At 44.7% G+C, this 60,948-nt stretch overlaps 2 protein-coding genes across 8 annotated transcripts in view; one reads left to right on the top strand and one right to left on the bottom strand.

Annotated features, from left to right (window-relative positions):
- The first annotated feature begins 627 nt into the window (after window positions 1-627).
- Window positions 628-43,283, top strand: LOC115456762 (tyrosine-protein kinase STYK1-like). 7 transcript variants are annotated; one of them, XM_030186037.1, is made up of 12 exons: window positions 628-1,127; window positions 6,288-6,647; window positions 13,600-13,708; window positions 15,515-15,698; window positions 22,620-22,760; window positions 24,002-24,238; window positions 28,552-28,733; window positions 30,843-30,926; window positions 32,227-32,444; window positions 33,660-33,700; window positions 36,808-36,904; window positions 42,328-43,283. In XM_030186037.1, exons 4-12 carry the CDS (start codon window positions 15,647-15,649, stop codon window positions 42,500-42,502), a joined length of 1,227 nt encoding a protein of 408 aa, XP_030041897.1. In that variant the 5' UTR covers window positions 628-1,127; window positions 6,288-6,647; window positions 13,600-13,708; window positions 15,515-15,646; the 3' UTR covers window positions 42,503-43,283. The 7 variants fall into 7 exon arrangements, with proteins under 7 accessions (XP_030041897.1, XP_030041900.1, XP_030041895.1 ...); XM_030186040.1 differs by lacking the exon at window positions 6,288-6,647 and having other exon boundaries at window positions 15,586-15,698; XM_030186035.1 differs by lacking the exon at window positions 6,288-6,647.
- Window positions 43,284-51,223: 7,940 nt separating this feature from the next.
- Window positions 51,224-60,948, bottom strand: part of TMEM269 (transmembrane protein 269) — a 23,915-nt gene continuing 14,190 nt past the window's right edge. Inside the window, 2 exon segments of the mRNA XM_030186247.1 lie at window positions 51,224-52,454; window positions 55,820-56,020. Coding sequence (XP_030042107.1) covers window positions 52,336-52,454; window positions 55,820-56,020 — 320 coding nt within the window. The 3' untranslated portion in view covers window positions 51,224-52,335.

Below are 60,948 nucleotides of genomic sequence, written 5' to 3'. Positions count from 1 at the left end.
AACAGAGGGAGAAGCTACCCCGTGTAATAAGGACAGGGATCGAGTTGCCCCTGTACAATCAGACAGGGACTGAGCTGCACCTGTATAATAAGGACAGGGATTGAGTCACTTCTGTATAATAAGGGCAGGTTCCAAGCTGCCCCTGTATAATAAGGACAGGAATTAATTTGCCCCTGTATAATAAGGGCAGGGACTGAGCTGCCCCTGTATAAAAAACTCTCTGCTAATTGTAAAAGATCCACAACACTTAAAAAATACATATAATAAGGGCAGGGACCAAGCCACTCCTCTATAATAAGGACAGGGGCTGAGATGCCTCTGTATTATAAGGACAGGAATTGAGTTGACCCTGTATAATAAGGGCAGGGACAATGAGCTGCCCCTCTATAAAAAGCTCTCTGCTAATTGTAAGAGATCCATAACACTTAAAAAATATGTATAATAAGGGCAGGGACCAAGCCACTCCTCTATAATAAGGACAGGGGCTGAACTGCCTCTGTATTATAAGGGCAGGAATCGAGCTGACCCTGTGTAATAAAGGCAGAGACTGAGCCAACTCTGTATAATAAGGACAAGGACCTAGCTGCCCCAGTATAATAAGGGCATGGAAAAAGGCAGGGACCTAGTCACCCCTGTATAATAAGGGCAGGAACCAAGCTTACCCTTTATAGTAAGGACAGGGTCTGTACTATCCCTGTACAATAAGTGCATTTTCCGTGCTGTTTTCTCCTGTGGAGGCTGGGAAAAAGTGTGAGATAAGGATGTATCAGCTGACCTGGGTTGCAGATGTGAACTCTGCTCATACAGGTGGAGAGAAAGGAGACTGGCAGCTTTCATACAGGGAACACAGGGCTTGGAGATCAGAAGAAAGTGCTGGAAGCGAGAAGGTTCTTCGGTTCCCAAAAGGTGGTTTATTATATATCAGTTGCCGCCTAATTGGAAGGAAATTATTGCCAAGAGTTTCAGACTGACTTGTACCACAGCCGCCACGACTGCATTCACTTGGCCATTAATCCTGGCTAGATTTCCTGCTTGTGCCTTGGACGACAGACATGGTCTCCATTCTTGGATCCAGCCAGTCCTGATTTCGGAGGTATGGTGAGGCCCAACCTGTGGATACTGGGCAGGTGAGTGGTTGATCTCTTTTATCCCATTGAAGGGCTCTACAAGAGCAGGGTGCCTGTATTTATACCCTCCCCCCCCCCCTTGTATGTATAAATGTCTATAGCAGGGGTTCTCAACCCAATCCTCAGGACACCCAGCCAGTCGGGTTTTCAGGATACCGACAATGAATATGCATGAAAGAGATCTGCATAGAAAGCAAAGCAGTGCATGCAAATATATCTCCTGCTTATTCATTGTGGATATTCTGAAAACCTGGCAGGCTAGGTGCGTCCCAAGGACCGGGTCTACAGTACCAGCTGTTACAAAAGTGCCGGCAGGGTGCCTAAGCGTTATTCTGAAACAGCCTAATTTACATAGCGCACAAATGCAAAGGGGTAGAGCATAAGTGGGCAGGGCTCTCCCACCTGTAATTTTCCGAATACTGTACATTATATGTGTCCCTGCCGCAGTCAGGCGCCTGCACTTATGTAACTGTGGATGCGTAAGTGTTAGATGCGCCACTGCTGCGTTCCGCTAACTCTAGAATGGAACCCGCATGTCCAGGAGCCAGTACACAATAAGCTCCTACCAGTGTCCTTGGGGCATCTAAATGGAGCCCCCCCCCCCCCCCCCACCCCAGTAGAATTGTCCCCCACCAAGTGACCACCTTAAAAGCAAAGTTTAGTACAAAGCTTCTCGGTAACATAGTAGCTGACAGCAGATAAAAACCTGTACAGTCCATCCAGTCTGCCCAACAAGATAAACTCATTGTATGTGCTACTTTGTATGTATTCCTGTCCTTGATTTGTCCTTGCCATTTTCCAGGCACAGACCCTAAGAGTCTGCCCAGCACTGGCTTTGCTTCCCAATTACCAGTGTTGCCACCCATTCTCTGCTGAGCTGCTGCTGATCCATTCCTTCTAAACAGGATTCCTTTTTGTTTATCTCATGCATTTTTTAAAATTCTGTCACTGTTTTCATCTCCCCCCCCCCCCCCCACCAAACATCTACCACCCTCTCCCTGCTCTTCCATAAAAGCTCTCTCCTCTCTCTCCTGGGGTCTCTTTGTTCCCCTTTTTAGAGTAAACCAATCCCCAGACACCTTAGACATTCCACTTGCTGGGGACACTCCAGAAGTGGTGTTCACGGCTTTACGCTGCTGTGACACTGTGACATCTCGTGTGCTTGCATGAGCTCTTTGCCCAGGGGGTACATAAGAATATAAGCATTGCCATACTGGGATAGACCAAAGGTCCATCAAGCCCAGCATCCTGTTTCCAGCAGTGGCCAATCCAGGTTACAAGTACCTGGCAAGATCCCAGAACAGTAAAACAGATTTTATGCTGCTTATCCTAGAATATGCAGTGGATTTCCCCCACGTCCATCTTACAACTAGCTTATGGAGTTTTTAGGGAATTATCTAAACCTTTTTTAAACCCTGCTAAGTTAACTGCTTTTACCACATTCTCTGGCAATGGATTCCAGAGTTTATGCATGCATAACAAGTGTGTACACAGAAACATAGCATTCCTGGAGGTGCAGAATAGGTGGAGTGGGGACTGAATTGAGTGGAGGAGTGACCTAGTGGTTAGGGTGGTGGACTTTGGTCCTGGGGAACTGAGGAACTGAGTTGGATTCCCATTTCAGGCACAGGCAGCTCCTTGTGACTCTGGGCAAGTCACTTAACCCTCCATTGCCCCATGTAAGCCGCATTGAGCCTGCCATGAGTGGGAAAGTGCGGGGTACAAATGTAACAAAAAGAAAATTGACACCATTTTATAAAACACGTCTATTCTTTCCGGCACATACATGCACATGATTACATGTTTCTTGGAGCAGGGATACATGTGTTTAAGTACTTGCTGTGTTGAATTGCCTTGTTTGGTCTAGATGCTCTGTCTTGTTATAAAACCATCTTCCACATTGCCAGGTTCAGGCTTCACATCTGAGCTGTATAGCTGTGACGATTGGGCTGGGTGAAGTGAGCAGTGCCTATAATATTGGGGGGGAGGGGGGGTGACCCCTGCATAGTTTCCAATGAAGGCTCATGGTGCTGGATTTCAGCCCTGGTTATGAATAAGCTTCAAGCCCAAAGGAGCAGGGGGGAAAGTGCAAGGTCAAAATAAGTTACAGATAGACAACCATTGCTGGTGTTTAATTTGCTGATTCTATATAAAATATGAAGAAAGGATTGGAAGGTGAGCATATGGCAAACGCTGTGAAAGAGAAGAACTCTGGCAAAGAGCCCCGAAATGGAACAGGCCAACAAAATGTAAACAGAAGTGCGATAAGGAAGGAGCCTATAAAACACTCTGTAAACAGAGTCATAAACCAGTCATTAATAGCTCCATTTGCAAGGGCAGCTGAATTACTCTTAACTTACAGTGGTGGGGGCACCAGGGGGGGTCTCATTGATTATTTGTACTGCTACATCTTTGGACTTAGAGCTCAATCGACTTACCAATGCATCCGAATCAACACGGACTTATCTAAATGTGCAGTACCCAAGCTGCAAAGGACTTAAATACAAACCAACTTATGCATCTAGTTTTTCCTACATAAGCACACAACTGTGGAAGGCGTTACCAAAAGTACGACCACCTAAACTTCCGCAAATCACTAAAAACTAACCTGTTTAAGAAGACATAGCCTAACGACCCAACCTAAATGCCCGATCTCGGCAACACGACCAAACTAAAGCATGCAACGGACATTACACAACTCTTCCGTTCTATGATTCCCTAATGTGGCTGTACCACATGAACTTGATCTTACCACGACAACACCTTGTATTTGTTCACACCGGAACCTGCAAAGGCCTCTCCGGTACTATGTAAGCCACATTGAGCCTACAAATAGGTGGGAAAATGTAGGATACAAATGTAACAAATCAATCAATCAATCAAACCCGACATCCATCAGGTTAGGGTGTCATAAGTCTTCCTCCTGAATTTGCCCACCTATTTTATATCCTCCCCCCCCCCCCCCCCCACCAAACAAATGCCTTTGACCAGCAATTATACAACAGTCCTCAGCCAGGGGTCACTCGATTCCTTCTAGAACCCTCCAATCGTGGATTTTAGGTCCAGCTAGTGAGCAGTGGCTGACACTCCCTTCCCCTAGGGCCTTGATGTTCACTCCCAATCCTTAAGGGTTACCCACATGTCATATTTTTAGGATATCTGTAATGAATATGCATGAGACAGATTTGCCTGCCTATGTAAAGGAGTTCAGACCAGTTTCTAGAGTGGGGCTGTGTCTTCCTGGCTGACAGGGTGGGGGGATATATCTGGGCTGATACAGTGGGGGAAATAAGTATTTGATCCCTTGCTGATTTTGTAAGTTTGCCCACTGACAAAGACATGAGCAGCCCATAATTGAAGGGTAGGTTATTGGTAACAGTGAGAGATAGCACATCACAAATTAAATCCGGAAAATCACATTGTGGAAAGTATATGAATTTATTTGCATTCTGCAGAGGGAAATAAGTATTTGATCCCTCTGGCAAACAAGACCTAATACTTGGTGGCAAAACCCTTGTTGGCAAGCACAGCGGTCAGACGTCTTCTGTAGTTGATGATGAGGTTTGCACACATGTCAGGAGGAATTTTGGTCCACTCCTCTTTGCAGATCATCTCTAAATCATTAAGAGTTCTGGGCTGTCGCTTGGCAACTCGCAGCTTCAGCTCCCTCCATAAGTTTTCAATGGGATTAAGGTCTGGTGACTGGCTAGGCCACTCCATGACCCTAATGTGCTTCTTCCTGAGCCACTCCTTTGTTGCCTTGGCTGTATGTTTTGGGTCATTGTCGTGCTGGAAGACCCAGCCACGACCCATTTTTAAGGCCCTGGCGGAGGGAAGGAGGTTGTCACTCAGAATTGTACGGTACATGGCCCCATCCATTCTCCCATTGATGCGGTGAAGTAGTCCTGTGCCCTTAGCAGAGAAACACCCCCAAAACATAACATTTCCACCTCCATGCTTGACAGTGGGGACGGTGTTCTTTGGGTCATAGGCAGCATTTCTCTTCCTCCAAACACGGCGAGTTGAGTTCATGCCAAAGAGCTCAATTTTTGTCTCATCTGACCACAGCACCTTCTCCCAATCACTCTCGGCATCATCCAGGTGTTCACTGGCAAACTTCAGACGGGCCGTCACATGTGCCTTCCGGAGCAGGGGGACCTTGCGGGCACTGCAGGATTGCAATCCGTTATGTCGTAATGTGTTACCAATGGTTTTCGTGGTGACAGTGGTCCCAGCTGCCTTGAGATCATTGACAAGTTCCCCCCTTGTAGTTGTAGGCTGATTTCTAACCTTCCTCATGATCAAGGATACCCCACGAGGTGAGATTTTGCGTGGAGCCCCAGATCTTTGTCGATTGACAGTCATTTTGTACTTCTTCCATTTTCTTACTATGGCACCAACAGTTGTCTCCTTCTCGCCCAGCGTCTTACTGATGGTTTTGTAGCCCATTCCAGCCTTGTGCAGGTGTATGATCTTGTCCCTGACATCCTTAGACAGCTCCTTGCTCTTGGCCATTTTGTAGAGGTTAGAGTCTGACTGATTCACTGAGTCTGTGGACAGGTGTCTTTCATACAGGTGACCATTGCCGACAGCTGTCTGTCATGCAGGTAACGAGTTGATTTGGAGCATCTACCTGGTCTGTAGGGGCCAGATCTCTTACTGGTTGGTGGGGGATCAAATACTTATTTCCATCTGCAGAATGCAAATAAATTCATATACTTTCCACAATGTGATTTTCCGGATTTAATTTGTGATGTGCTATCTCTCACTGTTACCAATAACCTACCCTTCAATTATGGGCTGCTCATGTCTTTGTAGTGGGCAAACTTACAAAATCAGCAAGGGATCAAATACTTATTTCCCCCACTGTATAAATACCCAGCCCAGGAAACCTGGGAGCCATTTTGGCTACCGTTGCCTCATCAGGCACGCAGCGGACTGTTGAATTGTTAATGACTTACGATAGTATGCACAATACTGTTATGTTATTACTACTGTGGGTAGGGTGGGGAGGGGTAGGGATGGGAAGATGTTTTTGTAAACCTGTTGCAATTTTCAATAAAGGTTATTGTATCTTTCTTCTCTTGACTCAATAAAAAAACATTTAAACATAAATACCCAGCTCAAGGGTGGTGGGGGGATTTCTGTCTTTGGTTCTAGATTTCTGGCCACTGAACTTTAATGCAAGGGCCCAAGTTTTGGCTCTGAGTCCCTGGCCAATTCCTTTCCATCAAAGCAAGGGGCAGAATCTAATGTTTAACCTCCTGGCTGCAACATCTACTTTTCTGCAAAAAGAAAAAGGTCTTTTGCTAGTACAGTCTCTCACCCCAAAGTACAAGGAGTTGGGTACCAGTAGTGCAAGGAAAGCTGTTGGTCTGTTTCAAGGCAGCACAAGAACAGGGAATCTGTCAACCACCACTTCCTGCTCTGGAGCAGAAAGAGAAAAAAGAGAAGTCATACATAACCCAGCCGGAGAAGGAGAAAGCAGAGTCCAGGGAGAGTCTCAGAAGATCAACCAAGGTAAATCTTCCAACACTAGATGTCCCCTCTAGCTTTATCTAAGTTTTGTATCTAAGAATAGAGAATTACATTGTAACTCTGCTTATCCAGCTTGATTATATTTGTTTAAAGGATACCAGTTGTATAAATAGTTGCTTTGAAGCATTGTCCCAGTTAACTGATCTGTTTCAAGTCTTAGTAAACCTTATTAATATAATAAATAATAACAAAACTTTATTTATAACCCGCTATATCTTTAAAAGTCTAAGCGGGGGAACAACTCACATACAAAATATTAAAAAAAAACAAAACAATAAAAATGATTTCTTTACACAACAAACTATACAAAAGCCTCTACAATCGAAACATACAGCAGATTAAAATTTACATGGTATTGAAATAATTTGTGCATCAGAGGACCCAAAAGCCTGAAGAAATAAATGAGTTTTCAATGCATTTTAAAACTGGTCCATATACTACTACTACTACTACTTAACATTTCTAAAGCGCTACTAGGGTTACGCAGCGCTGTACAATTTAACATAGAGGGACGGTCCCTGCTCAAGGAGCTTACAATCTAAGAGACAAGTGAACGGACAGTCCGATAGGGGCAGTCAAATTGGGGCAGTCTGGATTTCCTGAAAGGTAAGAGTTAGGTGCCGAACGCAGCATTGAAGAGGTGGGTTTTAAGCAAAGACTTGAAGATGGGCAGGGAGGGGGCTTGGCGTAAGGGCTCAGGAAGGTTGTTCCAAGCATAGGGTGAGGCGAGGCAGAATGAGCGGAGCCTGGAATTGGCGGTGGCGGAGAAGGGTACTGAGAGGAGGGATTTGTCCTGTGAACGGAGGTTTCGGGCGGGAACGTAAGGGGAAATGAGGGTAGAGAGGTAGTGAGGGGCAGCAGACTGAATGCATTTTGTATTGAATGGAATGCTTTGCCCATTGAACTTTGTTCAATACAAAATATGGACCAGTTTAAAAAAGCATTGAGAATGCTGGCTTTCTCAATGCTGGCTTTTGCAAGTCCTGCCCTGACCTTCAAACACTAGTCCAAAGGTTAGTCTAGTAAACCCTGTTGGATTATTTGTAGTAAATAATTAGCAGATTTTAGTACACACAGCTTCAGCTTTAGAAATGTTAATTTCTTTCTTCATCTCTCTGTCATACACCCCAGAATAATTCACTGCTGAGTCACTTTAAAGTTGAAGTAACAAAACATCTGTTTACTCACAGTTTGCAGTTAGATTATAATCAGACAGGCTTATATATACATATTACTATACATTTGTATTATCAGCTCCTTCCATGTGCTTAGATGGTAATGGATGCTCACACCACCATAGATCCTCTCAGGTTAGGAGAGATCATGAGCTCCATGTGCTCCATGTGCTGCATGTGCTGCATCTGCTGTGTCTGCTGTGTCTAACCCCCACAGGAAGTTGCATAGCTGTGTGACCTCTCTAAGTAATTCACATCAGAGGTCACAGAGTAATCACAGAGAAATAATAGCTGACAGGCAATGCATGTAAAATACAATTACATTCCAACAAACCCCTTCTCATGCATAACTGTCATGCAATTATTTATTCATACAAAGTCCAAGCTTTATACGCAGATTCACAAAATGTTCTCTGGGTAACGGTTTGGTCATGATGTCAGCTGTCATCTCACTGGTGTGACAATATTGTAGACTGATGACCCCTTCTTTCGCCAGCTCTCGCACGTTGTGGTATTTCGTTGCGATGTGCTTGGTGCGTGACTGAACCTTGTCATTCTGTGACAGTCGGATGCAGCTCTGATTATCTTCCATTATCTGGATTGGTCTCTGTTCAGCTATTCCGAAATCCAGCAAAAGTTTTTCAATCCACATCAGTTCTCTGCACGCTTCCGATACTGCCACATATTCAGCTTCTGTAGAAGACAAACTCACAATACTTTGTTTATGACTGGCCCATGAAATTTGTACATTTCCATACATAAACACATATCCACTTGTGGATTTATAATTAGAATGGTCCCCTGCCCAATCTGAATCACAGTAACATATTAGTTTTGGATTACTATTGGCTGAAATCTTTAATTTACAATCAATGGTACCCTTTAAATACCTTACCATCCTTTTAACTGCAGTCCAATCTGATTTGGTAGGTGAGCTGACCCTTCTGCTCAAAATTCCTACTGCATTTGCTATATCAGCCCTGTATGTGGTAGCTAGATATAAAAGCTTACCTATGGCTGATCTATATTGGATGTTATCTGGTAAAGGTTCTCTTACTGTTTCATCCTTCAGAAAATCAGTGATCATGGGAGTGCTTACAACTTGGGCATCTTGCATACCTAAACTTTCAATAAGCTCATTTATTTTCTGCTTCTGGCTTAGAAGATAAGAACCATCATTTTGTTTCTCAATTTCTATACCAAGATAGTATGACACATTACCAAGTTCTTTTATCTCAACATTGTGGTTTAAACACTTTACAATGTCCTTGTACTCTTGCTCACTTTTGCTTGCAATGAGCAGATCATCAACAAAAGCTAAAATGTATGCATATTGTCCATTTGTGCACCTAGTGTACAAACATTTATCTGCTTCACCTTGCTTAAATCCTAAATTTGTCAATATTTCATGCAATTTTTCATTCCAACATTTTGCACTTTGCTTTAATCCATAAAGACCTTTGTTTAATTTACACACTAGCTGTCTTTGTTTTGTATTTATGAAACCTGTTGGTTGTTCCATGTACAAGTCTTCAGTTATTTCTCCATGAAGAAACGCTGTTTTCACATCAATGTGGTTGACTTGCATGCCTTTTGAGACTGCAATGCTCAGAAGTGTTCTAATTGTCGTGTGTTTCACTACAGGTGCAAACACTTCATCAAAATCTTCTCCATATTTTGAAGATATCCCTTTGCCACTAATCTGGCTTTATACCTTTCCACTTTTCCTTGTGCATTCCTTTTTAACTTGAATACCCATTTGCATCCTATAGCTTTCTTGCCAGGAGGTAATTTTGTAAGAATCCAAGTATTATTTTTATCCAATGCATCAATTTCTTCTTGTGCAGCTTTATGCCATTCAGCAGCTTCTTCTGCTGGCATTTTCTCAATCTCATCCCATGTTAAGGGCTCTTGAGCTTCTGCTGACTTTGTTAGGTAAGACAGTCTTAGGGGTGGAACACCTTTGTTTTCCCTGGATGAGCGTCTGACAACAGGTTGGTCTGACCTTTCCGCATCCTCTATATCTGAGAGTCCTTCTCCAATTGATTCCCCTTCTCCAACTGTACTGTCTTCTTCAATGATCCTTTCTGTGTCTGTTTCCTCTACCTGTTCCTCGTTAGATACAGATGAGTTGCTTTCAGACATCTGCCTTGGTATGGCATTTATATACACTGGCATGTCTATTATGGTTCTAGTTTCATATTCTGGATGATAAGGCTCATCTGGGATAATCCAGCCTTTATCAACCCTTTTGTTTTCATCAAAATATGTAACATGTCTTATGCCAACAATGCCAGTTTTCAGATTCAAAATTCTATATCCTTTGTGTCCTGGAGCATAGCCAACTAAAATGCCCCTTTCTGTTGTGGAATCCAGCTTATGCCTTCTTTGCTTTGGTACATGAGCATATGCTGTACTTCCAAATGTTCTTATGTGTGACAGGTTTGGCTTCCTACCATGCCATGTCTCATGTGGTGTGCGCTCAGCGCCTTTAGTTGGCATTCTGTTTTGTAGGTACACTGCTGTGAGAATGGCTTCCCCCCATAGTCTTTTAGGGAGATTGCTATCTGACAGCATACATCTGGTCATTTCCACAATTGACCTAAATTTTCTCTCTGCAACAGAATTTTGCTCTGGTGTATAAGCTACTGTTGTGATATGTTGAATGCCTTCTTGTTCTAGAAATGTGCGCATGCTTTGTGAAGTGAACTCACCACCATTGTCGGTCTGAAGAACCTTTGGTTTTCTTTCAAATTTATTGCTCACCATGGCTACGTATTTCTTCAGCATGTCTGTGACTTGACTTTTTTCTTTCAGCAAATAGGCCACACAATATCTAGAGAAATCATCCAAGAATATTAGCACAAATCTGTTATTTCCCAATGATGGGATATTAAACGGTCCACATAAGTCACTGTGTATTAAGTCCAGCACTTTATTACTCCTATTTCCTGTGTATGCAGGAAATGAGGGTCTCACACCTTTTTGAGTAACACAGTCTATGCATTTCTCCATATTACCAGCATCTGCACTTATCTGAATGCCGGTGGCCAGTTGCTTACTGTAAAGATCCTGGATCACCTTAGAATCACGATGTCCCAGGCGGCGGTGCCAGATTTCCGGACTACATTTACCATCATTCTTCCTTACTTGCGCCATATGTGAGGCTTCACCTGAAATGCTCAGTTTATAAACATCATTATGCATAAAAGCTTCAGCATACACTTCATCATTTTTAGAGATTGTGCACTTACTGTTTTCAAAATGAATCACAAATCCCTTCTTATCTAATGTAGATACACTAAGCATATTGCAAACTGCTTGGGGAATATACAAGACATCACTTACAGGAATTTCTTTAACTTCATTAGACACTTTGCATTTTAAGAATCCAATACCTTTTGCTTGGATCTTAGCAGTCCCTGCGTTTGCAGTTTTAAGAATACCTTCCTCTGGACACATTTCCTGAAAGAAATTCTTACAATTGGTTAAATGGCATGTGCTCCCTGAATCCAAAATCCAAGTACTTTCATTTGAATTATTATTTACCATAGTCAAAGATTTTTCTGCCATTAGAAAGCCCTTGTGTTTATCTTTGTCCTTCATACATTTCCTGGTTTGAAAATTCTTTAGTTCCATTGGCTTAGGTGAGCTAGAGGGAGTGTTTTGTGTTTCCTTACACCATTTAGATACATGTCCCTCCTTTCCACATGAGTAGCAAATCAGCTTGCCCTTGGGTGGAGTTTTCCCATAGCTCCGCCTTCCTCTGTTCTTTGCCAAGAAATTTGTTTCATTTCTCTCTGACTTGCTTTGAGAACACATCTCCTCAGAATCATTTATTATGCATTCCTGCCTTAGTTTTGATGTTGCCTGTTCAAAAGATTGCCCTTCAATGGCCTCATTTACAGACCTAAAAACATCAAACTTCTTTGATAGTGAGGTAAAAAGAAATGCTCTTTTCAATGCATCACACATGGGAATTCCAGAAAGTTCTAGCTTTTGAAATGAAGACATAAGATGCATAATGTGATCATTACATTTACTTTTATCCCTTAATTTGGTTTCATTCAACTCTGCCAGCCAAATTGGTTGCTGCTTTGCATATGTAGTTGCATACATAGTTCTCAGTTTATATAAAATGTCCTTTGGTGTATCTTTTCCCTCCACTAATATGGCTTGTTTCTCTGAGAGAGCTTCCAAAAGCATGCACTTCACATAATAGTTTGCATTGTCCCATTCAGCCATATTTTCAGCTGTTCTGTCTTGGTCTAAGCATATATTTAATCCTTTTGCTCGAAGGAGACATATGAATCTTAGTTCCCACTGCTGATAATTAAACTCAGTTAATTTGGGCACCTTGAGAGAATAGAAAAATGGTGAATTTCTTCCCTCAGCCATTTTCTTAGCCTTCTGTCTGCTGTGTGGGGGGAGAGAGAGACAGACTGAATCTTTCCTTTAAAACTTAAGAGAAAAATGTGGCCTTTTTTTCTGCCTGGTAATATTTCTCTTCTTTTTCAATTCCTGGACCCTGGGCCCATAACCCTTTTGTTGGATTATTTGTAGTAAATAATTAGCAGATTTTAGTACACACAGCTTCAGCTTTAGAAATGTTAATTTCTTTCTTCATCTCTCTGTCATACACCCCAGAATAATTCACTGCTGAGTCACTTTAAAGTTGAAGTAACAAAACATCTGTTTACTCACAGTTTGCAGTTAGATTATAATCAGACAGGCTTATATATACATATTACTATACATTTGTATTATCAGCTCCTTCCATGTGCTTAGATGGTAATGGATGCTCACACCACCATAGATCCTCTCAGGTTAGGAGAGATCATGAGCTCCATGTGCTCCATGTGCTGCATCTGCTGTGTCTGCTGTGTCTAACCCCCACAGGAAGTTGCATAGCTGTGTGACCTCTCTAAGTAATTCACATCAGAGGTCACAGAGTAATCACAGAGAAATAATAGCTGACAGGCAATGCATGTAAAATACAATTACATTCCAACAAACCCACCTTGATGTTCACCAGGCAACCTACTGTAGGGGTTACACACCTATTACCTCCATTGTATGCAAATCTCTCTCATGCATATTCATTAGGAATATCCTGAAAACCTGACCCGTTGGTCACCCTCGAGGACTGGGAGTGAATACTACTGCCCTAGGGACTGAAAATGCTATGTCCACAGCTTCCCTAGTTACTGCTAGCCTGGAATTAAACCTGGCTGCTCTGCATGGCAGCACGAAACTCTGCCGCTGAATGAATGATAAGGCTGGCCTGATACTGCTTTTTTAAGGGAATAAGAAACAAATCCAGGTACTTATTTTGCACCTGACCTCCGGCACTTGTTTGACAGGTCCCAGCTGTCAAAAGCCCAGACCTGTCAAACACAGGGGCTGGAAATCTGTGGGACCACTAGACCCCCTGAAACAGGAAGGCCCTAGTGTGGTAAAACACAATTAGAGGCAAACCATTCAAGGATTAAATGTAAATCATCCTTTTTACATAGTAACGTGATAGTAACATAGTAGATGATGGCAGAGAAAGACCTGCACGGTCCATCCAGTCTGCCCAACAAAATAAACTCATATGTGCTTCTTTATGTGTATACCTGACCTTGATTTGTATCTGCCATTTCAGAAGTCTGCCCAGCACTAGCCCCGCCTCCCCCCACCGGCTCTGCCACCCAATCTCCGCTAAGCTTCTGAGGATCCATTCCTTCTGAACAGGATTCCTTTGTTTATGTCTCCAGTGATCTCAGACCTTCGACCTCCACATGCCTACCAGCTCACCTTGAGAAGGGATTCTTCACCAGATGCTAGAAAGTTCAGGAGAGGCCTCAACAGAGCCTCTTGGTGCAGGTAGTGTGTCCAGTCTGCCCTTCTATTACTCCAAGGTGGGAATACTGCAGACCATAAGGTTTCACTGAGCTGAATATACCTCTGCTTTCATTGGTGGTGGGGGGGGGGGGGTCTTTTATTGTTTTCATTATCACCTTCAGGGAGCTGAAATTACTCACTCTAGGGATTATTTAAGTTGCAGGCTGTGCACTGATGTAACCTGAGCATACTGATAAAAGTAATAAAACTCCAGTGTCATTCTTGAACTTGGTGCTTCCTGGAGACTGCTGTCTCCATTGATCTCAGACCTTTGACCTCCACAAGCCTACCAGCTCACCTTGAGAAGGGATTCTTCACCAGATGCTAGAAAGTTCAAGAGAGGCCTCAACAGAGCCTGAGGAAAAGAGAGGTAATAGGTGAGGGGGTGGGGTTTCCACCTGATCCGGGTCTGGTTTATAGAGCTTCACATCAACGGGATTAGCGGGATCCCCTCCAGGTCCATGGGGATGGATGCATATCCTACTGGGTTCCCACGGAAGTGTTGGGCCAGGCCAGCTTACCTATCCTTTCCTTCTGTTTCAATGCTAGCTCAGCACTTAAAATAGCAGTAAAAAAAACTTAATGCATATGGTTGATTTCTTTGAAATCCCCATAAGTGCTGAGAGGGAAAATTAATTTTGGTTATTTTACCACAAGTCAGGTTATTTTAGTACAGGGGACAGGTAGGGATGAAGGAGATTCCAGTGGGGACAATCAGGGACGGGTGAAATTTGTGTCCCCGTGCAACTCTCTAGTCTGGTTCTGTCCCATTACATCGATGGACTTATGGGTTTAATATCTGTAGGACAAAACCAGAATTGACTACCTGCTCTCTAAACTCCATCTATCATAAAATCTCCTTGAACAGGGTCTCTCGACAACTCTGCAGAAAGGTTCCTTTTCAGTCAAGTTCTATGAACAAAACTGCAAAGAATTCATTTACCAAGGAACTGCAGGAACCTGGGAGACCAAGTAGGATGGAGCTATCAATCGGTGGAAAACCTTTCTGTAATCAGCAATGGTTATCAATAGAAATCAAACAAAATAAAACATGGAAAAGAAAATAAGATGATACCTTTTTTATTGGACATAACGTAATACATTTCTTGATTAGCTTTCGAAGGTTGCCCTTCTTCGTCAGATCGGAAATAAGCAAATGTGGTAGCAGATAGTATATATGAGAGAAACATCAAAGCATTACTTTGACAGTCTGACAGAGTGGGAGGGTGGGGGTATGCATGGGGACATCAAAGCATTTCATTGATATTCTAACGGGATGGGTGTTGGTAGGTGAGAGGAGGGTAATAAACAGAGAAATACAGCTTTATGGTTTATAATGGGTTAGAAAACCCAGATCCTTATTAAGTCCTGTCTGTTGGGTGTTAAAATGAAAGGTTCCGTTTCTAAAAGCAGAGAAAGAGGAGGGGACGTCCTTAGGGAAAATTACTTGAAGGATGAGTTTATTTGTTTTTAATGAATATGCAGAAGATCAGTTTTGCATACATTGGAGATTCAGTTCATGCAGCTTTATCTCATTCAAGGTCATTGTGGATATCTTGAAAGCCCAACTAGCTGGGGATAAGTTTGAGGTCCTAATCTAACTTTACGTAATGCATATCATAATTTTAACTGCTTCCCTTGAGTCTTGCTTCTTTTCCCTCTTTCCAGGTCCTAATTATACATGCCCTGCTGGATCTCACTTCTGGTGTTCTGGCATATTAACCCTGGCATTTGTCTTATCACATACTCAGGCATGAATTGTCACTTATAGACTCTGTTGGTTTCCAGGTTCTTTGATGACTTAGTTCCCACCCAGGGACACAAGGTTGTCGCCCTGCCTGATTTCAGATCTCTTTCAGGCTGAAGCTGGAGATCCTGGCGCTTGAGTGACCCTCTTTGTCAGGCGCTGTCCTGGTCCTGATGGGCAGTGCCCAGCACTCCTGTAACTTCACCACTGAAGACTTTAGATGCAGTAAGTTCACAATCTTCCAGGTCTTCTTTTATTTATTTATTGTGTTATCATTTTGCTGGATTTCTTTACCCCAAGTTTCTTCCTTCCAGACCATATCTCTTCTCGTCTACTGCAGGAATGCATGAAGCTGGTAAACCTCTAGGCCAGTGTTCTGTGGGCACAGACAACCAATCAGGTTTTCAGGATATCTACACTAAATATGCATGAGATAGATTTCCATGCACTGCCTCCTTGGTATAGAAATCTATTTCATGCGTATTCCACTCCTACCCCAGCTGAGATAACATTTAATCATCTCTCTGACCTTATGTGCAACTTTCTTTAGTTTCAACATTTTTATTGATGGCAATGTCAAAGAAACATATTAAACGGTATGAATATCCATAATTCAAATGTAAAAATAATCTCGGTAAAAACTGAATGATACAATTTGTCATCAAACTTTTAACTTTTTAGTCCCCTCCTCACCCCTCTAATTTTATATTTCCAACAATTTTATTTGGTAATGCCATTGTAGCAAGTAACACTTCACTTTTAGTGTGCAAACAAACACAGAATCCCCCGTTCATGTGCAACTTTCTTTAAATGTTCCATCTTTGCTTATATCCTAGGCTGACTATTAAAATGCTCTATTACGTATTGCGTTGCCATTGTAAGTAGTAAACTATGCCTTACTTTGTATTGTTATTTAAATATTTTACTGCTCTAATTGCCTCCTGCTCATGTTTGATCTATTCTTACTGTACACTAGAGAGTTGCACGGGGACAGAAATCCTACCCATCCCCGCCCGTCCCTGCTGGAATCTTACCCGTCCCCACCCATCCCCGCTGGAATCTTACCCGTCCCCACCCATCCCCGCAAAAATTTAAACCATCCCAACCCGTCCCCACCCGTCCCCGCAAGAATTTAACCCATCCCCACCCATCCCCGTAAGAATTTAATAGTACATAAAAGAAAGTTCCAGTCAGCTCCCTCAGTCTCTCTCTGGATTTGAGCCACAGCACTGTAGGCAAGGAAGGAACGGAAGTTGGAACTTGGAACACTCTGGTGCGCACATGTAAGATTTGTCTCTGATTCACTGGCAGTGTGTGCTGAGAGGTCGCCACATGCACGCGCCAGTAGGTCAGGTGACATCTGATTCTCGTGCCTGTGTCAGAGCTGAGGTCTATGCACCAGCCTGGGAGCAAAGAGGATTAATAGTAACATAGTAAGTGACAGCAAATAGACCTGAACGGTCCATCCACTCTGCCCAATAGTCACACTCATGATCAATTCATCATTAAATCAACGAGTGTGATATTATATACTTGATTATGGTTTTTCTTTCGTGTTTCTGGAACAAAGACCACAGAAGTCTATCTGGCCCCATCCTTATGTTCCAACTGCTGGAGTTGCCATCGAAGCCCACTCCAGCCTATTCATGTTCTCATTTGTGGGACACAGACCATAAAAGTCTGTCCAGCACTGTCCTCATGTTCCAGCCACTGAAGTTGCTGTCTAAGCCCTTTTCAGCCCATCCTACACCAGATTGCCATGTATGAGACACAGACCATACAAGTCTGCCAGGTATCAGCTCTAGTTCATCACAGCCAGAGTCGCCATCTAAGCGTCACTTGACACATCCACACACATGCAGCCATTTAAGATTAGCTTTTATATAACTTCCATTTTCTAATTAGAGATCCTCTGTGTTCATCCCACGCCTTTTTGAATTCCGTCATCATTTGTGACTCTACCACCTCCTTAATGGAAGACTTTCCACATTTATGCTGTTAAATCAAGGAAGAAGAGGAGGAGGAGGAGGAGACAGCACTCAAATAAATTGGTATTCGGTAGATGAGAGGCAGGTGCAGCTTACACTTCCACGGGAAGCCCACAGAACTGGTTCCATCCCCGCGGGAACCCCGCAGGAACTGCCTCTGTCCCCGCGGGAACCCCGCAGAACTGGTTCCATCCCCGCGGGAACCCCGCAGGAACTGCCTCTGTCCCCGCGGGAACCCCGCAGAACTGGTTCCATCCCCGCGGGAACCCCGCAGGAACTGCCTCCGTCCCCGCGGGAATCCCGCGGGTTCTGTGCAGCAGCGACGTCAGACTCAGTCCGAAACTGCATTCAGCTAGCAGCTTCTTTGAACAGCAGCACAGAGTGACGGAGGACGAATCCCGATGAACTTAAAAAACCTCGCAGCGGCAGGAGGAAGCAGACCTCGGCTGGTGGGGGTTGGGGTCCCCCACCAGCAAAGGTACACACGGCGGCGGGGGCGGGGGGGGGGGGTCGGAAATGGGCCCCCTCACTCTGGCTTCGGCCCCCGCTACCGCCGACTTTCGGATACGCCCTTGCTTCTGGGAGAGAACGAGACACTGGTGCATAGAAATGCGGTCAGCGTCCAACATCTCCACTGAAGTAGGAAATACAATCACTTATATATTCTCATTAAGGTAACAAGTTATGTGACACTAATTGACCTTCCTGGATATGGTAATTCTGTGGTTAATACTTATTGAAAATGCTGAGAGTGAGATTAGCTATTCTGGGAAGGCCTCATCATGCACCGTAGTTTTCCGAAGGAACTTACTTCGCTCTCCATATTGAACATCTGTTTCCCTTGTCTTGCAAAACTTGTCTGCAAAGCTTATTTGCACCCTCTGCCCCTTCCTTATTTCTTGTCTGCGTAAGGGGTGTCTGTTTAGATCAGCAACAGATGATGAGGCTTTGAATCACACAGAAGTCAAACAAGGGTCCCAGCAGACTTTTAATCTGTCAGTTTTTCTATTCTGCTCTTTCAGTTCTTAGGCCTCTCCGCAGCCTAAACCACGGTTCATGGCAGTGCCCATAATATACAAAGTTTACAAACTACAGCTGTCTACTTGCAGATTACAATAAATCAACGAGGATACCCCACGTGTTCTGAACTATAACCTTGGTCCCAAAGCTTTGTGAATACTTCCAACCCAAATCTATTGCCTAACCCACGCTTACAACTATACCTTTTATGAATCGTGACCTTTGTACTGCAACAATAAAGTAATTTATCACTTCATACAACCATATGTCAAGAATCTTCTTGCAAAGCGAACAGGCAACAGAAACTGTATTCCCTCTCTCTCCCTCTCTCTCTCTCTATGGCCTCCAAGCCTTCCCCCACCATGCAGAAGCCAATAATAGAAGAAACATATAGTAACATAGTAGATGACGGCAGAAAAAGACCTGCACAGTCCATCCAGTCTGCCCAACAAGATAAACTCACATGTGCTACTTTTTGTGTATACCTGACCTTGATTTGTACCTGTCCTTTTCCGGGCACAGACCGTATAAGTCTGCCCAGCACTATCCCCGCCTCCCAACCACCAGCCCCGCCTCCCAACCACCAGTCCCGCCTCCCACACCACCGGCTCTGGCACAGACCGTATAAGTCTGCCCAGCACCATCTCCGCCTCCCACCACCGGCTCTGCCACCCAATCCCGGCTAAGCTCCTTAGGATCCATTCCTTCTGAACAGGATTCCTTTATGTTTATCCCACGCATGTTTGAATTCCGTTACCGTTTTCGTTTCCACCACCTCCCGCGGGAGGGCATTCCAAGCATCCACCACTCTCTCCGTGAAAAAATACTTCCTGACATTTTTCTTGAGTCTGCCCCCCTTCAATCTCATTTCATGTCCTCTCGTTCTACCGCCTTCACATCTCTGGAAAAGGTTCGTTTGCGGATTAATACCTTTCAAATATTTGAACGTCTGTATCATATCAACCCTGTTTCTCCTTTCCTCCAGGGTATACATGTTCATATGATTCCCATCCATCCCTTCTCAACTTTCCAGATTTTGAAGAAATATCTTGTCTGGTGATAACATGTAATAAAGGTTGTTACAGTTGTCCGGGTCTTGCCGGGTCTGAGTAAGTGGCTTGCTTCAGGGTATGTTGCGAGGTCTGCAGTTTGCCTTTATATATACTGGGTTCTCAAGCCTGATTGGCTGGGGTTTGAGGTGGGCGGTTTCATCAGGAAGAAGATTTTGGCGGGAAATCGAGGCAGGAAACTCCATTGGTCACAAATTTGAATTTTGGAGGGAAAGTTTCCTTGGTTACAATTTTAAATTCTGATGGGAACGAGGCTGGAAATTCATTGGGGCATGAAGTGGGAGGGAAGACCTAAGACGGCAAAAGAAAGGGTCAGAAGCAGGGAGAGGGGGGTAAGTGACAGGGAAGAAGCTTGGGTTGGAAGGAGTGCGAAGAGGGTGAATATGGAAGGTGCAAATGGGAAGCTAGGAACTGGGTGAAAGGCAGAGGAGGATATGGGAGACTGGGGAAGGAGGAAATAAGGAATAGGGGGAAATGGGGAAGAAGGAGGAAGACTGTAGGATTGGGAAATAGAAAGCTTGTGCGTAGGTCAGAAATAAAAAGGGGGAAATTGTGAAGGATCATCAGGAAAAATGGGGTTAAGAGATAGAGAGGCAGGAGGGGGAGGGGTGATGAGGATTTAAGACAATAAAAATAGGGAGAAATGATATGGAAAGAGAGATAATAAGATGGAGATAGTTGTGGGGGGGGGGGGGGAGTGGATTGTGGTGGGGATGGGAACTGGGATGGGGGGGGGGGGGAACAGTGAGTTTTTGTACTAGATTAGATGGTGATCTCTGTATTAAACAGTTTGTACTCAAGCAACAAACCAGTGGTTGAGAGATGTTACCAATATTGTACTATTCAAATTTTCAATAAAAACTTAAAAGTATTAAAAAAAAAAAGATGGAGATAGTTGGACAGAGAGTCAATTTGGAAATGGTAGGGGGAGGGGAGAGATCCAGCAATGGGTGTGGGGGGGGGGGCAAGGAAACCAGATATCTGGATTGATGGGATGGAGATAGAGAGCTAGGAGGAATGGAAGGGATAGTTATAGAGGAGAAAAGCCAGTGTTTCTATAGGGATGAAAACTAGCTACGAGTGAACAGAAACAAGCTAAAATGAAAAGACCAAAGTGAAAGAAAAATGAACAGATGACAAAAGAAACAGAACCTGGAAAGGAGACCCTGAAAAAGAAACATGGAGAAGAGGAAGGCACTGAAAGCGGATAAAAAGACCATAAACAATCCAGTTGATATTCAGCCTGTGACAGTCAACCACGTTAAAGCCACCGATAACCATGGATTGAATTAGACCTGGATATTCAATTCTGGGCCATGTCTGGACACCAACATTGAACATCCAGTGGACAGAGAAGTTGTGCAGCCTCCAGCTGATAACCAGTACCCACATACCTAACCGGGCTAAGATAGGACTGATATTTATGCACTGATTATTACCAGAGCTTGCATATCTTCTGGGTCCACCTTTACTCCACCCATGGATTGTCCCAACACTAATCAGACAGTATCGCGGTAGTCAGGGGGAACATTTAGCAGCACTGCCTGGGTAATATCCCCTCCCAGCCCACTGATCAGGGTTTCGGTGGGCAGGAGCCTTTGAATATCTACCCGATGTAATTAGAAAAAGTAAAATACTCAGGCAAGATGGGAAAACATTCTATTTTAAAGTTACTGATCGGAATTGTTGACCTTGTGAAAGTGTAAGTACATAAGTAATGCCACACTGGGAAAAGACCAAGAATCCATCGAGCCCAGCATCCTGTCCCCGACAGCGGCCAATCCAGGCCAAGGGCACCTGGCAAGCTTCCCAAACGTACAAACATTCTATACAATCAAGCCATTGTGACATCACTAATGAGGTTGGCTCTTATTGGTGGAATGAGCCACTATGACATCACAATAGGTTAAATCACTGCTCTATGTAATAAAAGTGAGCCAAGTAGAGGACATAAGTACATAAGTAATGCCACACTGGGAAAAGACCAAGGGTCCATCGAGCCCAACATCCTGTCCCCGGCAGCGGCCAATCCAGGCCAAGGGCACCTGGCAAGCTTCCCAAATGTACAAACATTCTATACATGTTATTCCTGGAATTTTGGAGTTTTCCAAGTCCGTTTAGTAGCGGTTTATGGACTTGTCCTTTAGGAAACCGTCTAACTCCAGAGTTTAATTATGCGTTGGGTGAAGAAAACTTTTCTCTCGTTGGATCTTTTAGCGCAAAATGCATCAAGTGTGGCATGAATATTGCTGAAGGACATCAAAGCAATTAAGAAATCAAGTCTTGCGCATTTTGCGCTAAAAGATCCAACGAGAGAATTGGAAGGACAGATGCTTCTGAAGATTTAACGCAAGATACTAGTTGTGATTGACAATGGGACTAATGTACCACCTGGTTATTAATGAAGAAATAGATTGCTATTTCATGTTAGTTCATGTCAATTCTATGGTCTTGTAACTCAGTGTGAATAAGTATTGAGTTGCTTTTGTATAATTAAGATAGGGTTAGTATGGGATGATTGATTAGTATGAATGCAGAGGGAAATACAGGTTTGATATTGTTCATGGTGAAAATTGTGTATAAGATAGGATTTGTTACATGCATATAATAAAATCATTTATATATATTTTTTAATATAACAATATAATAGTGGTCACTGTATGGTGGAACAATGAATATGCATGAGATAAATTTGCATGCATTGCCTCCATTGTATGCAAAGCTATCTCATGCCTATTCGTTGTGGGTATCCTGAAACCCTGACCTGCTGGGTGTGTCCAGATGACTGAGTTAAGAACTCCTGCCGTGGAGGGAAGTAGGGGATTCAGTTTCATTAGGGCATACTGTATGAGCCACAGATAAATCATTAAAAACATTTACTTATTTATTAGGATTTATTTACCGCCTTTTTGAAGGAATTCACTCAAGGCGGTGTACAGTAAGAATAGATCAAACATGAGCAGTATATCCAAAGTACATTACGGTATAAACCTTAGGAAAGAACCAGTTGGCTCATAGATCATTCTAAATTGTCTTGGTCACCACATCTCTCTTTCCCTTTAATGCAGATGAGGATGGCACGCAAAATGCAGTGATCGTTACACCCGTCTTCCTGGTAGTCTCCACATTGGTAGTGATTGTGTTAATTTTGTGGAAGACATGTCGCAAGAAACGAGGACTAGAGGAAGACCCGATTGTTATACTGGCAGGTGAGATAGCGAATGGTCAGGAGAATCCGTGACTGGAGGGAAAGCATCTCCTAAATTTCTTCCTAGTCAGCTTTGAGTGTGTCTGGAAGGGATGTTTGGCCGTGGCCACACTCAGATCTCAGTGAGTCTTTAAGAGAAGCTAGGTTGTGTTGAAGTTCAGACCCAAGTCTGTCTCTGAGGAGTGTTAGGTTGTGTAATGTTCATGCCTAAATATGTCAATGAGGGGAGTTAGGTCATGCATGCATGGGCATAATTGTGGGGGAAGGGAGGGAGATGGATAGGTGATGTCCATGTTCAGACCTGAATGTGTCCTTGGGGGGAGTTAGGCTGAAGCCTGATGATGGATATGAACTGTCTGTGAGGGGTGTTAGACTATACAAACTTTCAGGTCTCATTGTGTCTGCGAGGGGTGTTAGGCTGGACCCACATTCAGGCCTGATTGTGTCTGCGAGGGGTGTTAGGCTGGACCCACAAATCAGGCCTGATTGTGTCTGTGAGGAGTGTTAGGCTGGACCCACATTCAGGTCTCATTGTGTCTGCGAGGGGTGTTAGGCTGGACCCACATTCAGGCCTGATTGTGTCTACAAAGGGTGTTAGGCGGGACCCACATTCAGGCCTGATTGTGTCTGTGAGGGGTGTTAGGCTGGACCCACATTCAGGTCTCATTGTGTCTGCGAGGGGTGTTAGGCTGGACCCACATTCAAGTCTCATTGTGTCTGTGAGAGGTGTTAGGCTGGACCCACATTCAGGTCTCACTGTGTCTGCAAGGGGTGTTAGGCTGGACCCACATTCAGGTCTCATTGTGTCTGCGAGGGGTGTTAGGTTATTCCCGCATTCAGGCCTGATTGAGTCTATGAGGGTAGTTATGTCCCACCTATGTTCCAGTCTCAGCATGTCTGCGAGGGGTGTTAGGTTGTACCTACATTCAGGCCTGACTGTGTTGGTGAGGGGAATTAGGTCAAGCTCATGTTGCAGCCTCAGTTATCTGTGAGAAAGGTTAGGTTGTATCTAGCATACAAGTGTTATGTGAGAACACATGATGAAGCTCTAGATTTGGATCTGTTGTCCTGACCAGCAATTGAGAGAGGGCCAGTATTGATTTCATGTTTGAGATGTTAGGCTTGGATATAAAATGACTTCTCATGCTGCCCCTCAGCACCAATGTCCTGAGTTTTTGCTGTAGACATTTCAGTGTAGCTCTGGGTACCGTCAAAGAGGTAATGTATTTTCCTTCCTGATAGGTGAATCCTTGCATACAGAGGGAAGGGAATATGGTACCTTGAACCCAGCAGCCTCAGTCATGAGTATCGTGGAACCCAGAGACCCCCTGCTGGAACAGTGGGAGCTGCCCAAAGACAGAAGAATTCAGGGTGAGGAGTTTCTGTGCCAGGGGCGATATGGTCCCATCTGTCATGCCACTGTTAGCGGAGCTGGTGCATCGAAAAACGGCCAGACTGTCATTCTTCGAACACTTTCTGGTGAGGAACAATTTGCAGCTAGCACTCACCTCTCACATTTCTTGCTTACAATGGAGGGGGGGGGGGTGGCTGATGCCTTGGGCTAATTGACCCCTTTTTGTGACAACTATGTAATAATTTGCAAACTGTATAATAATTTACACTAACCCAGTGGTTCCCAAACCTGATCCTGGAGGCACCCCAACCAATCAGGTTTTTGGGATATCCGCAATGAATTTTAACGAGAGAGATTTGCATGCTGTGGTTGCAGTGCATGCAAATATCTCTCATGAATATTTATTATCTTGCAATTAAGTAACCCTCTCCAGTCGGTTCAAAACTCTGCTGCCCGTCTCATCTTCCGCCAGGGTCGCTTTACTCATACTACCCCTCTCCTCAAGACCCTTCACTGGCTCCCTATCCGTTTTCGCATCCTGTTCAAACTTCTTCTACTAACCTATAAATGTATTCACTCTGCTGCTCCCCAGTATCTCTCCACACTCGTCCTTCCCTACACCCCTTCCCGTACACTCCGCTCCATGGATAAATCCTTCTTATCTGTTCCCTTCTCCACTACTGCCAACTCCAGACTTCGCGCCTTCTGTCTCGCTGCACCCTACGCCTGGAATAAACTTCCTGAGCCCCTACGTCTTGCCCCATCCTTGGCCACCTTTAAATCTAGACTGAAAGCCCACCTCTTTAACATTGCTTTTGACTCGTAACCACTTGTAACCACTCGCCTCCACCTACCCTCCTCTCTTCCTTCCCGTTCACATTAATTGATTTGATTTGCTTACTTTATTTATTTTTTGTCTATTAGATTGTAAGCTCTTTGAGCAGGGACTGTCTTTCTTCTATGTTTGTGCAGCGCTGCGTACGCCTTATAGCGCTATAGAAATGCTAAATAGTAGTAGTAGTAGTCTCTTGTAACCAGAGCTAATAGTGTGATGTCATAATGCCTCAGTCCACCAATAAGAGCCAACCTCATCAGTGATGTCACAATGGCTTGATTGTCCTATACTTGGCTCACTTTTATTACATAGCTCTTTGAGCAGGGACTGTCTTTCTTCTATGTTTGTGCAGCGCTGCGTACGCCTTGTAGCGCTATAGAAATGCTAAATAGTAGTAGTAGCAACATTCCATCTAGAATCTCCAATAGTAGTAGACTTTGCACCTTCTGTCTCGCTGCACCCTACGCCTGGAATAAACTTCCTGAGCCCCTACGTCTTGCCCCATCCTTGGCCACCTTTAAATCTAGACTGAAAGCCCACCTCTTTAACATTGCTTTTGACTCGTAACCACTTGTAACCACTCGCCTCCACCTACCCTCCTCTCTTCCTTCCCGTTCACATTAATTGATTTGATTTGCTTACTTTATTTATTTTTTGTCTATTAGATTGTAAGCTCTTTGAGCAGGGTCTGTCTTTCTTCTATGTTTGTGCAGCGCTGCGTACGCCTTGTAGCGCTATAGAAATGCTAAATAGTAGTAGTAGTAGTAGTTGTAACCACTATGAACAATTCTGATCAAAAAAATCTACTTGTTTTTTTATTATATGCTTGTGACAATCCTTCCCATACATAACGTTTTTACCATTATCATATCCTATTTTCCTCTCTTAACACACAACGTTCATACCACACGATTTTAACATTATGATTTGTTTCAACAATATACCCACAGAATTTCAAGACCATTAATGTAGCATCAAGTAACAATTTTTTTCTGTTTTGTTTTTTTTTCAATATAACCTGGTGGTGCAACAAAGCACATTTCAAACTGTTCACAAACAATTGTCATTCAGTCCCGACACAGGTTGTGTGTGTGGATTGATTGATTCCAAAAACTTGAGATCTTGTTGTTTTACTTTGCTTTGCTGTATTCAACAGTATTCATTCATTCCTCATTTGTTCAACAATGTAATACTTGTGCCAAATACAATCACCTCGCATAACGGTCTTGTATTGTGTGATTATCCACGTGAGCTACATCATTTGCTGGCTCACAATCCTTGTGTAGCTTCACAGTTAGCTGATTCAATTTCAACTTTTGACCGCCACAGCCGCTGCTTTCCCCCCCCCCCCCCCCCCCCCACCACCGCCATCCCAGCCCCCTTACCTTCCTCAGTCTGTCCTCTCCTGCTTCTGTGAGCCGGGACCCAGGTTATCACTTTAATGCAATCACCCGGGTCCCAACACACGGGAGCAGGAGACAGACAGACCGAGGGAGCAGAACCTTCTGGCTGCCTCTGGAAGCCTTGCCAGCGCCGGACCCCCCTTTGGAGGCCAGGCCTGGGGAATCTTGCCCTCTAACCCCCCTCTCGGCGGCCCTTCGTGCATCCCCGATATTCTATTACATAGTAACATAGTAAATGATGGCAGAAAAAGACCTGCATGGTCCATCTAGTCTGCCCTATAAGATAAACTCATATGTGCTACTTTTTGTGTATACCTTACCTTGATTTGTACCTGTCCTTTTCAGGGCACAGACCGTGTAAGTCTGCCCAGCACTATTCCCGCCTCCCAACCACCAGCCCCGCCTCCCACCACTGGCTCTGGCACAGACCGTATAAGTCTGCCCAGCACTATCTCCGCCTCCAAACCACCAGTCCCGCCTCCCACCACTGGCTCTGGCACAGACCGTATGTCTGCCCAGCACCATCTCCGCCTCCCGCCACCGGCTCTGCCACCCAATCTTGGCTAAGCTCCTTAGGATCCATTCCTTCTGAACAGGATTCCTTTATGTTTGTCCCACGCGTGTTTGAATTCTGTTACTGTTTTCATTTCCACCACCTCCCGCGGGAGGGCATTCCAAGCATCCACTACTCTCTCCGTGAAAAAATACTTCCTGACATTTTTCTTGAGTCTGCCCCCCTTCAATCTCATTTCATGTCCTCTCGTTCTGAAATGAGATTGAAGGGGGGCAGACTCAAGAAAAATATCAGGAATCTTGCCCTCTAACCCCCACTCTCGGCGGCCCTTCGTGCATCCCCGATATTCTATTACATTGCACATAAATTTTCAGAATGCCCCTATGCCCAGCCCAGTCTCTTGGCGGCCCTGTATGTATCACACCCCCTGAAAAAAAATGACTAAACGATAATTAATGTGCGGTTAGTGCATGAACATGCCAAAAAGTAACATGGGACTCTTTACTGCATTAAGCATGCATTAGTGCAGCTCAGTAAAAGGAGCCTAAAATGATTTAACATTTCTATAACACTTTCCAGAGTTGTCTGCTTATTTTTTCATGGTCATAAAACAGAAGGGAGGGGGGGGGGGAGGTTCAGATTCTTATTTATGTATTTATTTATTGGAATTTAGTAACCACCTTTATTCACCCAAGGCGACAGCAGGTGCAGTTTAACATAAAACTTACAATTTTGATTAACAGCATAACAATAGTAAAACAACCAAGAATAAACATAAATACAATACATGAGGCAAACATGAAAACAGTAAATTCAAACCTAATAATAGAACTACCATGATTAATATAAAGCTTGCATTATTACTAAGGAATATATACTTAATCATTGGTTGGATGATAGGTCCTCCTACCTTCTCATATTAGAGGAATAAATTGCGTGATTTAATGATATGGGAATCCTACACATTTTCTATTGGTTTGGGAGCCATATTTAAATTCCGCACCCCCTAAAGCTTGTAGTCAAGTACTGAATAGGTGTCAGGAAGCAGCTGGTGATCTATTAATTTTTGAGTTCTTGGGAGGAGTTGGGGGCGGGGTAGGGGAGTTGGGAAATAGTTATGTTAATTTGTAAGCTGTCTAGGGGTTATAAGAACCAAAATCCCTGGCATTCTCTAATCTGCTGAAGCTATTGACATTCATATCATGGGCGGGATTTTTTTTATTCATTGTTGTGTTATGATCCGGACTGTTCCTGCTGTTGAGACAACTTAATGGAAACTTTGCCTCTTGTAACATGTTTTATTATTATTGAATAAAAACAGATTTTGAAAGAAATAAAAATATTGATAGGTGACTGTGCCTGTGTGCAGTATAACAAACGTTTTGAAAAAACTTGTAATGAGGGCAATTTTCAAAAGCCATTTATCCAAGTTGAAAGGCTACTTGAAAATTACCTACTCTCCCTGAGGGTAAAAGTAGAGACTTACATGTTCTTTTCAGCTATCTGGCTGTCAGGATCTAATGTTTTGCTTTCACTGCAGCTGCTTTATTCCCCCTCCCCACCTCCCTGAAGCTGCTGTGCTAGGCAACTGCCTATTTTGCCTAAACCCCCACCAGAAACTGGGTTGCATCACATTTCCCTGTTTCCTGGTGATACAGCCTGTGCTTTCTTCTCTATCTCCCTCAGAAAAAGCCAGAGCCAGCGAAGTGAAGGACTTTCTAAATGTGGTCAAGTTTCACATCCAAATCTGTAACCATGACAACCTAGTCAAGACCTTCTGGTGCCAAACTGAAGCTCCGCCCCTTCGCCTCATTCTGAAAGCCATGAGCTTGGGCAACTTACTTCACTTCCTGTGGAACAGTCGCGAGGTGGGAAGAGAGCTTTCATTTCTCCATTGTGTGGACAATCTGGGGAGAAAATAGTAACAGAATTTTGTTTGCAAATCGGATCCATCTTTGGAGCTCCATTTTTGGGATCTCGATCTTACCTGTCCGATTATGGCAAGATAGAATTCCACTGTGCTGGTCAAATCAGTTAGATTGATTGTTCCTTGCATACCAGAGTCCCACCCCTTGGGAACCAACACCAAACGTTAGAGCCCTGTAAAAACCTAAGGGAAAGTGCAACTAACTTAAATCCATGTCCTCTTGACAGGGGAGTCCAGCCATGGTTTTAAAACTATCACTGCAATGTAGACAGACTCGTATTTTACAGAATGCATTGAAATTAGAGAAAACTGGAATTAGATTCAATCTCTGGATCACATGAAGTTTGATATGTGTAACATATACAGTATCTGAATTAAATTATAAAAATGATCTGATCGCTCAGTGAAGACTGAAACATTTGTTTGTTTTGTTGAAGTAATGTTCAAATACAGTGAAAAATACAATTTTCATCATTCACAATAGTCAATCTCCCCTTCTCTTTCCCGCTGTCCCTTTTGAATTTTACTGCTGTCTTTGATCTTTAAAACCAACCTACCTTTGACTTATCCTGCCCTCATTAATCTGTAGGCATTATTTCCGCATACTCCCGGCCTTAGGCCATCACAGCAGCATCTTTAGCAAGGAATTATCTATTCTGCTTGGCCTTGTGGAGTGATAGTCCTGAGTCATATGATCAAACCTGATGTGTGAGAGTCTACTTGTTGCTTAGGCCTGGCTCTGATACGTGAGAAACTAACTGCTGGTTGTAAATCTAGCTCTAACATCGAAGAAATTAACCAAAAGCCATAGGCCTTTGCTTTAACTTGGTGGAGACTAGCACTGGTCATAGGCCTGGTTCTAATGTGGGAAGAGTAGCCGCTGGCTTTAACAAGGTCATAGGCCTGGCTTTAACAAGGGAGAGACTAGCTGCTAGTCATAGTTGTGGCTGTAGTGTGGGAGAGTCTAGCTGCCGGTTATAGGCCTGGCACTAAAGTGGGAGAAACTAACTATAAGCTTGGATTTAAAATGGGCTACTAGCTGAATACAGTCCTGGTTAATGAGGGTGAGACTTAATTGCTGGTCACAGGCCTAGTTTTAACATGGGAGAAACTAACTGTTGCTGAGGCCAGTTTTCAAATAGCCTATTTACTTTGGTAAATGACTTTTGGATTGTCTTTGAGGGGCGGGGGGGGGGGTGCAGATTAGGGGCCTGAAGGTTTCATGAAGAGGTGTAGGGCTGAAGGTTTGCCTAGGGTATACAATACTTTTTGTACCTACCCTGCCCAAACATCTCTATCATGGAAGAGCAATTCCTTAGCCCTTGGCCTGCTGAGACACTTAAAAAGGTCTCAGTACATGTCTGATATAACCAGTGTGTTTTTTCTAGCGAAAAAGGTGCTGGTACTCAAATTCCAGGCCACCCTTCAGAGGAGGGGTGATCATTGAGGGACTCAACCCAGTCACAGAACCTATGATAAGGCAGAATTGGTGTGTAGAGCCTGAGCTCTTTCATTAAAACTTGGGGACCATGGGTCAATTTTAGCAGATGATAGAAAAGGTACCGGTACTCACCCCAAGTACCCCCCCCCCCAAAAAAAAGCCCTGGATATAACCAAACGTAAGCCAGTCAATATATTGCTATTTTCAGTAACCCATGTTGTTTGCAATATTCAAAGGCACTTTGAGACCATGTTCCTTTTCAATGGGAAAGCCCCCTCTTTGAAACTTAGCTGAAGTAAGTGGCGGGTGATTCTCAGCTGAGTCATTTTCCCAAGTGAAGAGCTTTGTTTCTACAATGACAGTTACTGTAGGGTTCACCGGACGAGGATAAGTACATAAGTAATGCCACACTGGGAAAAGACCAAGGGTCCATCGAGCCCAGCATCCTGTCCACAACAGCGGCCAATCCAGGCCAAGGGCACCTGGCAAGCTTCCCAAACTTACAATTATTGTCAAAAATGGAGCTCAGCTTGTTGAGTCTTTTAGTCTTGTGTCTTGGGACTGTACTCAGCCATGAATTAATTAGGTTTAAATGACTTTATTTGGTAGGGAGACCAGACCATAAGTGAGTGCGCCCTTGATCTCACAGAGAAGAGCGTGTTCTCCATGGCACTGCAGGTGGCTCGTGGACTGGTAGGTATCACAGGAAAATCTGGAGGCAGGATGATATGCTTCCCTTTGCATGCTGAACTTCTGTTCCTCCTGCCCTGCAGGACTTTGGCTTTCATCAGGAACCTATCGTGCCTGGCTTCTCTCCTTACTTCTCCATGTCACATTTCTTCCTTTGCATCAACCAAGGCAAATACCATCACAAGCTCATTGGGCTAGGGTAGAAAACATTTCTCTGAGCCATCAGCCAGGCACTAAGCACTATTATCAGAGAGATTGATTGAGCACATGTGTCAATGAGGTCTAGAGACAGCAGATCATGATAGGACACACAGAAAACACGGCACTAGAGAGATTTCTAGTAAATGGAAACTCAACACAAGACAGATCAAGAGTAAGTAAACACCTAGGAACAAGGTAACCACAGGATCCAGATTCCGAGACACCAGGCACGAGTGGGATGTTCCCCAACACAGAGAAAATAGAGAGCTATAGAATAAGACTGCACTTGTCCACCAGAAGATCCATCTGGTTTGTCTGGTTTCTATTCCTCATGCAATGGCGCAGACCCTACTAAACCTCTTGTTTTACCCTCATGTCCTAAAACCCTTGAAAATAGCAGCAGAGCTGGGGCTAGATACGGCTAAGGGGGAAGGTCCTTGAGACGGCCCGAGGGAGGGCGAAACATGCGTGTCGGACGCTCCCACCCCTGGGCCAGACACAACCCATAAGATAAGTATGGGTATTTAAAGTTATAACAAATGAAATAAATGGTTAAAAAATATATATATAAAAGAGGAGGAGGTCATCGGAAGGGCCGATGAAGAATTGGATGCTGTAAACATTGCTTCCTTAAATTAGCAGTGAGCACCGCTGAGGTTCTTGAAGAACATCTAAAGGAAGATCATAACATTGTGTTAAATTTGGAACGTAAAGAACATTATTGAGAGAGATAACTTGGAGTCAGGTGTTTCAGAAGACGAGTTATTGATAGGCTCCTTTAAATACTTTTGGATAGTTAGCCAAGTAGACGGGCTAAAACAAAACAGGGATTATCTCTGCTTACCCAAGACTTTTGAATTCTGTTACTGCTTAATCCTCCCCCACCTCCCCTGGGAAGCCCTTCCTTACGTTCACCATCCTTTCTCTGATGTTGCTCCACACCTTGGAGCCACTTTCTTCTAGAACTTCTTCTGCATTTTGTATAACACTGAGGGTTGAATGTCTCTATCATACCTCCCCACAGTCTCTTCTATGATTTTTCTATCTTCCTCTCCTCAGAAGCTCCTTCTCTGTTGATGTGGTGCTGCTGTTTTGCTCACAGGAATATTTAATCGGAATGCAGAAGTTGATCCATGGTTATGTGGCAGCATGCAACGTCCTGATCCACGAGGATATGACCATTCGCCTCTGTGGCCTGGGAATGGCGGCTGAGGTCTACCAGACAAAAGCTCTGTCCTCTGGAAGAGCTGCAGAAGTTCCCCTGAAATGGCTGGCACCAGAGAGGATCATGAAACGGCTAATCACAGAGAGGAGTGAAGTGTAAGACAACAGTTGTAATAATAATCCTCTGTTTATATAATGGGTCAATATTAGGTGGCAGCAGTCAGTGAGTTTTTTTCAGTCTCTTTTCAGCTGTAGATGTTGTTAGGGTGTCTCAGGGTGCTAGATTGTACTCCACAGAGGTCTCTTTTCAGCTGTAGATGCTATATCAGGGTATTAGTGTCTACTCCACTGAAGTCTCTTTTCAGCTGTAGATGTTGTTAGGATGTCTCAAAGTGCTAGTGTCTACTCCAGAGAGGTCTCTTTTCAGCTGTAGATGCTCAGGGTCTCAGGGTGCCAGACTGTACTCCACAGAGGTCTCTTTTCAGCTGTAGATGCTGTATGAGTGTCTCAGGGTATTAGTGCCTACCCCACTGAGGTCTCTTTTAGGCTGTAGATGTTGTTAGGGTGTCTCAGGGTGCTAGACTGTACTCCACAGAGGTCTTTTTTTCAGCTGTAGATGTTGTTAGGATGTCTCAAAGTGCTAGTGTCTACTCCAGAGAGGTCTCTTTTCAGGTGTAGATGCTGTATGGGTGTCTCAGGGTGCTAGACTGTACTCCACAGAGGTCTCTTTTCAGCTGTAGATGTTGTTAGGATGTCTCAAAGTGCTAGTGTCTACTCCAGAGAGGTCTCTTTTCAGCTGTAGATGCTGTACGGGTGTCTGAGGGTGCTAGACTGTACTCCACAGAGGTCTCTTTTCAGCTGTAGATGTTGTTAGGGTGTCTCAGGATGCTAGTGTGTAGTCCACTGAGGTGTTCCTATTTTGGCTGTGTCAGGGTGTCATGTCTCTTCCCAGGCCCTTCTTAGAAAGATTTGACTATATATCAATAGGTGGTAAGAGGCAAAACCAGGTCTGGATCTACCTGTTCTTGATGACATGGAGTTGTTGAACAATCATAGGTTGGGCGATTTGTAAAGGCTCCAGAAATTCATAACTGATACCTGGGTGGCACGATGAGGAGATCTGGCCTAGCTAAGATCAGAAGTAGACCTTCCAGAGAAAAGGCAGCGGATGGATTGTGAATCAGAGCAGAGGCTCCTTCCCCCACCTCCGACAGGTCAGGAAGGTCTCTTCTTAGCTGTGACTGGTTTCTCTTGCATACCAGAGGTGAGGGAGACAACAGTAGTGAAAGGAAATCCAAAGAGTTAAACTTATGAGGAGAAAAAAAATCAATGGTTTGTAATAATCTGATTTTATCTTGTTTTTTTTCACAGGTGGTCTTTTGGGATTTTACTATATGAAATGATCACACTAGGTATATATATTATTTTTTATGTATTTCCTTTCTTTCAAGCAAGAAATTTAGGGCCCTGTTTACAAAGGCGCTCTAGCATTTTTAGCGCATGATAAAAATTAGCACGTGCTAACCATGTAGACGTCCATAGGAATACTGTGAGCACCTACACGGTTAGCGTGTGCTAAAAACACTAAAACACCTCTAGCACGGCTTAGTAAACCGGACCCTTAATCAAATAGAACTCTAGTCATCACTCCCCTCCCAAATCAATAATTTAGAATGATTAGATAAAACACTGTACATTCAAAATAGAGGGGTGTGTCTGGGGGGTGGAGAGTAGACCAGTGGCGTAGCTACGTGGGTCCACGGGGGCCTGGGCCCCCATAGATTTGGCCCTGGACCCCCCTGCCAACGACCCTCCCACCGCCAATCCTCCCCCGCTGCCATCCGCTACCTTTGCTTGCGGGGGACCCCCGCCAGCCGAGGTCCTCTTCTTCCGGCACAAGGCTTTGTTCTGTTTCTGTGAGTCTGACGTCCTGCATGTACAATGGCCACGTTGCTGGCTGATCTGCAAGGCTTCGTTCTGTTTCTGTGAGTCTGACGTCCTGCATGTACAATGGCCACGTTGCTGGCTGATCTGCAAGGCTTCATTCTGTTTCTGTGAGTCTGATGTCCTGCATGTACAATGGCCACGTTGCTGGCTGATCTGCAAGGCTTCGTTCTGTTTCTGTGAGTCTGACGTCCTGCATGTACAATGGCCACGTTGCTGGCTGATCTGCAAGGCTTCGTTCTGTTTCTGTGAGTCTGACGTCCTGCACGTACACAGACTCACAGAAACAGAACGAAGCCTTTCGCCAGAAGAAGAGGACCTCAGCTGGCAGGGGTTGGGGTCCCCCGCCAGCAAAGGTAGGCGATGGCGGGGGAGGGTTGTCGGCGGGAGGGGGGGTCGAGAGGGTTGTCGGCAGGGGGTTCAAAGTTGGTGGCGTCGGGGGTCTAAAATGTGCCCCCTCACCTCGGGTTCTGGACCCCCCTCCCGCCAAAGTCTGGCTACGCCCCTGGAGTAAACATGACTGCGTTGCACAGGTACATTAGCATGAGCCATCTGAATAGTGCAGGGTTACCATGGGACCTTTTTACAAAGGTGCGTAAGGGCCTACGCAGGTGCAGCGCACGTCAAATTGGCAGTACTGCCCAGCTAGTGCCCGGTGGTAATTCCATGGGGCATTCCTGGCGGAAATGAACACTTGGAACACACTGGACACTTTCCGCGTGGGTAACGCATGAGCCCTTACCGCTAAGTCAACGGGTGGTGTTAAGGGCTCAGGCTGTAAATAGATGTGCTCTGGTTTTAATTTTGCTGCACGTCCATTTCCCCACCCTCCCAAAGAAAACACCACTTTTTCCAGATGCGGTGGAGAAATGGTCCAGGATGCATCCAATACATGCACTCACACTACCACAGGACACTTTTGGGGACAACATTAACACACGGTCATTAATACAAAAAAAATAGAAAAATCGGCCATTTTACTGCTGCGGTAAAAACGGCCTTAGCGCACAGGAAATACTCATGTAAGGGTGCACTGAGGCCACTTTCTAGCAGAACTTAGTAAAAGGATCTCCAAAGTGCCCCAAATTACTCCCCAAGGAACGCCTACATGTAGTTCACGTAAAAACAGGCTCAGTCTATTCTTTCCATGTCTACACCCCTGTTCGATTTAATTAAAAAAAAATTTTTCTCCATGTAAAAAGCAGGGGCGTAGCCAGACAACAGATTTTGGGAGGGCATAGGCAAGAAATGGGTGGGCACCAAGTGTTCTTCCCAACCCCCACCAGAAAAATATCTGAGCTGGCAAGAATACGCTTCTTTCCACCTTGACAGTCTGCAGTAGGCATGCGCTGAAATCGTGGAGAGCAGCGTTTTAATTACTATCAGGGGGATGTCTTCAGCTGGCAGAGCTTGGGATCCCCACCAGTTACCACTAAATGTGTGCTATTGTTGGGTGGGCCTGAGCCCTAAGTGGGTGGGCCCTGGCCCACCCAAGGCCACCTGTGGCTACGCCACTGGTAAAAAGGCTTCATCCCCAGGATTCCATATATAGCACCTTAATTTCTGTGCGGAAATTGAAGCGTATATCATAACAATGTGCATAACTTAATTGGTTATCTAGCTAATCAGTGCTAATTGGATGTAAACCAGCAATTAGCACTAATTGGCATTAAGATTTATGTGCACAACTCGCTAAGTGTATTCTGTAACGTGGTGCGAACTAAATTCTAAGTCGCATAGTTGAAAAGAGGGTGTGGTCATGGGCGGGGCAGGGGCATTTCTAAAATCTATGCACGTTGTGATGGAATACACCCACTCTGCGCCTAATTCAGGCATCAGGATTTACACCAAGTAAAACATGGCGTACATGGCCATGACTATATTGAATTGCGTGGCGAGGCGCTTGGCGTTATTCTATATACGACGTGGAAATTTAAGCCTATTCTATAAAAGTTATGTGTATTTTACAGCATACGCCTAGGTGTAGTTTTTTTTCCCACACGGAATTTTTAGGCAGCATATATAGAAACTAGCCCTATATGGGGAAAGCTTTCTAAACAGGGGCGTAGCCAGACAACAGATTTTGGGTGGGCATAGGGAAGAAGTGGGTGGGCACCGAGTGTTCTCCTCCCCCCCCCCCCAAAAAAAAATATATCTCACTGAAAGCTGAGCATGCGCAGGTGCTAGTTTCGTGGAGAGTAGCATTTTCATTAACATCAGGGGAAACTCTTCAGCTGGTGCAGCTTGGGATCCCCACCAGCTACCGCTAAACGTGTGCTACTGTTGAGTGGGCCTGAGCCCTAACAGGGCGGGCCCCGGCCCACCCAGGCCCACCTGTGGCTACGCCACTGTTTCTACACCAGTTGCCCTAATTCAGTGTGTGATGACATAGGAATACATTGAAATAGAAAAGAGCCTAATAGGCTGTTGCCTTGATATCACCTGCTGCTATCAATCTCTCAAGCTGAGAATATAACAGAGAAAGTGGGGAGAAGGAATGGGATGGGAAGAGTCGTGAAGGGAGAGATGGAATGGAGAGGCAGCTGGAGATCACAACCCGCCTATTCCTTTGCAGGTTCTGCTCCATATCCAGATCTTCATCCTGCAGACGTACTGCCAAGTCTGCAAAGACAGCGTCGCATGCCGCAGCCAGGACAGTGTGGCAGTCAGCTGTAAGTATTTTAGATATATAACAATGTGATGCAAAGGTTTCTTTTTAAGTGTGTATGGGGGGGGGGGGGCAGGGAGGGGCTGGGCTGGATTAGCAAAAGGAAGGGTCTGCAAATCCTGCCCTCACACCTGGAAGGTGATCTAGCGTTCCTTTTACTGTAGCATCGATGTTAAAACGGTTAATTGGTTGTTTTGTGGCACCATAGGCATCGCTATGGAGTTGGAAGGATGCCAAGTGCCACACCCCAAAAAATGCCATTCAGCTCCTCTGCTACCCCTGTTTCAGCCATCAGACTTGGGTAAACCCAGCAGTTGCCACTGGATATCAGCACTAACCAGTCATTTTGAAAGTGGGCAGGACAGGGGTGTTCTGAGGGCAGTGTTGGGGAGGAGCTATGTGGATGCTGACAATATTTATTTAGATTTTGCATACACCTTTTTCAGTAGTAGCTCAAGGTGAGTTACATTCAGGTACTCTGGATATTTCTCTGTCCCAGGAGGGCTCACAATCTAAGTTTGTACCTGAGGCAATGGAGGGTTAAGTGACTTGCCCAAGATCACAAGGAGCAGCAGCGGGATTTGAACCGGCCACCTCTGGATTGCAAGACCGGTACTCTAACCACTAGGCCTTATTCCTTCACCCCAAAGAATCTTCTTACTCTTTTGGGGTTCTACATGGAATGTTGCTACACTTTGAAATTCTGCACGGAATCTTGTTATTCTTTAGAATTCTAGAATCTTTATTTATTTAGATTTTGCTCACACCCTTTTCAGTAGTAGCTCAAGGTGAGTTACATTCAGGTACTCTGGATATTTCTCTGTCCCAGGAGGGCTCACAATCTAAGTTTGTACCTGAGGCAATGGAGGGTTAAGTGACTTACCCAAGATCACAAGCAGCAGCAGTGGGATTTGAACCAGCCACCTCTGGATTGTAAAACTGGTGCTCTAACCACTAGGCCACTCCACGCATCCATAGTCAGTGACTGGATAAAAATCACTTTGGTCACTTAACTCTGTGAGTGCTGGTACTGAATATCGTCTGGCATACGCATAACTACTAGGTACTGACCTGAAACTGATCCTTCTTCCCACCCTCCCCCAAGTCACAGCAGGCCCCCCAGGTCTACCCGAAGAGCCTGGTGATCTAGGGGTCTTTGGGGCAGGAGCAAACCCCATTCACTCCTGCCCCTCATGGCTCTTTATAGAAAATGGCCACCGGGACAGATCTCCTTTTGTAGGTCCCAGATAATATTCAGCCGGGACCTGCCTACCTGTCTTACGCAGATCCTAATAAATAAAATACATTTAACTGGGACCTGCATAAATGTTGGTCTGGTCAGACCTGGATATTCAATACACAGTCCAGCATTGAATATCAGAGTCTAATACCCAGTGTACCTGAATGTAACTCACGAGCTACTACTGAAAGAGGTGTGAGCAAAATCTAAATAAATAATAATAATTTAGCCACCGATGGTCAGTGCTTAAAAAACTGCTGACTGCTGCCTATTGGCGGCTATATTTTTTCTGTTTGTCATTCGTTCATTTCATTCATTTATTCCTTTTATATACCGTTTCTTATTGCAATTACAAAACAGAACAGTTTACATTAAAAAATACATCTCATAATCAAACAAATAGGAACGCCAGTCAATAATAGGAAAGCACAGCAAACCAAAAAATAATAAGAACATAACTAATAAAACACAGTTATCTAAATTAAATACAAATTAAATACAGTTTAACCTAGATTTTAACACCTACCCTACCCTACTCTTATAGATTCTGTTCGATATGATTGGTAAAAAGAAAAGTCTTCAGCAGTTTTCGAAAATGAGTGTAGGATTTCTCCAATCTTTTGGAAGTCAGTTCGTTCCAAAGAGTAGGAGACAGAAAGAAGGTAAAGATTCAGAAGCTAAACACAGGGACCTTTTTACTAAGATGCGCAGGCTTCTATGCCCCGGGCGCTTATTCTAATTTCTACGTCCGTCCAAAAAGTGTGACAGAAAATAATTTCTATTTTCCACCTCCTGGCACTAACCGGGTGGTAATCGGCAGTGTATGCACGCTGATTACCACGTGAGACCTTACCACTAAGGTCTCAGGCCCAAAATGGAGGTGCGCTGATTTTTATTTTGCCACATGTCCATTTTTGGCAAAAAAAAACTGGCCTTTTTTGCAGGTGCATTGAAAAATGGACCTGTGCACGTCCAATACACGCGTCTACACTAGCGCAGGCCATTGTTCTGCGCACCTTAGTAAAAGGGCCCCATAGCTTTTAAAATGTAGGGACGTGTTTTTGCCACCAGATGGTGCTGGGTTTTTTTTTGTTTTTTTTTAAATATTGCCAATACTAGTTCAAAAGTATTTCTACTGGTCCAAAAACCTTGCATCTTCATGCATGCTTTTAAGGGGTGCATTTTGATTACACTCAATTAAAATTTTAATTGCAATTAATGGGATGAAAGGACCAATGATTAGGAAACAGGAATAAAGAGTGAGGTGATTAAAAGTCAATAAATTACAAGAGGATTGCAAGAGAACCTTGCAAGACTGGGTGACTGACTGGGCATTCAAATGGCAGATGACATTAATGTGAGCAAGTGCAAAGTGATGCACCTAGGGAAGAGGAAGGAACCTATAGTTATAAGATGGGAGGTTCCACATTAGGAATCACACACCACCCAGGTGAAAGGATTTAGATGTTGAAACCCTCTGCTCAGTGACCAGCAGCGGTTAAGAAAGCAAATAGAATGTTAGGCATTAAGAAAGGAATGGAGAACAAAACTGAGAATATTATAATGCCTTTATATTACTCCATGGTGCGACCACACCTCAAATATTGGGCTAGATCCTATACATGGCGTTTGAAAAATCTGTGCGGAAAAAATATGCCTAGGACTATTCTCTAAAGTGCGCCTAAATTTTATAGAATAGGCGTAAATTTCCGTGTGGCATATAGAATACGCCGAGTGGCTCTCCACATGGCCAAATTTGGTTATCTCCATTTAGGCCACATTTTACTTGGTGTAAATCCCGACGCATAAATTAGGTGCAGAGCAGGTGTTTTCTATAATAATGTGCATAGATTTTAGAAACACCCATGCCCTGCCCATGCCCCCCTTTCAACTATGCAACTTTGAATTTAAGTGCACCATGTTCAGGGACGGTCTTAAGGCGAGGTGACCGCATAGGGCCTTGCGCTCAAGGGGGCCCCGTGCGGCGTGCTTAAACTCCACCCCAACTGCCTGAGTTCCAGTCCCCCTCCATCTGAATTTTAAAAGTCATCTAAGTTACCTTGTCGGGGTTATGGCGGCAGGCAGCAGCAGTGAAAAGCGTGCGAGCTGCTTGGCACTTCAGGAACCTTCCCATCCCTCTCTCAGCTCTGGTCCCGCCCTCCCACCCTTGTTGAAACAGGAAATGAGGGCGGGAATCGGGACCAGAGCTGAGAGAAAGGAAGGCTCCTGAAGCGCCGAGCTCACACGCTTTTCACTGCTGCTGCCTGCCACTGTAACCCGAGGTAAGATGATTTTTAAAATTTGGAGGGAGGGCAGGAGGCCCCTGGCGCTCAGGGGGCCTTGGAGCTGGGAGGAAGGGAAGCCTTGGAGCTGGGAGGGGGCCTTGGAGCTCAGGGGGAGCTCAGGGGGAGGGAGGGGGGATGGTCCTTGAGCTCGGAGGGAGGGGTGGCGGCCCTGGAGCTTGGTGGGGTGGAGCTAGGGTGGGGCCCCATCAAATTGGTCTGCACAGGGCCCCACACTTGCTAAGACCAGCCCTGACCATGTTTATTTATTTTATTTAGATTTTGCTCACACCTAGTAGCTCAAGGTGAGTTTCATTCAGGTACTCGGGATATTTCTCTGTACCAGGAGGGCTCACAATCTAAGTTTGTATCTGAGGCAATGGAGGGTTAAGTGACTTGCCCAAGATCACAAGGAGCAGCAGCGGGATTTGAACCGGCCACCTCTGGATTGAAAGACCGGTGCTCTAACCACTAGGCCACTCCTCCACGTTATAGAATACACTTAGGAAGTTATGTGTGTAAATCTCAATTAATGCCAATTAGGGCTGATAATTGCTTAACATCCAATTAACAGCGCTGATTAGCTAGTTAACCAATTAAGTTATACGCATTGTTACAGAATACGTTTCGATTTCTGCACAGAATTTCAGGCGCCATATATAGAATCCCAGGGATTGTGTACGATTCTGGTCACTGCATGACAAAAAGGATTTAGAGAAATTTCCACTTCCTTGTGTAAGAGCCGACACTTCGACATGGAAGCTGCTAGGTCTGTGCTGCTCAGTGTTGTTAAATGGCCGCTCCTGCTGCACATGCCATCAAATTCACACATGCTCCTACGAGGATTTTAAAAAGCCTGCATTGGCAGATCCTTTTCTGAAATACCACCAGAATTATGTCCCAACCTAGACGTCTCAATTCCAATCTCTACGTTCTATGTAAAACGGGATTTCACATATTAATCCCACATACTAATTAAGATCACCAGTTCTGGATAATCAAACTGAACATGATCCAGAAGCCCTATTGGTCACAGGACATCAGTGTGATACTCTTTTGATTTTTCTTAGAAATATATTTATTGAAGATTCATCTGTCATCTTTTCATAAAAAGGTTTCTTGTATTCTATAGCCATTTATAAAGATTGTGTCTCTATATCATTGAACTGGTTAGCACAATATTTTGCATTCTCTTCTGCCTTTTACTAAACAATTTTTTTTTCATGTTCACTGGTTTACCACATTTTTCAGGATTCCTCCATTAACTCCTCATTTAGCTTTTTATGCAAATGCAATGAGCATACATTAGCTTTCCTTCTGATGGGGCCCCACTGCCTCCCAGCTTACATGTACCGAGCTATTTCTCCTTCCTGGGGATCCTCCATCCCTGAGATACCCACTCATATTGTCCACTCACTTGATCTACCAAGACTGTTGGCTTAAATGTTGGATGAGAAATGGAGAGTTTGATGTTCCATACAAGGGCTTCAAGATTAGTCCACACCTAAGATAAAATTGTCTTTTGTGGTGTCATATTCCGGAGTCTTGAATTCCTCATTAATCACAGAGAAATAGGAAAGGGGGTTGCTTGCTTTGAGAGAGGCCTGGTTCAACTTTGCCTCTGTTGACTGACACTAAAGTGACTGGAGTCAAATATGGTAAGCTGATCAAAGGCTGTATCTCACTACCTCCCTGACCCCGAGGTCTCTTCTTCCTATTTTTTGCATAACACACAATTCTTACATGATTCAGAATATTCCATGTATGTATGTGGCAAGCACAATGCAGGAAGTCATAGATTTTGGCTTCTTGGATTTCTGTCTTACTTTCAGCACGATTGCTGTTCAAATGCCAGTGTATCAAACTGATCCCTTTTTTTGTGTGTGTCCTCTTGTTTTGGCACAGGTACGGCATCATGAAGAGCTGTTGGCATTGGAAAGCTTCCAACAGACCTGGGTTTTCAGAGCTGATCCGAGAGCTGGATTCTCAGAGCACTTATGCCGATGCTGTTCAGTTGCTAACAAATACGCATACATTGGACTTTAATAAGTATCAACGCATTGCTGGTCTTGTTTCATGAGAGATTCTTTGGGGGAAAAGGAACATTTCATCGCTCCTGCTATCCAAAGCCCAAGGACTAAACTCATCCTATGAACAAGAACCATGGCGGGGCATCAAGTCTTGTTTTGTTATCAAACGGGGCTGAAAATCAGGCAATGGTTGAAGTAGAGCAGAGTCATGGAGTACCAATCTTGTGATCATATAACTCTCAACATGATCATCCAGGAATTCTCCTCCTCTGCATCAAGTTGTAGCATGAAAACCATTGTCATCCTAAACCCCAAACACAGTGGTTGGCTCATGTCCATGATCTGCAGCTTCTCTTAGTAAAAGCAGATCAAAGTGGAGAGCATCCATTCACATGTTAACTTAAAAGAGACATTAGCAGTATTGATTAAAAAAATAACAAATATCAACATTCTAAAATGGTTCCTCCTATGTTATTGGCTGCCTCCTTGAATTTCATGAATTCCATTAGTTGGGATATTTGGTACCAGTTTTGCTCTGCCATAGGCCCTTGGGTGGCGTTTAAGTAGGACCATGGTGCAGCAGGTATGAAAGAGATGCTTGGGAGCAGCAGAGCAGGAATGAACTCAGCAGGATGGCCCAAGCTACTGGGACTAATTCATAACTCTGCAAATCTCCAATTGGCCACCTCTGTGTCCCTTTAACCAGTGATAACGTTTAAATGGAGTTCTGTGCAACCTTGGTTTGCTGGTTGTCACAGTTTCAGAACAAGGTCTGCAAACATTTGGTTGTGAACTATACTAATCTATTGAATATTTTAGAAATGTAATGCTCTCAGGTCTTCCTATAAAATATGAAAATGTTAATCTTGTTATGAAAATGTATTTTATTGAAGCAATTTGCATTAACGTAGATGACCAAACATTCAGCCTTCCATAGTAAGCAGTCTTGTGAGTGGATATTTCTCACAACTGGGGTACTGAGAGGAAACGTTCAAAGCAGCACATAATACATTTGAGATGAAGATGAGTTAACTAACACTTTGAAGCAAACTCAAACGAACTTTCTCAAGGCCATCTGAACGTGTAAAAGTTTGGTTATCACGGGCCCCATCCCTTCATGGAGCAGTAATCAGGGGTGGCCTGATCTGAGATTTTGGTGCCCAGAAGCAGAACTAGAGAATGAGGCAAGAGCAGCAGGTATTCCACATTTTCAAAAGTTGATGACCTAGGCTGTTGCCTTTATTGGCATTAGTAAAACCATAAATTTATAATAGCCTGTGTGGACAGCTTAAAGCCTTGTTGACTCTGTACTATTAAGGGGAAAAACCACCACAAAGGTAGAGGTATACTAAGTTCCCACGCAAAAAAAATGCACAAAGCACGGAGTAGGAAAAGAGGGCTCTTCCAAGAAACCGGAGAAGACGTATATTGAGAATCAAACCTTTATTCCAAGAAAAACACTGACACACTTGACTCTGACTCAAGACAGTGTTTGGAATAAAGGTTTGATTCTCAATATACATCTTCTCCGGTTTCTTGGAAGAGTTTCCTGCTTTGTGACTCTGTACTATTAAAATCCAGTGTAACTGCACTGATGAAGGGAGCTCAGTTCTCCAGCTCCAAGATATATTGAGTCATTGTAGTGAAAAGGTCTTGCCTACAACTTAATCATTGGCCCTTATTTTTCCTGTCTCCATGGGGCCCGATGCTCAAAGGTCTGGCGTTGTACAAAATACCGCTGAAAAAGATTTTCCCAAAGCTCAGCGCTAATGGTATGCAAATTTTATGTGTGGTGCTAGCGCCGAGCATTGGGAGGTAAGGAGGGGGGGGAACGTGCCCAGCATAGGTGGTAAGGGGAGACAGGGAGCGCATGGTCAGGAGAAAGAGGCCTTGAAAGATTTGCCATTCTCTTGTCTCCCTAGACTTGGCTGTGCAGACCCCCAATGCAGGGTCTGGTACTGTTGGTAGCGGTGGTAGGGCAGGAACAGAAGGAAGCATCTCTTGCGGAGATCCCGGAGGAGAGTATCAGGGGACAGGCGGGTCATCGGAGCGAGTCCAACACTGGCTCGGACCAACATCCTAATGCCAGCTCCGAGCTGGAATAGGATTTCCAGCGGTAAGGGCACCCTTGTTCCTATTGCAGGGAATAGGAAATGACCTCATCTGCATCCTTTTGACTACATTAGCAGGCTCATTGCGCTGTTCTTTGGTGAGCTCGTTCCGCACTCCTAGCCTGTGAGCGTTGCAATCTAGTAAATGCAGGTGCTAGTCCGGCGCAAACGGCTTCTAGCGCCCATATTTGCTTTTGAGCATCGGGGCCCATGTAACTTACTGGACTTGACAAAACCACTATGGTCAACAACTGTGCAGTGTCATACAGATGCACCTCCATGGATGCCCCTTAACAAGGAAGAGACCCTAGATCAGTGGTTCTCAACCCAGTCCTAGGGAAATTCAGCCAGTCAGATTTTCAGAATATCCGCAGTGAATATGGAGAACGTACATTTGCATGCCCTGCCTCCTTGTTATGAAAATCTGAGACCTATTCATTGCAAATATCGTGAAAACCTGACCATCTGGACTGAGAACCATTACAACAGGAACAGGAAGATCTGTTTAGTCCAGGCCAATATTCACAGCTCTCTGCTATTCTGATGGGAGGAAGCCTGAATGGAGATGTACGTGATTGCTGGCAGAGTTGCCAATACTGCAATTTTCCCACTGGATTGGGCAGCTTTTTCCTGTTGGCTGCCAATCGTAGGTTGTGGGTGGTTTTGGGGGCAGTCCGGTGATTGGCTCTGTCTTTTATCTTAAACTTGGAGCCAGAATGAGGCTTGGTGCATCTCCAGTCTCATTCCGGCTTCAAATTTGACCAATAGAAGGTGAGGTAGGTGGTGAGGTCATCAGCTGATGATGACTCATTATCACGCTGGTCTGGACTGGAGTGTTGGTAAATTCTTGGAATGCACATGCCCCATCTCTTTTTTTTAGATCCACGCAGTAGAATTTACATGTGCATCTTTATAAAATACACCTAGCAAGAAGCATGTATATGCTAATTGTTGCCAATTTGCATCAATAATTGATTACTTGTGCCCAATTATTGGTGCAAATGGTTCATTATACAATTAAATTGCATGTGGAAATTTCCATGCACAACTTTGAGCTCCACATATAGAATTCAGGGGCTAATGTGGAAAATGCCATTGTGGTGGGAACGGGCAAGGACTGTACCTTAATAGAATGGAGACTCTCTACCATGTATTTATGTAGCAGATAACGCAGGCAGGAGGTATGATAAGAGATCTAGAAAATAGTGAGTGGAATGGAACATGTAAACATGGGGGACCAAGGGATGCACAATGACATTTCTTAGTACAGAAGTACATTTACAACAAACTGGAGAAAATATTTCTTCATTTAACATATAATTAAAGCTCTGGAATTCGTTCCCTGAGAATGTGGTAAAAGTGTTTAAAATAGCAGGGTATAACCTTCCATTCCCTCAGGTACAAACTTAGGGGCTCTTTAATAAAGCTTAGTACGCACTAATGGAATTAACACACACTAAATTCTGCACCTCTTATTTTAAACCTAAGGGCCACGTGGCACTTAGTACTCGCTAAGTTTTAGTAAAGGGGCCCCTTAAGATTGTAACCCCCCTGGGGACAGGGAAATGCCTACTATATCTAAACGTAACTCACCTTGAGCTACTAACTGAAAAGGCATGAACTAATCCCAAATAAAATAACTATGGACATCCACAGCACCAGGGGCGTAGCCAGACACCCAACTTTGGGTGGGCCTGGGCCCAAGATGTTTGGGCAGAAGAACTCCGCCTTGTCCCACAAGTGATTTGGTCTCTCCCTCTCTCGCCTGCATGCCATATGGTCTCTCAAACATCCCCCCTCCCTCGCATAAATAGCAGATTTTCACCGGCAGCAACTAATACACACCGCTCATGTTGACCCCACAGCCTTCCCTCTGATGCAACTTCCTGTTTCCGCATAGGTGGGAATACGTCAGAGGGAAGGCTATGGGGCCAGTGCGAGCTGTATGTTTCAGTCGCTGCTTGCTGCAGACAAAGATCTGCTATTTACAAGGTATGCAGGAGGTACAGTTGTTGAGAATTTTCAGCTGGTGGGGCTTGGGGATCTCTGTCAGCCACATCATAGGTGTGCTGCTACTGGGTGGGCCTGGGCCCACCCAAGCCCACCCTTGGCTACGCCACTGCACAGCACCCGTTCTTTGGCTGTTCAAGAGAATGGCAGAGGAAACAGTACCTGCACATTTGATTTCCAAATGTGTACAAGCTTGTTTACTGGTTTTCTTCCAGTCACCAGTGCACGCAGCAGGTGAGCAGCGCCCTGCAAGCCTTTCCCTTTGAAAGTCTGCTACAAAACTTCTCCCTGAAAGATTAGTGTATTTCAAGGTACAGCTCTTCAGGTCCTGTGGCCTTCCAAGTCTGCTACATGATAAAAACTGCTGAATTCATCATCATTTTATATTTAATCCAGAACCAAGCAAAGACAATTATATATGTATGGTCCCCCCTACCTAGGCCTGGGAATCTACATGTAAGCATGTCAATATAAAGTTATTTTCTTATTAAAAAAAACAAACAAACAGAATATGCCAGCAGAGGAAAAAAAAAACTTCTAAACATCAGAACAAGAGGTGAAAAAACTGTTTGCACAACATTTTAATCTAAAACATAAAATTAATGTCAAGTACAATGTTTTCATGATCTCTGTATACAATCTTTCTCTCCTCATGTGATAAAAAAAAAAATCACCAGCATAGAAAAAGTATTTAAAAAAACAAAACAAAACAGCACATCAGCACAAGAATCAATACAAAATAAATATATTAAAACAAAATATAATTATTTTATACAACCTTAATCAAAAAAAAAATGGTACAAATCACTACAGTCTACTTTTGCTTTTTTAAAATTCAATTCAACACTCTGATCTTTCTTTCAAAGTAAAACCCATGACGAGGCATTGAAGAAAGAAAACTCCATCTGCATAGTTTCCTCCTTTTTATTTTTGACCCATTTAACCTGTTAGCTGTGATTTGAGGCCCGGAAGTTGTGACGAAATAGAGGGTCTTTTACTGAAGCATATTAAGCACTTGATGTGGTGTCGACACCAGGGCCACCGAGAGCCAGAGCCGGGCCCGGGACAAGGCCGCCCCCGGGCCCCCCCCCACCCGAGGTCGCCGGGCCCCCCTCCACCCGCTACCGGGCCGGGCCCTGAACTAACCTTAAACGCCTCCTTTCCTTCGCAGCAAGCAGCAGCAGGGCAGACCTTCCTTCCGTGCCCCGCCCTCGCGGACGTTACGTCAGGCGAGGGCGGGACACGGAAGGAAGGAGTGGCCTGCCCTGCTGCTGCTTGCTGCGAAGGTGAAAGGAGGCGTTTAAGGTTAGTTCCGGGAGCGACGGAGGGCGGGCGGGCCTGACTGCTGTAGCGCCGGGCCCCGGGGACTCTTGTCCCCCCTGTCCCCCCCCCCCCTCTCGGCGGCCCTGGTCGGCACAAGTCCAGGCTAACACTGGAGGCAGCAGTTTGACACTTGACATGTGTTAAGAGAACAACACACACTGCTGCTCATTTTCAAAGCAGATGGATGTCTTAAAATGCCTAAGAAAAAAAAAAAAAAGTCCAGATCCTGATTTTGGAAAGTCAGAATTTGGACGTTTCAACACTGCAGTTCATCCAAATAGCAAAGGGGTGTATTATGGGCGGGACTAGGGGGGGGACCCAAAAGTAGGACGTACAACAGGAATTTTCAAATGGGAAGAAACATCCATTTCTAAAAAAGGAGGACGTTTTTATTTAGAAGTTGCTATAATTGAGCAGCTGACCACTGGAAGGATTAAGGCATGACCCCTCCTTAATTCCCCAGTGATTGCTGTTCCCCCCTCCCTCTCCCCTGAACGTGAAACAGGAAAGGAAAACCAGGCTCTGTGTCAGCTGCAGGTATTGTGGCCATCTGAGCCAAGGAGTGCACAGTTCAGAGGAGTAGCCTAGTGGCTAGTGCAGTGGACTGTGAACCAAGGGACTTAGGTTCAATTCCCCTGTCAACGTTTTATTTATTTATTTTTAAATAAATTATAGTTCTGGGCCTTTAGGAAACAGAAAAATACCTTCTGAACCTAAATATATACAACACCTGCAAGCCTGAAGGCTATTGAACTGGTGTACGTTCAAGTACAGTAGGTCTTTTTCAGGTCCTGGAGGGATCACATTTACAAAAACAAAAAAAAGGGGGATGGACTTAGAAGTAACCTGAGCAAATGCTTCTTCACGGAAAGGGTGGCAAATTTGTGGAATGGCCTACTTGTGGAAGTGGTGGAGACAGACTGTGTCTGAATTCATGAGAGCTTGGGACAAGTACATAGGATCTCCAAGGGAGTGATAGGGAGAGTAGATGGCACGAACGGGCAGATTGGATAGACCTACATTTTTCTCTGTTTTTATGTAGAATGGTATACATTTTGTTTTTCGGATAAACACAGAACATCCCCCTCTTCATAAAACCAGCAGACGTCAGAGAACGTACAGGTCTGCCGGAAGCCTCTAACATGCACTGTTTTGAAAGCATGCAAGTTTCATCCTTGGTGCTAGGCTCAAACTTGCACAGACCTCAGCCCACTGAAAGATGCACATTTAGCACGGTGGGGATTTTTGCAGAGATTTTATTTTGGGGCTCTACATGTTCCTTCTGCTCCTCTGGGCTTCCAGTTCAATCAAACCAGTCTTTCTGTTGGACTATAGCATCATAAGCCTTCCTTCACAACTACCTGACTCTGTCATTCTTTCTTTTTTTTAACCAATTCCCAACTCAGTCCAGCAATCACAGTAATAGTCCTCAGTCCCACAAACCATGGCTCCCAGTGAAACTCGGCTAACATGGACTCTGAACCTAATCACTTTCACAAAACGGCAGTAAGCCCAACACGGGCTTACCGCATGCTAATTATGAAATACCAACGGCCCAATGCGGCCACCGGCGGTAGTTCTGGGACGAGTGAAAGCCCTTTCCAGCGCTCCGGAAATTAAAAAAAAAATTTTCTAGCGCAGTGGTAACCCGGCGGTACTCGGGCATTGCCTTGCACTGCCCGGTTACCACTGGGTTACTGCGGGAGACCTTACCGCCACGGTATGATCTCCCCACCACATGGCCATATGGTAAGAGTTATCTTACCGCGTGGCCATTTTTTTTTTTTGGGGGGGGGGGGAGGCTTTTTACTTGCTGTGGTAAAAAGGGCTCTGGTGCACAGGAAAAACAGCCCCCCACTGCTACAACAGGGCCCTTTTTTCCCGCAGCTTAGTAAAAGGACCACTAGGTGTCACCACTGAGCAATGGATGAGACTCCCTATCTCTTCCCCCTCCACCCCCCACCCGGGAGTAGACACCCGTGCTAGCAATGGAAACATTTGCCATCAGGCGAAACCATTTTATTGAGTTCTTAAATATGTCTTATTGAGCAAACTCTGGACAATTAATATCTGCTTCTGACCCCATTCTAAGGAAGTACAAGATGGGAATATTTAATGTCAGTATTCAATCTACTGGGTTTTGAGATATCTTTAATGAATACAAATCATGCATGCGAGACCCAGTGCAAGGCAAATCAATCTCCAGTGTATTCATTGTGACTATCCTGAAAACCCAACTGCCTCCTTGACAATAGTTTCAAAGGTAATTTTTTTAAGTTATAGGTACACTTTGCAACCAACACGACAATATTGTTGAACAAAAATGTGGGCTGAGTCTACATATTTATGCTGAGTCAAGAGTTGATTCTGATTTTGGTGAGCAATCACAGATTCAAGTCTCGTCATCAAATGATACGATAAGATCTTTATATCAAGCTACATCACAAAGAGTGTTGCGTGAACAGAACTGTCATCTGGATATCTGCACACGTCAGTGGGGACTTTTGGGGGGAATGAGAGAGAACATTTCCGCTTTTTTCTGGATTCTTTGATATTAGATTTATAAGGGACTATTTATTAGGGCATTAGATTAACTTTTGTGAAGATGACGCTGTGTATGAAATTATTGAATGTAATAATCTACTTGTTAGCTTGTGATAAATTGAATTTGGTACACTGATGAGAAGTGGGGGATGTCATCTTTTATCGCATGTTGTTTTAAATGGGTTTGAATATTTGAATCACGTTATACTCTAAAACTATCTTGATATATAATGAATGGTGTGAATTAATCTTTCTATAACATAGGTCTTTCTATATTTTTTGATTATACATGTAGGTACACATATGCACAGCGTTTAGTTCTGTTTGAGTTGGTAAGGAAACTACAGCTAGGTTGTAGTCACAACTGGAAGAGGCCAGATGTTCACAGACTGTTGTAATGGTTATCCTGTTCCTACTGTACACTGTGGACTTGGAAACTACAGGTCCCAGAATACCCTGGGGTAAAATGCAGGTCTGAACAGGAAGAAGAGCCCCCACTAAGGGAACTACACTACTTCTGCAACCTTCATAGTCCCAAGAAGCAAAAAGCCATGCTCAAGCATCATATCCGGGCCTCCTACCTGACTCATGTTATATAGAGAGACTGGCTGTTTTCAAGCTCATGTTTAGCCAATGAAAGAAGCATCTTGCACATGGTTCATGGTGCAAATTTTCCCCAAATCCTTATCCATTTATCTGTTTGGTCACCAATAATGAACCAGGAAGAAAACTGCCAGCTCATGGGTTGAAATTTAGCCCCTCAGCAGAACCTTAAAAAAAAACAAAAAACTTTTGTTCTGAATTTACTCTTTTTACATTTAAACAAAAAAAAAAAAAAAAAAGGAAAATATTAGGACTATTTTCAGACGGATTCATGGCATAGAGGTTTTGTTAGTGTTTCAAACATCGGTCATCAGAACCCAGATGGGTTGTTCTCTAGACCTACATCAGGATTCATGCAAGGGACTCCGGAGTTTGGTAGGCTAAGCGATCAGGAATCCTACAGAGGAAATCCCACAGGAGAGTAGGCGTGTGACATGGTTACTTGCTGGTGGACAGTCAGCTGCCATTTTGCCGCTGACCAATACCATGGCCAACCCGTTGAGTCTTAGGACACCTCATACTGGGGGAGGGCGATCCGCGTCACTGTATAGGACGGAGAAACTTGGAGGCAGTCAGTGACAGCTGTATTAAGGAATAATGATCTCCCAACCTCTTTATCCTCTCCGCACCGCCTGTTTTGGTGGTTGCCCTCTGTAGCAGTTCAAGCAATACTTGAACAAAAAAACTTCCTAATGATGGTGAATACTGCTTAGACCTGAACAGAGGGTGACATTGGGGAACAAATCTATTCCTTACAAGGCTATGGGGCTCATTTTACAAAGTTCCATAGGTTACTATGGAACTTTGTAAGTCTATGTGCTTTGAAATTACGTCTCCACGTCTGTGGAAGTTTAAAAAAAAAAAAAGGAGGCAAAAATCTACAGCCAGACTGCCATACAATTAAAGGGATCTAATCTCTTACAAACCTGTCTTTTCTAAACAAGTCATTGTACTGCAGAGCAACCCAAATCCTCAGTGGGAAGTTTCCCTCGCCCAAGGGTACAGTAATTCGTCCTGTAGCTTGGAACAGCGATTCCATCGAACTCCGCAGTACTGCAATCAGCAATATCACTTCACACACAGTCACACACACTGCGGATTTTTATAAAACTAATGTGCCCAGGATTACTGCAATGCTATGAAAATGTTGCAGATGTTGTGTCAGAAGATGTGGTTAAAATATAATGTTAACACTAGGTCAGTCTGTATTTGGTCAAAAGGCCATGATTTTTTTTGACAGGTTACATAAGCTGAAAGGATGCTGGTCTTTCTACTGCACATGTCCTTACGGTTTACAGCATTTTAGGAACTCCGCTCCACAGGGCAAATGGGAAGAGGATGTAGGAGCTGGCCCAAATGAGATAGTACAGACATGCCAGATGGGATGAGGAAAATAACAGCATTACGACACCTGAAATACAAAAACCGTGCACACAGGTTAGGGGTCTGCTCTAGAGAAAATATCCAAGCTCCAAAGATAGGAAATAACAGACTTCTGGCCTTTTTTTAACCTACATATACCCAAGCTCAGTATTTTTATCCCTTATTATACAGTAAACTAAATAAAATTAAGTAAAATAAAACAAAACGTGCTCAGTTCTATCAAATTCTTACCATTACATCCCCAGGGGAACATCTGGTAGAATCAGACGAACTTTAAAGGTGCGTTAAAAACACTAACGCGCCTTACTAAACATACCCCCCAGGTCAAATCTGCATAGAAGTAAATTTAACTGGTAAATACCCGTTTATCACTGCTCTTGCACATTCATATTGTGTTTTCCCAACCCCTTCGCCCCCCACAGGGAGGGGAAACACTTCAGCCTCATAGGCTGAAAAATAAGAGAGAAAACTTAGATTCAGTTAGGCGCAACCAGTAATTATCTTTACTGGTATCTCACAGAGCTAATATACAAAATAATTGTTATCTCTCTGGAGCAGGTTGTCAGACAGCAAAGCCAAATGCAATTACTATATAACAAAAACTGCTCAGCTCACACTGTCCCAACCATTACATATATAGCCTTAGTAAGTTTCGTTTCTCATAAATCATGTGATTTCTCCTAAACTAGAATCAGAAAGTAGCGTATGCCATATATGGATATTCCTGTATTTTATCACTCTCTCCTGATGTGGGTTCACGTGGACAGTCGGTGGCCTTTGGCTAATTAGCTATCAGTTCTGCGTGCACAGCGTGTAGTTAGTCACAGGGCATAGAACAATACCCTTGTGTCCTCTCCCCACAAATGAAACATTCTGGACATCTTAGGCTCACTGTGTCCTCAGTCTGTCTTTCAGCACGTCCCAAGGTTATATCCACCTTATATGAAAAACATGTTCTCAGCTCCAGCCAAGTACTATATGTTAAATTGTTAGGCCAACTTGTGAGAACAGGCCTAGCACAGGAAGGAATATACAATAGCACTATCTGTACTCTACTGCCTTCCATCATGTATTAAGCACAATATATCATTTGTAATAGACTACTGATTACTTCAACAAGAAAATACATCCGATGACTTGTATAATGAATCAAAATCACTCCCCGTATCACGTCTAAATTGTGCTGAATTTCCTAAAAGGGATCATTGTTCATATTCCATTTGTTATTCAATATTTTTACCATCACAGAGTCCCCTATAAAGTTGTTACCACACTGTCCCCTGTGGATATATGCTATACCATGACTCAGTGAAAAAGCCCCCACTGGGCTTCAATGTTACCAATACTTTCACTCCCACGCCATGTTGCGTCCCCTTGACTCTGGCCAAGTTTCGCTAAGCTTTTTCAAAAGGGAACAAACTCAACTTTGCAGCAGTTTTCAGTCAACACCCCGGCGGGATCCCAGAGCCCCGCCCACTCAAAGCGTACTAGCCAGCTGTGTAACAATGGGAGGTTAGCGATTAATGGAAGGAGGAAGAGGCAGCTTGCAAACGCAGGAGCTGCATGTCGCAGAAAAAAATGGATTATCTTTGTGATGAAATATTGTTAAGAACAATATATTACTTCTGAACCAATCAATTTGGTGTTGGCTTATAAGCACTGAGCACTAGTTCCTCACAGCAGGTGTGGCAGTAAGGAACAAAAAAAATTAAACAACCCTTGAAAATAGACCAGTGACCTATGATGGAGAGACAGTCTAATGTTTAGTGAAGTGGGCTGAGAACCAGAGGAGCTGGGTTCAGTTCTCACTGCTGCTCCTTGTGACCCTGGGTAAATCACGTAACTTTCCTTTGCCCCAGGCCCAGAAGGCAGGGTTAAGATGAGAGGGAACTTCGCTGGCTAGATTCCAAAGCTATCCCTACCCACAGACATAACAGATGCAAGCAAATCTAGGAAGCTCATTTATAAATGGTTAGATTTAGGTGGCTCACATGCAGGGCCGCCAAGAGACTGGGCTGGGCCTGGGGCAAGGCCAGGCCCGGGGCTCGCCCTTGCCGCCCTGCCCCCCCCCCGAGGTTGCCATAGCCACTGCTCCCCCCCCACTCCCCCCCCCAAGGTCACCGCCACTCCCCCCCTCTGTTCGCCACTGGGCTGGGCCCCTTGCATTGAAATCGCAGTCTCACCTGTGTGAAAGCAGCGCTGCAGGCAGCAGAACGCCTCCCTTCGGTCCTCCTTCCCTCCTTGTGTCCCGCCCTCGCGGAAGTTACGTCAGACGAGGGTGGGACACAGGGAGGGAAGGAGGGCCGAAGGGAGGCGTTCTGCTGCCTGCAGCGCTGCTTTCACGGAGATGAGACTGCAATTTCAATGCAGGGGGCAGAAGGTGGACGACGGAGGGCGGGTGGAACTGCGGCGCCAGGAATTTTGTCCCCCCTGCCCCCCCCTCTCGGCGGCTATGCTCACATGCCACTAAACTTCCCACACAAGAACATAAGCATCTCCGTACTGGGACAGACCAAAGGTCCATCAAGGCCAGCATCCTGCTTCCAACAGTGGCCAATCCAGATCATAAGTACCTGTGCAGGTATAAATATGTGTGGGTATTTTCCTCAGGGTAATCTGAAAATGGGGAAGTATGTGCACATTTGTCATTTTAAAATTAGTATGGCTTATGCATATTCCGGTAACACGTGAGCCCTTACTGCTAAGTTAATTGGTGGTGTTAAGTGCTCAGGCCTGTACGTCTAGCCCCATCTTTAGCCGTTTTCAAGTCCAAACTCAAAACCCACCTCTTTACCACTGCTTTTGATTCCCTTACCCTTAATTGTTCTGTTTACCTGTCTTATCCAGATTGTAAGCTCTTTGAGCAGGGACTGTCTTTTGTGTATGTTGTACAGTGCTGCGTATGCCTTGTAGCGCTATAGAAATGATAAGTAGTAGTAGTAGGCCGTAAATAGACACACACTGGTTTTCATTTTGCCACATGTCCATTTCCCGGCCAACCCCCGCCCCCCCCCCCCCAAGAAACGTTTTTCCAGACGGAGTGGAGAAATGGTCCAGCGTGTGTCCAATACACGCACCCACACTACCGCTGGCCACTTTTTCGCATGCCTTTGTGTTTTAAACTGATCAAATTGCTGCTTCTGAAAATGTTCCTCCTGTCTCTTTCTTTACCCCCTTGGTAAATCCCCAAACTAGCAGAGGACTGGAAAAGGAGCCTCTTCTGAGGCTGGAACCCACACCGACGCCCTTCCATCACTCCATCTCATGGCTGTCAGCAGGAGGCCTGGCCTATACATGAACTGCTTCTCTGAAATGAATTTTGAGACAGTTTCTCGTAAGCGGTGTATCAACATTTATAATAAATTTGAAACTTGAGATAGTATTTCAGCTCACCCCCTGTGAAGACTATCTTTTTCCAGGGCTGGGATTCCAATACTTTGTCATGTGGATAAAAGCCGTGATCCACCATGAACAGGATCATGACGACAGCGACAATGCGCAGAATCAAGAGGTTTCCACCCGTCAACAGGAAGGCACATACCAGGATGCAGGAGGCATAGGGGCACGGCAGCCCACGGTACATGAAAGGGATTCCTGAAAATGCACAGGGTTGAAAATAGGCAAGAAAAGCACAACATGGCAGCATACAGAAAATGCTAATGTAACAGGACAGGCAGACTTGTGTATTGAAGACAGTAATTTGCCCTTAATGCAGTGGCATCCTTCACACTGAGGTCAGGGCTGTGCCAACACAGTAAGCGAGGTAAGCACGGCAGGAGGGCGCCGTCCTCTGGGGGGCGCCCTGCCGCACCATGCTTACCTCGCCCTCCCGCTCCCATGTCCCAACTGCCCGCCCTCTTCTCTCCCCCAACAAGATCCCTTTTAAATTTACCTCTGTCCGGCAGCGAAGGCGCAGCGTCAGTGAATGAGGCGGCGCTCCCGACGTCTCTACTAGTCTTCCCTTCGCTCAGTGTTCCGCCTTCTTCTGACGTCAAGGAAATGACGTCAGAAGAAGGCGGGACATTGAGCGAAGGGAAGACTAGTAGAGACGTCAGGAGCACCGCCTCCTTCACTGACGCTGTGCCTTCGCTACCGGACGGAAGTAAATTTAAAAGGGATCTTGTTGGGGGGGGGAGAAGAGGGCGGGCAGTTGGGACATGGGAGCGGGAGGGCAGGGGAGAGAGGAGCGTGGATGGGAGGGCAGCGATCATTTTCACGGGGGGAGGGGGCGCCAACTGATCTTCTGCAGGGGGGCGCCACAGACCCTTGGCACGGCCCTGACTGAGGTAATAAACCATTAAGATGACATCATTAGGAACACGAAGGATTTCCTTCACATGCAAGGTTGGATTTAAAATGTTGCAACTGCAAAGTAGCACATGGAGATGGTAGACTGTACCATACCAGGCCAGGAATAGTTATGAGCTTTCTCCCCTGATATTCAGCCAGCGGCAGTCAGCGGTTTTGTAAACGCTGATCATCGTCTGACGTGTGATAATCGTAAATCACAGCCCGCACAGCTGCTGGCTAACTTATCCCCCGATATTCAGTGCCGGGCCATAGCCAGGCACCAGCACTGAATATTGGGGATTTTGGGGGGGCAAGCTGGCCAGGGCTGCATAAAAGTAATGTGGCCCTGGCTGAATATTGGGCTGGCTGGCCCGCATAACATTTTTTTTTTAATTTCTTTTTTTAACTAAACCCCCGAGCTCCCTCAAGCCATCCTGTCAATGTTCCATTCTTTCCCTCCCCCCTCCCAGCTCACATCAAGACTCCCTGTCCCCCCCCCCCCCCCAGCTGACCAGGCAGGCTCTCCCTCCGAGCCTTTCTGTATCCTTGGTGGTCCAGCGGGGTCATTGGGGGCATGAGCGCAGCCCCCTCGCTCCTGCCCCTTAAAGCATCGATCTAAAATGGCTGCAGCGACCTCTCGCAGTACTACACAAAGTACCACGAGCTGCCGTGGGGGTCTTTATGTGGGCTGGGAGGGGGGTGGGAAAGAAGGGAACATTGGTGGGGGGGGGGGACATGAGGGGGCTTTAGTTATAAATAAATTTAAAAAAAAAAAAGTTATGTGGGTGCTGGCCTGATATTCAGAGTCAGCACCCACATAGCTAAGCAGCCTTATTTAGCAGAGCTCTTGAGCCATCCTAAATGAAGCTGCTTAGCTAAGCAGGTCTCCGCATAACCTGGTGCTCCTGCCCAGCACCGCCCCTGACCTGCCCACTTTTTATTTGGGCGGTCTCAGTGGACATTCAGTTAAGTGCCGCTGCATATCCCCGGTTAGGCGGTGAGAAGCTATTTAAGCGGGCAGGAGAGGTTCTGCCCGCTTAATTCGCTTTGAATATCGGCCTTTTTGTCTCCATATTAAGGCTGAAAAGGTTCTCAAGAGAATATAATGATGGATCACATCGACTGAAGCTGGATTGGCATTTTTTTTTTTATTGTGGGGATATGTATGCTTTGTCACAAACTGAGATTTTTTAATCTTCCTGCATGAAAATTTGAGAAAGACTATTAAACCCAAGAAAAGACGGGGTCACGTGATGCTGTGAGCAAGGAAAGACGTGGAACTTTCTGCTGCTGGGAACCCTGCACGAAAATTGAACTTTTAAAGGTGTCTCCGACCCCAAAACGGATAATCTAGGACGTGTTCGCTCCCCCAGTGTATGGACAAATATCTAACAAGATCGGCGATGGCGCAAACCGGGAAAAACACGAAGAAAAAAGAAGAGAAACCAAGACTTGGCGAATCCAAGATGGCGGCCGCCTCGCCGGCGAATTCACCGTCCCGCCCAGCCTCTGACTTCACGCTGCCAGAACTTATAGAAGCGGTGGTGGGCGCGCTGGCCCCTCAATTTGACCAACTTTCTGCCCAGATAGCGGGCCTGTCGGCGCTTACGACGGAGCTCTCACGCCGCGCCGGGGAACTGGAGGCTCGGGTTGCGGAGGTAGAAGATGGTCAGCAAAATAACTCGGGGGAGCTAGAAAGATTACAACGCCTAGTCCAAGAGAACACGCAGCGCGTAGAAGATTTGGAAAATCGCTCGCGCCGGGACAATCTCAGATTTGTGGGGTTTGCAGAATCCTTGGCAGATAAAGACTTAAAACGAACATTGGAGACATGGCTGCAGGCGCACTTCCCGGAGGCGGGTGAAGGCCGAGCAATCCGAATTGAACGCGCACACCGCGTAGGACCCAGGCCAACAAGAGAATCGAGGCCTAGAGTGGTGATAGCAAAATTTCACTGTTATGCTCAAAAAGCGGCAATATTGCGACAATATAAAAGCAGCAGGGAAACTACAAAATATGATGGGACTTTAATTCGCATCTTTCAGGACTACTCTGCGGCTTTGGCAGCACAACGACGAGCTTTTTCCACGGTTTGCACTTGCCTGATGGAGAAAAAGTTCAAGTTTACTCTGCAATATCCAGCAACGCTGAAGATCTTGGAGAACGGAACCTGGACGGCTTATACTAACCCAGAGGCCGTAGTGGATTGGTTGAATCATCATCAGACCTGACCCTGGGGGGATCGCTAATCTAATCAGTAGATGGTTTAACCATGCTGGTATGTTGACAGTGTTCTTGGTTGGCGGTTGCCGGTTGGATTTCTAATTTGATTGAGTTCCAGAAAGTTCCTGTTGGATTGCTAATGACGACAATTGACTGTGGAATAAGAGTGAGACCGAGTCGATTGGTGACCAAGATAACAGACCTGGAGACACATGGTAGAACGGTTCAAGAATGGGCTGGACGGAGAAGATATCCAAACACCTTGTAACGTGATTTTTGCAGCTCTGTGGGATATGTGAGACATTAATTATGAAACATTTCTTGATTTGAAAGAAGGGTAGGGTTCCTATAGCATCTAGACCTCTGCCTCCTACACTCACTGGAACGGAGTGAGGTTGGTAAGATAGGTTAGATGATTAGTGGGGGGAAGATGGGGGGATAAAGAGGGGCGGGGAGGGGGGGAATAGAAGTAGAGGCGAGCAAAAGGATGATGGGGGAAAGAGACGGGCTGTGGGATTGGGTAAAGCTTGGTATAACTATGTGTTATTTGATATAATGAGCCTTTGGTTGGGGCTGGGCAACCGGGGCGCTATGTTAGCTTTGTTATATGTTAATTTGGCAAATCTAGGGGATCACACTGACTGAACCTTTAAGATTAGTGACCTGGAATGTGGCCGGGATTACTTCTCCGATTAAGAGATCAAAAATTTTAGCACATCTGAAACGCCTAAAAGCTTCCATAGTCTGCCTACAAGAGACTAAACTCTCAGATGAGGAACACAGAAAGCTGCGCCAACAATGGGTGGGGGAGTGTTATTACTCCTCCTCCGGGGCTAGACGGGGAGGTGTGGCCATATTGATTAGGAGAGGGCTCCCGTGCACCTCTAAATTAATAGGAAAGGACCCAAAGGGAAGATATGTTCTGCTCCATCTTAACATTATGGGACAGGAATACTACCTATGTGCTGTATATGGTCCAAATGGTTATGATGCAGATTTTTTCCAGACTCTGATAAACCTAGGTCTCAAATATGACACGGCACCTTGGATTGTAGCGGGTGACTTCAATCAGGTGCTTGATCCGGACCTCGACCGCTCGACGGTCGGAGCATGGAGTGCACTACCCCGCAGCAAAGGATTGCCTTATCTTTGTAAGCTAATGGATCTGGTAGACCCCTGGAGGTTACTATTTCCACAGAGGCGGGATTATACTCACCTCTCGAAGGCCCATAAAACCTGGTCTCGCATAGACTACCTTTTGGTTTCCACATCGCTTTTTTCCCGGGTAATTAATACAGACATGGCAACTATGGCGATCTCAGATCACACTCCAGTTTGGGCCGACATAGCACTGGGACACAATGTAGACAGATTTAAGTCCTGGAGGTTCCCATCCTACTTAGTTGGGGACAAAGACTTTGGTAATTTTCTAGTACAAAAATGGAACTTGTTTGAATCTGATAATGTGGCCCATAAAGATAATCCGACATTATTCTGGGAAACTTCTAAAGCGGTTATGAGAGGGGAAATTATTAGCTACTTAAGTGCAAGACATAAAAAGATCTCCCAAGGCATAATTTTACTAGAGCGAAAATATCAACAAGCCAAAAGGGCACACATACGCTGTCGAACCCAGACCAACTATGATAATGTGATTGCGGCACAAGTGGCCCTAGACTCACTGCTCCATGAACGTGCTAAGAAGCAAGCCTTTAGTCGTAAATATCAATATTTCAAATTGGGTAACAGGCCTGGGAAATTGCTAGCTAAAGTTGCAAAGGCTTGGTCAGAGAGGACATTCATTCCTACGGTGCTGGCGCCTGATGGCTCCCGTAAGTCTTGCCCTAAAGATATATTAACCATATTCCGAGATTATTTTTCCCGAATGTACCAACCGGAGGCGCAGCAGGGGGGACCAAAATTAGAAGATTACTTGAGAGATGCAGGCCTTCCAGTGCTGCCCCCTGCAATTAGAGATCAGCTGAATGCTCCCCTCCAGGCCCGAGAGA

This window comes from Microcaecilia unicolor, chromosome 13 (assembly GCF_901765095.1).
Source record: "Microcaecilia unicolor chromosome 13, aMicUni1.1, whole genome shotgun sequence".
Lineage (NCBI taxonomy): Eukaryota > Metazoa > Chordata > Amphibia > Gymnophiona > Siphonopidae > Microcaecilia > Microcaecilia unicolor.
This window is presented reverse-complemented; position numbering and strand designations above follow the sequence as displayed.

Excerpts from the sequence above, each read along its gene's own strand:
- LOC115456762 (XM_030186041.1), top strand. The coding sequence starts at position 15,647 with ATGGGCAGTGCCCAGCACTCCTGTAACTTCACCACTGAAGACTTTAGA. Across the intron at positions 15,699-22,619 it reads CACTGAAGACTTTAGATGCA|ATGAGGATGGCACGCAAAAT; the intron begins GTAAGTTCACAA and ends CCTTTAATGCAG. Across the intron at positions 33,701-36,807 it reads ATATGAAATGATCACACTAG|GTTCTGCTCCATATCCAGAT; the intron begins GTATATATATTA and ends ATTCCTTTGCAG.